This window comes from Salarias fasciatus, chromosome 11, assembly GCF_902148845.1.
Source record: "Salarias fasciatus chromosome 11, fSalaFa1.1, whole genome shotgun sequence".
Classification (NCBI taxonomy): Eukaryota; Metazoa; Chordata; class Actinopteri; order Blenniiformes; family Blenniidae; genus Salarias; species Salarias fasciatus.
Window position 1 is genome coordinate 19,655,472 of NC_043755.1, and position 60,948 is coordinate 19,716,419.

At 44.1% G+C, this 60,948-nt stretch overlaps 1 protein-coding gene across 1 annotated transcript; it reads right to left on the reverse strand.

Annotated features, from left to right (window-relative positions):
- Positions 1 to 35,815: 35,815 nt before the first annotated feature.
- On the reverse strand, positions 35,816 to 60,666 carry emc2 (ER membrane protein complex subunit 2). Its single transcript, XM_030102454.1, has 11 exons — positions 60,607 to 60,666; positions 59,816 to 59,929; positions 57,319 to 57,383; positions 56,318 to 56,403; positions 54,586 to 54,643; positions 48,880 to 48,965; positions 48,546 to 48,605; positions 45,448 to 45,529; positions 45,095 to 45,205; positions 43,239 to 43,343; positions 35,816 to 36,381 (listed from the first exon to the last, which is right to left on the reverse strand). The coding sequence occupies exons 1-11, from the start codon at positions 60,644 to 60,646 to the stop codon at positions 36,295 to 36,297; spliced, it is 894 nt and encodes a 297-aa protein (XP_029958314.1). The 5' UTR covers positions 60,647 to 60,666; the 3' UTR covers positions 35,816 to 36,294.
- Between the last annotated feature and the right edge of the window lie 282 nt (positions 60,667 to 60,948).

The following is a 60,948-nucleotide window of genomic DNA, read 5'->3' on the forward strand; positions in this document are numbered from 1 at the left end:
CCCAGGCTTTGTTATCAAACCAGGAATCACAAAATCAAAATGTAAAAATTGAAGCTTCTTTTTATGCAGAGTAAAACTCTGCAGATCATTTTTAGTTTGCCTATTTCTGCATTTACAGTCTTCAAACTCAGACCGAGTTCACATTTCCATTGGTCAGACTAAAACAGAAATATTAAGTTTTTTGGTATGTAAGCAGAATCTTTTTGTAAACACTCATATGCAGCCAACACAAGCTCATCAAACTAATTAACTAAAACCATCCAGTCTCAATTAATATTGGACAAGTCAAAGAAACAGTCCCAGTTACTGCTTCAAAGAAAATGTGGTCTTACTCCCATTATTAGTAACAATAATCAGCTGGAAGTCAAATGATGGCACATAGTTTTTTCCTTTTTCAGTTAAAACGTCTCTATTAAAGTTTGCTACACCTTTGACCTCCAACAGCTTCATGAGCTGTGAGTGGTTAAGATGAACTGTGGCATGGGTTAATTGCAGGAAAATGAACACGCAAGAACAGAGGTGTCAAACATAAGGCCCCTGGCCCACTGATGGCTCCAATTAAAACTGGGCCACATTTGGCCGCTTGATCTGAAACACTTGATCTGGAAGCTGAAGTTCTCCATGGTAAATTGTAAATGTATTATTAGTTTCATATTAGCCATCAGTTACTGGCATGTTCGTGCCATAAGTCATGGCATGACACTGATATGTTGCTTGTTGTTCTCAATAGTTTCATTTCACTCCCACATGAACTCCAGTGAACTCCGAAGTGACTTGACTGGAGCAGGAATGCAGAATGGACCAGCGAACGCAAGTCTGAAAGAATCAAATGCAAATTGTAATAGCCAATGAAACCACCGTCTTCTGCAGCATATAATCTTCAGCGGTGTGTGCAATAGAGGAATTCCTGTTGCTGTTTTGTTTCTTTCGAACATTTTGTACAATCTTGGCAAATAATTCTTAGCTGGTGAAATGATCACAGCGATATTCCCCTGAGTGGAAGTTGGGAAAGTTAAATTGCATAAAATATGTCGCAACACCTGTCCAGCATGCATTTTTTAAATTTTGTTCTGCTGGTATAAATGCCACTGTGAGCCAACGCCAGTGAAATTAAAATTCCATGTTGGGGGTGCTTTTCTACTTAAGCTTGGGAAGAGGAACCGCACACAAGTGAGGCATGTAGCCTCAATCCCAAACCAAACAAAGGCCCAAATGAAATTTGCGAGGAGGAAAAATACAATTTGGAAAAGTTGTCAACTATAGACTTTGAATGAATAAATCTGGAGGAAGCAGCATTTTTGTCTGAATGGCTGCCTCAACCTGAAATATTGGATTATAAGGGGGCTTTGAATGTGGTTCTTGGTATAGGTTATGGAATCAATTTAACTGAGATTATCAATTGAAACAAAGAATAAGAAGGTCTAATGAAATGCGGAGTGAGTCATAAACTTAAATGTTCAACCAGAACGCCGTAAATCTTTCTTTATGATGGGCACATTCAGGTGCGCACCACTTCACTTAGGAAATGAGCGTCCCTATATCAACAGTCGACCACCAATAAACCTCCCAAGTTTGAATTGGATATCTGGGCTGTAAAAGAATCACCTGCAGGTTTTTGGACCTACTTTTACCCTCATGCATCAATCAAGCCACAGTTTAGTGCTTGCGCTGGCCAGATTTTAATTTTTCTTTGAGCTTTATTAGAATTTGATTTGCCAAGATAAAGTTAAAGGCATTAATCTTGTTCTCCCCACGCGTCCGCTCCAATAAACTCGTTAAAATAGGCCTGAATGTGTCTTTGCTCTTAAACCTCTCCAGAGTGAATTAGTGTGTAGGTATTTGATGACACAATTTTGTGCTTCATTCAAAAAAAATTTCTGTCAGTGTTGAGCTCAAATGCAGACGAAAACCACAACGGTAATCATTTTCACAGTTCCAGGCGTGAACCCAAAGCAATGAGACCGAAGCGGCTTCCTCCACACATTCAGAGGAGCTTCTAACAGCTACTGTGTGAACAAATCACCCAGGATCGATAATAATTCTTATATTTCTGAGTGATCTCCAGTTAGCCTTTGTCGGTTATAAAAACCTATTTGCATTATCAGCATGCTGACTTCATGTCTGCTGGATCTGGGTCGTATTTCCCGTCGGATCTTGGACGTGTCGACCCATTCCACATCTGTCAACGGCAATTACCCATGGCTTTTCCCCCAAATCGACAAAACCGCCACCACCCCAGTCGCTGTGACAAACACACGCTCCCACACTTTTGTAATTGCTCTGTCCCAATGTGGCCCCGGTAAAACCCAGAGCGTCCGCCACACAAGTCGCAGGCGGAAGTCCGAGTCCTCTGGATCACACCGCCGTGTCTTGCGTCGCCTCCATCTTATTACCCGCACATTTCTCAAAGAAATTTCCCCAAAACTGTCTAGATTCTTGCAGCAATTAAAGCATTTCTCTCATTTCCCTTCCTCCTTTCTTCTCCGTCCTTCTGGCAAGAGGCTCGACCATGTTGGTCAGGTCGCCCCGGCGCTCCCGAGCCAAGGCTGACACAACCAATTCGGGGAGACGACCATGATCTGACAAATAAAAGGAAGCGAGGATTACAGCGAGGAGGACGTCTGGGGCTGGACGAGCAGTGAGACACACAGGGCGTAGTATTGTTTCTCAACCAGTGATCGCTTTTGGCATTTGCCAGGATTTTTCTTCCTTGAGAGTCATCCTGCGCTGGCAACAGAGTCTGCAGCAGAAAAGAAGATGCATTGGTGTGGCTTGAGGGCTGTCGGCGTGCTGAGCTAAAGATGAATGTAAACTCTGTTCTGGGGTGAAAGGATGAGGGGAAGGTGATCAGAGAGGAGAGTATGTCGAGGATGCTCTCTGAGAAAAATGCTGAATCACTCCAAGCACTCGAAGAGAGTGTGGAACATGATACAGAAACGAAAGAGATCTTCGTCATAGTTTTCAGCCTGTTTGATGGTTTTATTTGGATAACTGTGGAACTGCAGATTAACATTTATCTCTATTGACTTTGCATGGAAAAATTGGCCGGACGGAATTCAGAAGATGATCACAAATGACAGCACATTCTGTGTTGTTTTCAATTGGACAGTAAAACGGGGACCTCCGACTTTGACCTCCTAGTACTTTTTCATGGTTTATTTCATCCCTCTTCCCAGAACAAGTTTAAGCCTTCATAAACAATTTCTTCAGTTTCATTCATATTCAAACTGATTTGCTCTGCCTGTTTCTTAAAAACGTTTAAAAAAAAAATTTGAAGAATGAACACATCTTAACTACACCAAAAGGCATACCAACATACTTAAAACTACTTTCTGAACAGAAAATGCTACAATTTAGGATCTAGCAGCAAAAGTTAAAAATATTCACTTGCAAACTACATTAGAATAAAACTAAAAATCATATTGGATCACTGTTTAGTCAATAAAGTTTGAGTAATGGCATGTATCGTGGTGTGGAGTGGTTTCAGCATGAAACTCCTCAGTCCGAGGACAAGACGATCCACACTGAGTAACTGCATGTCAACTCACATGTTAAGTGTTTACGTTTGGTATTCTCAAGAGTGTGTTCAGCATGTTTGTTTACCAGGTGCATATATCTTTCACTCTGTTTTACTTATTGAGTACGGGTTAAACACTGCAGTACCGCAGGCGGCTGTGGTAAAGCAGTCCTGGTACTGGACTGTCCAGGTAAAGGGGGACATGAACTGTGTGTCATGAGATCTACAAAGGAAGGAGATTGTGGATACAATAGCTGAAATCTGGTACTACTCCAAGTATCATTTATACAAAAACATGTCAAGTGAAAACACATCCTCTTTGTGTTTGTTTTAGAAAATTTTCACATTTGAAAATGCTGACTTTTTACACGGAAACAGCAGAAAGACTGAAAGGATGTAACGAGCGTGCCAGGCCACAAGTTGTTGCTTAATGAAACCACAATCGCATGCATGCAGACAACAATATGTTTGAAACATCAACAATCCCAGAAGAATCTGGACTGGAAGTCATGCCACTCTGGAGGCAAACACTGCTTTTGTCAGTCCACCCACAAATGTGCAGAACAACTATACTACTATACTACTACACTGCCACCAGGGTCCCATCTGGATCGGGCAGGAAAGTAAATGAATGGATCAGCACTGTGTGATGAGTCAGCAGTCGGTGAACATACCTGCTGCTATGTTCTGAAGGTTTGTGCTGAATTACTTCAGACACACAGAAAATTTAAATATAACTGAAAGTTGAGAATAGATTTTTAATTAATGGCACAATATTGTAAACAAATGATCCAAAATAAACTATCTGAGAGCTTAACACTGCAAACAACTAAATGTTTTTTGTTTTTTTTTTGTGGTTTTTATATCCCTGCTAACTGCTGAGATACTGACAAAAAAACAAACATTTGAATTAGTAATGACAGAAAGAAAAATTCAAGCTTTACTCAGAGATGTGTGCAACAATTAAAATGTTAAAATGTGTCCATACTGTTCAGCTGCTCTGCAATTAATGTCTTGATGAAGGAGTGCTCACTGCAGTCTGTTTATGCTGCTGCGGTTCGGTATTCCCAGCAATAGATGTGACCAGCGTTCAAATATCCTCTTAAGGCCACAACTGCTGACAATTACACCACTCTCACACGAGCATGTGCTGAAAGGTGGTTACAGTTAACAATGCTGGATTTTATTATGGCTGATTGACTCAAATAGACTAAAATAACATGCTCCGCCGTTCGACTGCCAATGAATGCACAGTATGTAACTCAATGACAGAATCCGTCATCGGGCTGAGCCACAGTGGGCAGGACACAATGAGGGAGAACTTTTAAAGAAACTCGACAAAGTAACGAGTTACGTTTGTTAGGAAGTACAGGTTTGAGAAGTGAGAAGACATGCAAAATGAAAAATACAGCCAGAAGGACATCAACATAATCTATTCTTGACTCATTTCATTGCTTAATGTTTGCTCTGATGACTGTTGTGCTTCTGGAGAAAACGATCAGAACGTCACATGTGCCCTTGGCAGTGATGGAGACGGATGAAGGAGGATGCACAGAGCGGATCTGTTCGCAGTGGAAGCGGCGGCGTAATTGGGAAACAGCCTACTTTATCACTGCGACGGAGGGACGGGACGCAGGGAGACAAAGGCACAGGGCAGCGGAGACAGCCAACGTCGGACTCCTCTTAATAACATTAACTGCATGTCCATTTTCATTTGTTCCCAGGTTAGGACAGCATGTCGTTTGTGTGTCTGCGCCTGAGTGTGTGTGTGTGTGTGTGTGTGTGTGTGTGTGTGTGTGTGTGTACAGTAAGGGATCAGACTTAAGGAAAGGAGACAGAGGACAAACACATTTCCCTGACAGTGTTGGACAATGTCATATCCATCCACGTGAAACTGTGCATACTTTGGATGAGATCCACTTATTATTTATTGCTCTAGAGCTACTTTCATGACTATTTCATATTTCCAAACATCATTACCCAGCCCGGTCTCATTTTCGTAGCCAGGTGCACCGGGGGCACGGCAGGACAAATATAAAATAAATGGCGGGCAAGGCCTGAGAGGTTTTGACGATGTCCAGGTCGGAAAGCCCTCAATAATCCCACCTCCGCTTCGCGTCAATAAAATTATTCATAAATGGCTATTTATTTTAGGACTTTAGTGTTTGCTTTCTATTTCCTCTTTTCTCGTGGGAAGAACTTGAGCTGAAAAAGTGGAACTCATGCAGCGTTTGCTTGATCGCCAAATGTAAATTGTTTAAATGAGGTTGTTGAAGGGTTTCTTTAATAGACCTTCGGAGGATACTGCCACATGCTAGTGTTACCTGTGAAAAGGGTACAGGGTGGCTGATGACTCCTCCAGCGAACGCGGGTCCTGGGAGGCGTTCGTGTAAAGCCTCTCTGAGAGAGCGAGACCTCATTGCGAGTAATTAGGGAGAGATGAAACTGAATGCGATTCTCTACAGCAGCACAGCATGCGGCGCTAATGTAACAGAGCGCCCATCAAGCCCGCGCCACGAAGCCAATATGAAAAACATCTGTTTCAACATCTCGCACTTCCCAAAGCAATGCGCTTGAGTGGATTGTGGCACTGCGACCTTGACGGTGTTCCGTTTTAATTCAGCTTTGGTGGCTGCCTTCGTGCCAGAGTCTCCCGTTGCCTCCGAGGCAGAATTATGACTGTGGAAGTTTGTTCTTGTTCTGTTATGACTGTTAACCAGGACTGTTTTCACAGTCAGAAATGTGGTAATTCCCATTATACCATCACGGGGTGTGGGTGAGATCTACATAATATGGTGTTTTGTTGACTGACTGATCTTTACTTTTTCTAAATGAGTAGCTAAGCTCTAATTAGGCTGCATTCATAAAAAGAAAAATGACAGAAACTGAGCTTCCAGTTTCAGTCATGGTTGCAAACACACGCGTTGAAAACAGCTAAATGTTCTGTGAAAATGAAAAGTCCAGGAGATTTGAGTCTCAAGTGACAGTCATCGCAGAACTGGAGTTTCTGGCTTTTGTCTTTAAATGCATTCACTACGTCAGTCCAGCATCACAAAGCAGATATAACATGACACAAATACAGCATTTCCAATAGATACTGCAAATATGAGCAAGAAAGTGACCTTTTCCTAACACAATCCAATACCGTTCCATTTGATGAAATAAGCTTTGGAGTCTTGATGGCCTTGGCCTTTGTCAGCTGCCCACTAAAACCTGAATAATTTGTTATTAAAGCATAATAGTCAACTTTAACACATCAAGAGCAAATGTCAATACATAAACCATGGCTTTTGGATTAATTTTGGATTCCACATATTTTCCTTAAAGATTCTCAATAATAAATTTCACATTTGTTTTTAAAAAAAATAAAAGTCGCATCGACTTGGTGCACCTGTAACATTTAATATGGTTTGGCAACTATTGCAGTGTGACACATTTTGCTGGCATGCCAGACCCTTCCAGGTGTTTATATTTCACTGGAATAGTGCATTTTATGTAGATGTTTGATATTTGTGGAGTTGAAAGGAGAGTGGCACAAAGTGAACAGATATGAAGCTGTGAACTCTGTTTTAACAGGGCACTCTGCAAACTTTGCTAGTTACACAATGACAAACCTCAATACAAACACTGTTGTGGACATCTAATTGGTTCAGGTGAGTGGTTAGAATTTAAATTGTAAAAGGGTTGCTCATTTAATTTTTAATGACTGTCCATTAAAGTATTTTTGGGGTTTTGGGGCAGGTTGACAGAGCAATGAGGTTGGTGGGAGCTACCAGTTGGAGGACGAGAGCCTGAAAAGGAGTCTGGCGTTATCGGCTGCACGTGGCATCACACTTGACTGCATCTCCTCAAGCCTTTCAGGGTCTTGAAGTGACGTCCTCTTTTCTTTGACAGGTCAGAGCAAACTGGTAGATTTATTAATGTTAATAATCAGTAGCTGCAGTCAGTGAAGGGTGCAGCAACTTCACTGGACGTATTTTATAAACCACAGTTTATAAACTCACTGACGGGAACTGCAGGGCAAGCAGCAGCAGCAGCAGCTATTTAGTGTTGTTTCCCCTTTGGTAAACAAGCGCAGCCATCCTGTGGTGGAAATGTGGGATGTTTGCAGGACGTCTTTTTGTCTCCTACCAGCCTCAACTGTTGTTTAAAAAGCTACTGGTTTTTGAAGCTGCACTTCTCTGGCATTTCACAGCTAATTTGATACCCATGATCGTAAGCAGCAGGTTACTGACAGGTTAGCAGGCTAATGACACTTTAGCTTCACTGTGAGTTCAGGTGTGTTTCATACCTGTGGATGTGTCTTCAGGTTTGATGAGTCCCTGGATGTTGAGAGCGTTTTCACAGCTGGGAGGCAGAATTTACATTGTACAGAGAAGTACAGAGAAGTTCTGGGCCTCGTCTGACTTAAAGGTGCTGTAGGCAGGATTTTGCTAGTCAATGCTAATTTTTCTGTGTTTTCTTTGGATTAAATGTTAGAGTATCCATTGATAATCCTTTAGGAGTGTAGCATAATTGCACTACCGCGAGGGCGCAGCGTTTCCATCTGTCTCTGTTCTGAGCTGAAAAGGAATCTCGACAGCTCCAGGTATCTTTGGCCAATCAGAAGAGCCCCTGAGGCTCTAACCGTGATTGGTCGAGAGGCATTCGTCACATGTTCTTGTGGGAGGGGTTTAACTTGCATTAGGGCGTGATGTCAGAGAAAACAGTACAGGATTGGCTGTGCTGGGTTTCAAATGGCCATCTTAGATGGGTCAAATCGCCATCTTGCTTAGGTAAACCTAAGCAAGATGGCGGAGATGCTGAATCCTGCCTACAGCACCTTTAAATACAAAATGTCTGCGTTTCCAGTCAAAGAAAGAGTTTCTCTCTCTGGAGCAGCCATGACTCCAGCAGCAGGTGGTAAAATCCATGGCATCGCGGGTTGTTTCATTCACGGTTAAACACATCAGTAGAGCGGGAGGCTGCTCCAAGACAGCGGTCGATACGGGGTGTATCATTTATATATCTACGGTGTCTATTGTTTATAGATCTATGATGTGGCGGTTTGTACCATAAAGTGCTGTGAAGTGTCACAATGTCTGTATACGGCGCGTATGTCTGTTGTTGCTGCTATATTCCGTCTGATTTTTGAAAGTAATCCCGCTCAGTAATTCGTGTTTTTATCAGAAGTACCTGCAATGAGATTACATATTTTTTGCGTGTACTGTAACGGATTACAGTTACAATTTTTTTGTATCCTGATTACGTAACGCCGTTACATGTAATCCGTTACTCACCAACCTTGGCCACAGGTGATCTCAGTTATCTCTCCCCTGCCTTTGAGCTTAACCACGCCCTGTTTCACTTTCATCTACACCTGACAAAAGGCTGGATCCAGAGGAGGGGAAATTAAACATTTGTCATCGGACTAAACACATCATGGGAAAGGATTTCATCAAGGGAGTAAGATTATGCCCATCTGAATTTGCTCAGAGATATTGACCTTTGAACTCTGACTTTGTTGTCTCTTTAAAAGCTTCTATTTTGTGAAATTTGCTGGAATCATGAGACCAACTGTTACAAAGTTCTTGAACTCTACTATCCTGTAAAGTTTAAACTGTGGCTTGAAATTATCCCCAAACCCCTAAATGTGTTTACATTTGTATATTTCACTCTTCTTTTTAGGGAAAATGGGTATTTTGAAGACAGAACGACAACTCCCAATAGCATCTCAGTGCAACTTGATTGAACACGTCATGAATATGTATTTCTTTATATGGTTTAGAAACTAGGGTTACATCGTTGAATTAATGAACTTAAACTGAACAGCTCAAAATGTGTTACAGATAAACTAAAACGCATGTCGTGTGAAGTAAGCGTAAATGAGTACATAGTATTGCAGTAATTTTGTGTTTACTTCTGAGATGCATGTAGCAGGTGCAGTTATGTGCAGAGGGACCCGGTTGTCAGTCTGTGTTGTTTTAACCATCCTTCCCGTAATACTTTACGTCTTGATCACATGATCAAACTAACTTTGTTTTAAACACACGTGTCCTTTTCACGGCTGAATAATATATGAGTTATAGTACATCTATTTTGTCACTAAAAAACAAGCTATGAATGATGTTGTTGGGATTTCATTCAGATCGAGCTGGAAAAAGTGTCTCTTTGTGTCCACGGTGATTAAAGATTCACCTGCTCTGCTGGCTGGCATGGTGGAGGGTGGGATGTCGTGTCCCGCTATTTTCATGAGAGGATTTTCATGAACTCAGTGAACAATATACAGTCAAAAAGTGTGGAACTCTGCACATCAGTAAGAATGAGTCAGGATTACAGTATATCCACCACATACATGTTTCTCCTCATGTTCCTTTTTCCCGAATCACATCATAGGCATCATAACATGCTATAAGCTCATTTTATAGAGTCAGCACAACCTCAAATCCTATTCTCATTGTAATTAGTGTCTCAAGCTCCATTGTTTCCATTAAGCTTCCCAGGTTCTTCATCAGACTTTGACCATAAAGAAGGGGAAAAAAATAAAATAAAAACGTTGGTAATTACCAGCTAACGTGATAGCAACAAATGGACATTTCAGTTGAGGAAATCCAACTGATGGAAATTACAAAAACTTCATTAAGAGGGCAAGTCTACATCCCTGATTTATTGAAGAGTGATCTCCAGGGTGTGCAGTGTTTCTTCTGGGAGTTATAAAGGTGAAAGAGGCTGGCTCGGCTCAGACATCCAGTCCCTCGTGAGTGCTCAATCCAGTAAGTGCTGGGATGCAGGGAGACGACATGTGAGCGTCCAAAGCCACCCGATCACATCTGTAACAGACTGGCAGCAAAGCACGTCTTCCATTACGCCTCTTCTTCAAAGGAAGTCTCCACATAGATCACCTTTAGTGCTTTTCTTACGCTTTATGCTCCTCGTAAACAATTCCTAATGGCAGAAGGACAGAGCTGTGCGGGAAAATCCACACAAGAGTTCTCGCTCTAAAGTCGGGCATCTATTATGCTTGAGTAACTTCTTCTGAGCGTCTTTTATAATTTTCACATCATCCCTACAAGGTTAGCCTCACTTAGGGAATACAATAAATTCTTCTCAGAATAAATTAAATATGAATCAAACTCTGTCAGGCTGCAGGAGAAACACAGCGGATAAAATGGGAGGAAACAAGTCCGGCCTCTCGGTATTCTTACACGTTCTCATTGGTTTTCAAGGGCTATCTTTGATATTTTCACATGCTTCCCCTGAGTTTTGAGGCCAAGCTAACAGTCTGGACTAAACATGGCGCATAAGGAGTCAGAGAGAACCCACATATTATTTCACGGAAATCCAATATGTGGGTGCAAGAATGACAGCTAATAGGTTGGCTCTCGTCTTTGCCGTGCACCACCCACCGAGAGAAAAGCCCACCAGCCTGTAAAAATCCCACCCTCTCTGGAGGTGACCTCACAGCTCGGACCTCTGCTCAGGCGCGGGTCTCCCAGGCAAGAGTCCAATCCGCCGCCCTGGAGCTCACCAGCAGTCTTTACATTCTCTCTCTCTCTCTTTGAGAGCCGCTGTATTAAGGAGTGGGGTGCCGAGTGTCAGCCGAATACTGCACTAGGTGTGTCCACATTAGCGTGGGTTGTGGCCTGGCGCCTCCATTGTTCTTCATTGTTATTTCAAAAAGAAAAAAATACAACTGCTGGCAGGTTTCCACAGGCGAGACCATCGGCGAAGAGCTGCGTGAGCTCCGATGCTCTCATGCAGGTCCCACACATTTCCACACGTTTTCACCCAGTCCGCACGAAGACAGCAGGCTTTTTGTTTTTTTTCTTTTTGGCCATAATTACACTGTCAGTCTGTTTAAAAAAGCCTTCTTTCGGGAATTCAGGGGCCCCATTACTGAATCAGGACCATGCGTTCGAGGGCCGGGGGGGTCATAAAACACTCATCTCTGACCAGCAGTAAAATAGGCTGCAGAGCAATGCGGGGGGAAAGAAACGACACCCGACGGCATCACATTCAGTGCAATAATAATCGCACCCTCCTTCTTGCTTTTATTGCATGGAGGGTTGATTGATTCATTGCTTTGAGGAGAGGACACATGGAAATATACCTGTCACAGTGTTTGTGACCATGGAAGCACGGTTTCCAAGCATCCGCCTCCGTCATGCGGCGCCAGATGTGTGTTCTCGCTTGAGAAACATGGGAGGTGCAACGCAATATCAGAGGCACAGGTCATAGACACTAAATCAAATGCTCTTTCTGTTGTAACTGCTCAGTTTGGTCAGTTCAGTTCATTACCTTTAACCCAAAAGGACCTAAGCCAACATTTCTTTTATCAATGAAAAATGGTTTGCTACCTTTAGATCTGGAAAACACATGATTTCACCTTTTCATTTGTGTATTTCTACACTTAATGGTGGCTTTTATTGGGCAGGGGTCTTTAAAAAGTGATTTAAACAATCATATAACCGATGTCCAGTTTGACAGAGGATTGTGAGTAAGTTACTCCAGCTCCAAATGAGTTTAGAAAAAATTCCTTCACTTCAAAAGGCAGGTTCAATTCTTCTGGAGGGACGCCATTTAATGTACAGTATCATTAGTCAAAGTAGAGCTGTCTGCTCCATAATAGTTGTTACTTATATAGCGAAGCGCTTTTTTTTGTTGTTGCTTAATGATATTAATGTTATTTGCCCAATTATATTTTACAGCTCATCCACAAAATTAAAACCTGGGGAAACAAGAAGACTGACAGACAAACCAACAACCAGAGCACACAGAAGATGCCCAATATGTACCCCAGATACCAGGTGCACACAATCACACACTCAGGCACAGGTGAAACACATCAGGGCAAGGAACAGCAATCAGACATGAGGATTGGAAATGAAGGAGCCTGAAATGAAAGACAGAGTTAGAATCTCAAAAAGAACACAAGAAACAAAATGTAAAGAATTAGAAAAAATAGAAATAAATGTTAACTCACCGAGGAGGTGGAAGGACACTGAACTAACAGTCCTTAGAAAGTACCATGAAACCACCTTGTAGCTGTCAATCCAATATGTGTTTATCATTACCTCCGCCAGGAGGTTATGTAATCACGTCGGTTTGTTGGTTGGTTGGTTTGTTAGCAAGATCACGGAAAAAGTAATGGACGGATTACAATGAAACTTTGTGGAAAGGTGGGTCTTGGGCTAACTTAGAATTCATTAAATTTTGGTGATAATCCGGATCATCACGAATTTTTTAAAGGATTCTTTATCATTGACCGATAGGATGTACCACCCAGCGGAACTTTAGTTTTAGTTCCTAGTCGGACCTGTTTCACGGACGGAACAGTCGCGCAGCAACACGACAAAATTGCCACAAGTTGGCTTTTCTTAAAAACTTGATCAGAGCTTCGTCTGTAAGTGATTCCACCCTATGTTGGACTGTTTGTTTCCTTTGTTATGCATCTCTGCATGTCCATCATTGTGTTGTTTTTTCATTGCTGAGTTACATTAGGGTGACGACTTTCATTTGACCAGTGTAGTACTGTATCTTTCCAGCTGAGGGCCTCAGTACTACGTCTTAAATTGATGACAGGCTTTTTGTTTACATCTGTTTACCGATATTTATATATGGTGTTCTTATTGTTGTTGGTGACTGATTTCACCTGTGGCGGAGGTCTGTGCTCTCTGAGTGCTAAATTCTAGTTGTCAATGTTTTAATCCTATGTCTACACATGAATTTGCAACATTTTAAATCAACACCAATACATATCAATGAAGTCCATCTATCTATCCAGATATCTAGATAGATAGATGGAAAAACAATTAATCACTGCTACGTTTTTAAGGCTATATATTGTTAAAGGAATACTCCGAAGATTTTTGACCCACGCCCTTTCCCTATCATTGACAAAGTGAGACAAGCTCATAAATACCTTTTTTGTGTCTCTGCATTCAGTGGCTGGTTCCCAGCTGCAAGCATCGTAGTTAGCTTAGCTCAATTACTGGAAGTCAATAGGAAACAGAGCCGGACTGACGAAAGTGGACAAAATACTGTATGCTTTCCTGTATTAAATGAAAATCTGTTTCATAAAGAGCTTTTATCTCAAACATTTCACCAGAAAACCAAGACTTGGAACAAAAGAGTGGAAAAATACAGGCTCATTCCATATTTTAGGGGTTCTTTTTCTGATCTGAACTCAAATGACAAGGAAAACACCTGAACTTGACAGTTGGCTGGCTCTTGGGATATGCAGTGTATTCTTCAGCCATTCATTCTGTGATTAATGTTAAACATCGTTTACACCAGTGTTAAGTTACATGACACTAACGGGTTACAAATGAAACCTATTTTGAGGTCAGAGTTCCAAATTTTTCATCCAATAATGGTAAAACAATAAACAAATTAAGTATAGGAAGCTAAACCTTGATGGCAGTGACTTTGTATAAAACAATAACAATATTATTCCTGATTTTTTGTAGACGGATCTTATTACTAAAACCGCTTATCATGGAAGCCGCCGTGTTATGAGTTGTGAATGTAACTTGGGTCAATGCAGTTAAAGGCAAAAGTACACAGTCGTCCACTTCCCCAACCACAAGAGCCTTACTTTCCACTGAGCTGTTCCTATGTCAGACCGCTGCCCGTTCCTAGTCATGTCTTCTTCATGTAATCTTTTTGTGGTGGGAAAATGTATTTCTTTCTTGTATCCATCAAGATGTACTCTTTCCGCCACATTTTAGGACACCGCACTCGTAGGTTTGTCACAGGAGTTATGGCTCATTGGAAGGGATAATAAATATATGTCGGATAAGTGCATTTGAAGCTTTTGAAGTGGTCCAAAATGGGCAAATATAGACTTTGGGATTTTCCTGATAATAAAACAACAGTCTGGCTCAATACATTATGTAACGTTTAAACAGTCTGAGGTAGATACAGCATAGCTAAATGTTTCCTTGTCAATCATCTGGAGGACAGGATAACCACTGGAATTGTATGCGAATACAAGCTTTTCCATATGATTGAAACTGATGGGCTCAGTGGTACAACTTTGTCTCCATTCACGTCATTTTTAATCATAAAACATTATGTGCGGTTTCAAAGTAAGCCCCATCGTTTGTAGCAGTGAAGCAGTAAGACTGGACAAAAAGTAACAGTCAATAGCAATGAAACTCACCAAAGACTTCAAATTGACAAGTCCAATATGCAATTTCGATTGCTCGATCTGATAGAACATTGCATTTAAATTAAATAATGATAGTTAATGCAGAAGTCATTACTTATTGAAACATGATATTCTGAGAACTTTATGAAGTGCAAACTTCTGCACAATGTTAAAATCATAAAACTCTGTGGGTTAGCCAAGATGGCTGCCGATAGCCATATTCCCCTCGCTCAGAATAAACATGCCTTCAACACAAGCGTATCGGACAAAGATTTGATCAGAGGCGAACACAAGTGGCAAACACCACATGGAATGCACTGAAATATCTGACCTCGCGTGATCTTTGGTTCACACGAAAACATCGCAGAGAAAGTTTAATGTCCCGATGGAGGGGAGAGCCCAGAGGGCCTGAACCAATAAAAGGCTGTGGAAGATATCCAAATTTTCTGGACTATTGTGGAAGTGCTTGGCTCAGTGTGCTCCCTCCATCCGAGCGAAGGCTTGGGCTGGACGCCTGTCTTCAGTCTTGAACGGGTGCCACGGGAGCAGGCCGCAGCAGAAAAACAGGTCAATACTGACTGTTAATGCCACGATTGGATGGTTTGTGGTCTGACCATTTGGGAGACGGAACAAAATAACATTTTACTGGGGTTCATAAACCTCTGGTGGATGTTCAAGTAGCTCTTCAATAAATCCCCAAAGTGATGAAGGCAAGACGTTAAAGTTGAAGCAGCAAGAAAGACAAAATGTATGGAAATGCAGGGCGTCAGATGAGTCTCATGCACAGGCGCTGGAGAATTAAAGTGTAGCGGTGCTGCTGTTATACACACCATATAAAAAGGCCGTAAAGATTGATGAGTGGTGGATTATAATCACTTAAAGGGCAAACACCGTGTTATGATGCAGACTGAACTGAAGTAAAACCAAGTTCAAGATAAAAAAAAAAAAAAAAGAGATTGAATTTGAAGTCGAGAATTTCCCTCAGCCTCTTCAGCTACAAACCGAATGGTAATACATTATCGGTCAAAAGTTTCAGAACGCCCAACTTTTTCCAGTTTTTTATCGACAATTATTGAATTTTATGTCTCATTGCACTATGAAATAAAAGCTTAGGACAAACAAATTGAGTTAAAAAAAGAAAAAGAAATCGTGTAATCAATTTATAAACCAAAAGGCATTCTGAACTTTTGACTCATCAAAGAAGCCATCTTTGGCAGATGTAACTGCTCAACACACTTGTGGCTTTCTGTCTTCAATGGAAATCAAATATTCTTTATTAAGTTCTTTCCAAGTCGGTTGCAGAGATTCCCATAAATGTGTGGCACTGACAGGTTGCTTTGCTTTCCCTCCTCTGCCCAGCTGATCCCAAACCAACCAGCCAGTCTACAGATTGGGCTGACCGCTCCAAGTCTTCAAGCTCAACATCTCTTTTTTCTTTGTTTCTTTTCCCTGATGTTGTTCTGGCAAAACCTGGACTACAAACACACCTACATCTTGATGTAGGCGTGGCTGCTGTTTTGGTTCAAGGTTCCCACTCTGGATCCAGCAGAACAGTCCCAGACAATCACACTTCTGCCTACTTAATAACGAACAAAGATCTTGAATAATATGAGGAAGATTTCAAGTTTTGACTATTCAATCCGTAATGCCATCTTTTAGTTTTCAGACCGATAGTTGAGGCAAGACTCTTTGTCTTATTATAACATCTTAGCAATGGCTTTCTCATTGCATCTTATCCTGTCAAACTGCAGCTCTAAAACTTCTCTTCACAATAGAAACTGAGACTAGCTTACTTATGACTGATATTTAGCTGAGCTTAAAACTGTTGCTCTGTCTTCTGACTCTTTGTGGCTTTGGGTCTGCCAGACCTCTTCCTGCCACACCTACCACTCACCCACACCTTGACTTTCCATTTGATTTCTTTGTAGGTAAAACCTACATCTTGAAGTGTTATGATGGTCTCTGCCGTTGTTAATTCCCTTTTCAATGTGTTCCAACACTGCTTTTATGCAGACAGAGTGGCTGTAAGTAATCCAGAAAATTTGAAACACCTGCAGGAACTTGTGACCTTTAAGGCTTGTTCAACCTCTCTCGCTGCAGAACAGCTTTAAGTTGCAAAACCATTTCTTGTTCTTGTTCTCAGAACCTTTTGTTAACCTCGTGAGCTTTCAAGCTATCCAATGGACTTCAATGACTTGAATTACAATAAATAAATGAAAACGTTGTGATGTTCTAACACTTTTGGGCAGTAGTGTATATCATCCATCAATCTTCCATACAGACTTTATTCAGGTTAGCGTGTAAACCTGGAGTTACTTGTGAGTATTGAAAGAAAGGCAGGATGCAGATACTCCCTCAGCAGGTGGATAAATAACTTACCCAAATAAAAAGTGACATAATGACTGCTTCAAGGAAAAGTGCATAACTGAGTTCGAAAATGATCAAATTGTTAAAGTCAGATGAGAGTTAGAGCATGTACAATTACTGTCATTATCTATCACAAGTGATCGAAGTCAGTGAAGTAATTTACTATCTCTAAATCAGTAGCTGTGAACATGTCTGTAGTTCACCTTCTTGCCTCACTGAAAGCAAACTGATTTCAGGTTGAGTGGCCTGTCTTGGTGGAGTTTACATGTTCTCCCTCTGTGTGCTATGACAAAGGGTTTTCATGTTATCTGAGATGACTTGTTTTTTTTTGTTTTTTTGTTTTTTTCCACACAAACTCTTGTGTATCTACATGTCCCATATGTGTTTTTCTGTCTGTGATGGACTGGTGTCACCCAAAGCCTTCCAGGATCAGCTGTAGCTTCTGGTGACCATAAGTTGATGAATAATCTGAAGAAGATCAAAGAACGATGGATCAAATATGAGGAAAATACCAAATTCCCCCGCATCCTGATTTGCCTTTCCTCATAAAACCACTCTTTTAGTGCTGTGACTTGATGTCCTTGGTGCTGCATTCATAACACCCCATGACATCAAGGACAGAACTAGTATTTATTGCTTGGCACTGCAGAAGCAAATTGCAGCTCCTTCTGATGCCAGTATGAAAATGAAGAGCCCATTGATTTTATTGAAGGCTGACTCACCCGATCAGCTGCAACCTCATCCATCAGTGAAGCCAGCAGACCGAAACACATCTGTGCAAGATATCCGTAAGTGGTGCATCATTCGATTTGATGCGATTTCAACAAGTGCCTCCCCTTGAAACGGCAGAATTTATACTAATGCTTTGCACAAGCAGTGAACTAAAAGTAGTTTGGAAGTTGATCAAACGCCAGCTAAAGTGGATGTTCCGAGGTCAGGTTGAAAATAATGCAGACCCACAAGGATGCTCCTTGCTTATGGTTACCATTAAGGATTTGGCTTGATGTCGAAGCATCAGAGTACACATAATAACAGCGGAGAGCATCCTCAGGGTCACAGTTTATCGTGCATCTGTATGAAATCATCTTCTCTACCGCCTTATTTTCCAACTTCTGTCCTTCCAAATCATGTCTTTTTGCCCTGAACCATTTATCTGTTGTGACGGAACGGCATCTTCTTCTTTTAAGTAACAGATAACACCTGCTGTTCTGCTTCAGATGTTAACACGCACATGAGGAATTTTGCCCTTTGGTGATTGGGTAGATGATCCTTTTGAGAGGTGCAGTCGGGTCCAGAGCAGAAGCCGTGCTGCGACCAATATTTATCCCAGCATGAGTCGCCCTGCAAAGAGCCTACAGATATGACGACCATCCGCTCAGTGGAAACTGTATCAGTCAGGAGAGAGCGGGTATGAATACGCCCTCTGTGATCACCATCAGGTGGACCCCTCTTTCCTTGGGGACAGAAGGAACCGTGTGAAAATGAGTGAGGGAAAATAAACCAAGAGAATCAGTAATTTCCCGAAGTCCCTGAGTGTTTTATTTTATACGGTGCTTCCTGAACTCACGTCACTGATTTGATTTGACTAAAGTATAGATACACTTCAGCACTTTCTTATTCACTCAGCAAGTTTGAACTATTGTACGGAGGCGTACGTGTGCATTGGGAGTGTGAGCGAACGGCTGAGATGACAATGGACGATCAGGAAGACTGATGCAATGATAAAATCAATCGGGATTTGATACATGGCACCATCTTGTAGCTCACCGCAACCATTATTCCAAAGATATCACCATTTCAGAGGCCAGGAATCATACAGAACCACAGCTCCAGTTCTTTTTTTTTTCCTCCCATCATCCAGTACAGCGTGGCTGAAATGCAGCCACGGGGGTGATGAGGACAGTTTGGCTCAACATCGCCGAAAAAGAAAACCCCACTGGCGTGTGCCAGAAGCTCCCCGAACCCAGATCACACAAAAGGGAGTGGAGATGTTAAAAGTAAACAAATTAGCAGTTGGCTTTTTTATGTTGTCCTTAGGTTTGTGGGATGTCATTGCGCTGAAGAGTACATATACTACCAAAGGTAAGAAAAAAAATAAAAGTCTTCCTGGATTCAGAATGATGTGGGATGTGCTTGAAGTGATAATTGCTGGGTCTCTACAAAACAAGTACAAACTGTGCTGAGATCCACAGCTCATGTGAGGGCGGACGACTCACGAAAGGGGAGTCGACAGGAACAGCTGGATGTTGTCCACACAAATTACAGAGGGTCAGACTTCTGTTCCGAGGAGCTCTCACAAGTTGTATCAGGGTGTCTGAACCCTTAAAGTATGGTTCGATTAATCCATCTTCGCCTTCATCCAACTTTATATTGCAGTTGGCTTTCTGACTGATGATGGGTGAAGGCAGGGTTCACGCTGGGCAGGTCAACAGTCCATCACAAGGCAAACACAAAGACACAGTCAGCACTCACACACTGCCGCTACTTACCCTCAAATACATGTTTTTGAACTGACGGAGGAAACCAGAGTCCCCAGAGATCACCCATGCAGACACAGGAGGAACATGCAAACTCTTCGTATGATGAACAATGTGACAATTTGAAGATTTGGAGCTGAAATGTGGCGTTCAGTCAAAAGTACTTGGATTCAAAATCGGTTCAGCTTTCAAACTAAATCGTCGAACCTCATCAAACGATGAACCTCAAGTCTCAGTTCGATGTCTCTCATTTCCAAACAAGATGAGGAGGAATGTAATCAATTTCTTTAGCTGCTCAGATGATACAAAACTTTACATTGCTTTAATGCAGCCTTAAGTTCCAGTTCACCTCAATTATTTTTTTTTCCTCATTGAACTGCATGATCTCTTGGAGATTTAACTGGTCTAGTTTATGGTCTCTTTCAGAGGAGTGTGCATCCAATACAGTGGCTTCAGGTTCTACGTGTGTTGACTAAGACCAGAATTCGAGCTCATGTTACCACATTTTCACCGACCCTGCACCGTCCACTTATCTCCCTCGAAATTGATTTTAAGAGCCTTTTTATTGGTTTACAAAGCTCTTAATGGTATGGATCCAACCTGTTTATCTAATTCACTCCCATTCTATGAACTTATCTGACCCTCAGGTCTTCTGATAGTTGTCTTTTAATTATATTCAAACTTAAAAAAAAGAAAAGAAAAGAAAAACGAATAAACACGGCCAGGCTTTCTCTTATTACTCTGGTTCACATGAAAGGAATTAATCTTCATCAGAAAACAGCTCCAAATGTGTTCTCAGAAATATATTTTAATGTTTAATTAATATTTCATATCTACTATCCTCATCTATTCTGCTACTTGATGTTTTACTTTACCTTTGTATACCTACTCTGGTTTTACCATCATGGGTCATCTACTCTCATCTCATCTCATCCCCTGCCTCCTCTTCTGTTCCATCAACCACTTCCATCAATTTTATCTTTTCTCTTCCTCTTCTTCTCTTACTTGGTAGCTTTAACTCCAGCGTCTGTCATTCCATGTTTCCACAGTCTCTCTTCATCTCATGACCAAACCAAACCATCTCAGCCCGGTCTCTTTAGATCTATCTTGAAACTGCTCAATCTGAGCTGTTCATCCAGATCCTTCCCATTGATAATCTCAGCATCTTCATCTCCGCAAACTCACGCTGCAAAGTCCTCACATCGTAAAGTCATTGTTACGTCAACCTTCCTGGCGCTCGTCTTCTTTCCATCCCTGTCTTTACTTTTACTTTGATCGACGTCTTTGCTGTGAGGCAAGAAGAGTGTTAACCTTTACACCGTTTCAAAGAATTTGAATGACCGGCACCCGTGTGTGTGTGTGTGTGTGTGTGTGTGTGTGTGTGTGTGTGTGTCTATGTGCACGTGCGTGCGTGTGTGCATGTGGAAAGTATTTTCGGCTTCCCACAGCACAGAGACAATAACAACTGGACATGGCCTGAGCTACACGGTGAAAAAAAAATACAATGTACGAAGAAAATACTTTTCCCACCGTGTTCGGCCAAAGTCAATGGTTATAAGTTCACTTAATGTGAAGTATTTCTACTGACATGTGATAGCTGTTAAGCACCGTTTAGAGGAGGCAAGAGTAGGTTGTGTCGTTCGGCTCAGCCTGAAGTGAGGGAGGACAGATCTGCTCGCTTCTTTTTGGACACTTTGTGTCATTCAGACTGTGAAAGAACCAATTCGAGAAATGTCCGACCCGTCAGGTCCTCCTGGGCGGCTTGCAGCACATACAGTCCTGAGAATCCACCTCCCCCATTGTTCACCGACAGCAGTCAGAGAGAATGCAAAAGCCAGAGGATAAAATAACATTTTCATTCTATACAAAGGTTCTGCTTGTCAGAAAACTGCTGGAAGACGGTAGATTTTGAGATTCTATGTCTTCTGTGGTCTCCAAATGTGATGAATTCAAAATATCCACATATTTTCCCAGACACCCTATCTCTCCTATGCACAGGTCCAGCCAGCAGGCCATGTGGATTGGGCTTCACGCTTCCCAAGCCCCTTGCCTGTCTTCTGCAGGCCACAGCTTCCTACCACAGGACCCCCGCCGCTCCACCAGGCCCTCAGGCCAGACCACTGGTCTGCCCAGCACTAATGGCTCTGTTTAGTAACTCACAATCCTTTGCAGCGAAGCCAAGCACTTTCCAAGAGTCGAATTTGACATGGAGACTCTCAGATTCTCAGATTCTTGGGTTCAAACAGATCAGATCACATCAGCATATCCCTCCATCTCCACTCCCATCTGTTTATTCACCAGCTATCCAGTTAGAATGTATGGATGGACTTTCAGCTAACATGGAGTCCTCAAGAAGACTTGAGTTCTGAGGACTGATCCGTCCACTAATTTGAACCATAAGATGTTTTTTTTGCTTTGCCTCTAAAATATTATTAAATCTACTTAATAGACTGGCACAAAATTTTGGACAGCCGGTCATGATTCCCAAACCCAATAACCCTTGCCTCTCTCGTCTGGCACTTTTCACCAACAATCTTAAATTTTGTGGCTTTGAAAGAACTGTCTCAACAACTACTGAGTGGATTGCCACGAAATTTGCTAAAGATATTTATGTTGCCCACAGGATCGATTGGAAAATGTGTGGTTGCTCTCTCTCTTCTCATTGAGGGCCATCATCATGTCAAAGCCTCAGTTTTTCCAGGTCTTTGGCTTTTCATCAAATACCTGTGAAACTAAATGCTCGTCAGCGTCAGCTGTGTTTCGGTTGAAATCTACGTGGCTCAAGATTCACTGTGTTTCCTCTGACATTTCTGCTTCTGAGCACAGCTTCACATGGCTGGTGTGGATGTTTCCTCAATATTACCAGTTGTCATTTGTTGTATATTTGTCTCTCACTCGGCCAAATCAAGTATGGTCAGACGAACTGTTAGCAGTGGCAGAGTTTTCCCTGATTTTTGTGACATTTGATTCGACTCTAAGAATGAAAACAACCAACAGCAGATAGACAGTCCAGTGCTCTAAATCTAATTAGGTTACGCCTGAATTCTTGGCCTCTCGTCACACTGCAATTGTCACGTCACTTTTAATCCAGCTCAGATCTTCACCCATCATTTGTGAAAGAACATCCTGTTTAGCATCACCACCAAGATCACACTGCGTTACGTGCATGTGTGATACCAAGCCTCGGCAAAGACAGGGCGATAGAAGCGATTCCACCCAAAGCTGTAAAAGATTATTGGTTTTGTCAGGGGATCAGCACTTGGACGTCCGTTCTAAGAAAAAAGAGAAGCGAGCACTTGTGTTGGAATGGTGGGACAGGCTATGTGTTGATTCTCGGGGAGCTCTAGGGTTTCTCTCTGAATGTGTGACAGCATTGTCCTCTCTGTGGACTGGAGCTGTCGAACAGAAACTGTAAGGAACAGTAGGAAAAGTATGTAAGAGGCCCAGAAAGCACTTCGACCCTTCCTTTATTAAACCATCAGCTTTGCTGAGAGGCCCTGACAGCCGTTGAATTGATTTGTCTTTGTGGTCAGGAAATTACTTGGCCTTGTGCACGCTGTCCAAAATGTATCCATAATTTGTCTGGTCTGTCATGCAATAGCTTCATATATACACAGTTCTGCTTCACATAAGAAATTGCACTGCAGTGAACGGCTTGTCGTCGCGTCCTGACTATTGCATTCATGTGTGATGATAAATCAACCCAGAAGCTGATGCTCGGTAGAATCTGGGTGGCCTTCGCTCATCCCCAGTCACATTACAGTCTTTGTCAGTAAAGTTGAAGGTTAAAAATCCTTCAAAATAGTTTCAGAGGTAAACATGGAAAGAGTTTTATCATTTTTTCCCCCAAAATGTTGGCTAAAAAGTGTATAAAATCCTCAAAAAATGTTCCCCAACATTAAACTGATAATGGTTTTGACCGTTCACCCTTGTTGGTTACGCAGTGTTCCTCTGGCTGTGTGGAGATGTTTATTGGCTTCGTACAATCATTTTGAGATGTGTCACTGCTACTGAATTTGAAATAAGCTGTCATAATTCATGAAATGATCAAACATCTGGCTTTTAACTTTTTATCAGCTGCGTTTTTTTTTTTTTATGAAAGGAAAGCATTTTAAAAAGAATTTTGTTCTATCATTTTTTTTCAGATGTACAGTACCTCCTGGCACGTCCTCAGATGATTAACTTCTCTTCAGCAGGTGATAAAGCTCATTCTCAATGCTGTATGGCCCAAACTAACAAATTCTGGTCTACTTGAAAATGTGGGTCTCGTTTTTTTCCCTGCCAGTGAACTCTGGCACAGTGCGTTTACAGGAATATACCGACGGACTGTCCAGTGAGGCAAATGCAGGAAGTGAACCGAAGAGAGAAACAGAGCGCGTGGTGCATTTTGAAATTAACAAAAAAAAAAAAAAATGTTGACAGCAATAGCGTGAGGAATGTGAGGAAAACAAAGAAAAAGTTGGGAAAATATCTGGCGGGCAGACATGGAGCAATGACGAGGTGCAGGCACTGTTCAGTACATGGTCGGATTTCTGTATATCGCGGTTGCTTTTGGCCACCCACTAAAACAATGTTTTTAAATTGCTCAGTGGTTTTGGTGAGCTCTCAAAAGTGCAACAGTAAAGAGAATCAAACCGAACGAAGGTGTGAAAGTTTTCAGCGTTCCCCGACCAACCGAACTGAACCCGACCGTGTTTGGACTGTCCTGGTGTGAAGCTAATGATCTGTTTCTGGGGATCTGGCTCATGTTTCTACTCCGCTGTTCTTGCTCTTGTTCATGTTTGTGTATTTTCATATTTCATGTTGCGGCTGGCCTTCATTCCTCCAGAGTGTCAGACCTCGCCCTCCTGTGCTTCCTCATTCTTGACTGTATCTGCTGTGACTTGTTATCTCCATGCTCCCGATGTGTACGCAGTGTGTGTCGTCCTCTGTCCTGTCGATTGTTGTTATTACTGACTGCTCCGGCTTTCATGTCTAGCTTTACGCCTGTTTTTGAACCTGCCTCGACTGCTTTGTTTGTCATGGCTGGTGAACACCTGTACACCGCTGTACCTCCCATGACTACGTGTCCTCCTGTTGGTCTGGTGCTGTGATCATTCAGAGTATCTGGATTACAGTGCGCCTTTTGCAACTTCTAAAAATAAAGCCGCCTGCAGCTGTGGATTCGCTCGTGCCGGCTTGTTGTCATCCCAGCCCTCTCCACTTCAGCATCCATATAAAGCTCTGGCTTCCCACTCGGCTGGCTGATGATGAGTGGCAGCTTCCCCGTTCACCAGACGCCGGGGCCGAGCCAGCGGGGAGTGAGGAGGGCGAGGGCCAAGATGCCAGCGAGCTGGACCCAGGAATGTGCTCTGGGATGATCTGGGACTGAGCCGAACTGGGCAGTCATGGATAAAACCTCTGCTTTTTCCCTTTTTTCTTTTTTTTTTTCACGAAGAACCATTAGATTTCGCTTTCACTGTTAACAGACAAGAAACATTCAATCCAAACCTTAAGAAGTGCTTTTTTTTTTCCGCCTCTCTCTCAATGTGCATAACGGTGAGAAAGAGGTTTGATGATGGGATGGAAATATCACCAGGAAGGAATATTCATTCAAACAAAATGCGCCAAACTTTGCATACGGTTAAGTGTCTATACTATAAAGAAGACTGTTAATCTGAAATATCAACCCAACTAATATTCCTATTTGAGAGCGTTTGCACGTCTTCTGAAGGTCTCGGGCTTCAAACACTCCGCTTTAGCATTCAGGTAGACGTGCAGACTGCACTCCTTTAAGGACTTGATAACGCTCCAACGATGTATTAAAAGAAAATAAAAACCACAAAAGTGTTGACGCATGAGGGCAAGAAACTTAATAGTTTTGGTTTTTTTAATCCCACTGTCAGAGACCTCTCAAAGGAAAAATAGAACAATTTGGGCGGCGAGGAAACCGGACCGTTCTCGGTCTTGGACTGAATCATAGCCTCCACAACAAAACAAATTTACATCAATGGTTATTTTTCCACAGGAGGGCAAAGTTCTTGCAGAGCCATTCCGGAGGTATATAGAGCACAGTTATTGACAAACAGTCACCGCCGAGGTAACCCGACCCCTCTGAAGGCGGGATGATACGTATTATTTATCCAGATCTTTATCAGCGTTGCGCTGCTGCATGATACAGTCGGCCTGACGCGAGCGGGCAGTGGCAATAGAGGTTATTGAGCAGGACTTAAGTGTTTCGGTCACCCAGGAGAAGGTAAACCTTATTGAGTCTTACAGAATGTGATAGCTGAAAGGAGAACCTGATCTCCTGGTTGTATCCACCGCGGTGTCGTCAGTTCTCCTCAAGATGTGCTGACTCACCACTGTAAAATCCACGGACGTGTTGTTCAGTTGTTTCCCTAAAGCTGTGTGATTGTAGAGTTTTAATAGGCTCTTATAGAAGATCTACACACCATTTAGCCATAACATTATGACCACCTACACAATTTAGTGTAATTCCCCCTTTAGCTATGAAAAACAGCCCTACCCATCAGCGCCTGGACTCCACTCGACCTGCCAATGGATTAAATGGAATGCTGTTTTACCTGGCTCCAAGATGATACCAACAGATCCTTTAAATCCAGGTAGTTTCAATGTGGGACCTCTGGATATGAAGCATATAGAACAGGTTCAGAAACATAATCAACAAAGACTGCTATTGTGCTCCATTTTCTGCATTCAGTTCTAATAGGAGAGGTATTACTGCATATTCATCAGGCCAAGAATTGTTTGGAGCAATGATTGCCCAAGTCTGGCAGATTGAGAAAAAAAAAAGAACGAAAGAAAAAGAAAGAAACTTGGCTCAAGTACTCTGGCTAGAATCTCTCCACAGAAACTGAACCAGCGCTTCATCTTGTTTAAATTGAGGACACCATGCATGGTCCATACCCAATTTGTGTCTGATAGATGTGCCAGCCCTCAGTCCAGATGAGTCCAAATCCACACAACCCAAGCCTAACCATATTTGTAAACCATTATTAAGTCTGAGCCCAGCGAAGCCAGAACGCAACCAACAGTGCTGATGCTCACTCGTTACCTGGACAGAAGTAGACGCACTGCACCATTTTCCGTTTTTTTTTTAAACAATAATGAGTTTTCCATAATTTAGGTGAGCTGATTGTCAATTCCAGATCACAAGATCACACGCAACAAGTAAGTAGTATAACTTTATATTTTGCACCATATTTGGGGGCAATAGATGAGCGGCGGTTTGAACGTCTATCAGCGTATCATCTTTCTGGTGCAGAAGCACTATATTAATATTTACCCTCAAGGCATCTTGAACTTTTTTACGACCACTTGTTTTTCTTGGAGAGGGGTTTTGAAAAAGCCATAACTGCTTTAGCAGTCATGAGTTGGTCACAGTCAGACAAGGCACCGCTTTTCCAGCACAACCTGAACGCTGAGGCGCTAAAGTGGGACGAGCTGCTTCAGCACCCCTGGTGCCGGGGAGCCAAAGTTCCAGTCATTTTTGGCCGTACAGCAGTACTATTGAGGCCAGTTCGAGGAACACAAATCTCTGTCACTGAACGAGTGAGTGAGAAACAAGTATTCCATACGTTGTCGGTTTTTCCTCACCCCTTCTCCTCTATAATTCCAATTAAAATCACTCATTTCAAATTGGAAAAAAAAAAAATGTAAAGCTGTGTTGTAACTCTTGAACTTGTGAAGTATAAGCGAAGGCTTGATTTGTTTTCAAACTGCATTCCAGTGAGAAGCATCCAATCCGCAAGCAGTGAGCTTGCGGGCAAGAATAAAGATTATGGCGTTGAGAAAACTAACAACCCATCAAGGCTTGAAGTCTACTGCACAATTATAGCTTAGGTCGTATGCAAAGACGCTTAAATATTTCCATTTATTCAAACTAAGCCAATTAAATTTCGTCCTGATGTGCTGAAATGGTGTGAAAAGTTGACATCATGTCATCCAGCGCCGATGGCAGGAGCACAAAAATGCAGCAGCCATAAAAGGACGCGGGCAAATCTCGCTTCAGGTCTTAATGGATTTGAGAGATTCAGCAGATGTGGTGCTACATTTTGTCAACAACTGCCCTGGAAAGTGTTTTCACACTCCCACTACAATTAGAGTCAAATGGCTTAAATAAGGTATATACATTGTAAATGCATTTGCTGAAATCATCCCTGAAAAGCTGTTTTGCTCATGAAATCATTCAAACAGCTGCAAAGTACATTTGTTATTTTCCCCATTAACATAAAATACTGAATTATTTCTACACAGCTGGTTTTTGATGCTAAATAATGAAACTGGACAAAGTCATTCGCAGCCATAATTGATTCTAATCCATCAAGCCTTTTGCATGCAGCAATGCAGTCTGATAATGTTGAATGTATGGTGATGAATTCAGGTTAGAAAGACAGTGGAATTCTTCCACGCGGCACCTACATGATGGCTTTTCATGTGTACGGTCCCACTTTGACCTGAGAGGAATATGTGGTGAAATGAGACTCTGGCTCTCGGCTGCAATGAAAAATGAAGGAAAAAAAAAAAAAAAAAAACCCTGCAAACTTTTGCCAACACTAATACCGAGGAAGGGTCAGAGAGGCGACCGCAATTCAGCTGGTCAACTGTGTCATTTAATTTAGAAAATGAAATGATTTATATGTAAAAATTTACACCTTCTGTATATTAGCGTTAGAAACATGAGGTTGGACGAGCGCCTGAAACTTTAATGTGATCTTCCAAAACTGGATTTAACAAGAATGATTAGTGGCTCCATGAATATCTGGACCGTTCAGCGTGCCTGAAATAGAGAAATGCGTAATTAAAAGTTTTTGCTGTCCGCAGTCCAGATGAACAAAATGTTCATTAGAACGCTGCCACAGGTAGTAGATTTGTAGCCTCACCTTCTTCCTCGCTGGCGAGGATTCTGACTATTCACTTGGTTGTCAACCCAAATCATAAACCCAGCTCTTTCATTTTGTTCTTTATTTTCCTAATAGTCCGTTGGCTGTATTTCACAGTTTCGAGCTTTCTCTCCGTGCTTTTGACCCGTACTTTTTGTGTATCCAAGACAAATCCTACGCACGCAGAACTTCAATTATTAGCATTTATTAAAAAAAAAAAAAGAAAAAAGAAAAAATCTGTACCTGGAAGTGTTGGCGGAAACTGGCTCCAAGATTTACATGGGTAAGCAGTGCATGAATAAGACATTCTATCAGGTTCAGACATATCTACGTAAACGTCGGGGAAAGGTTCTAGTAGCTGCCAGCGAACTGGAGAAGCGCTTTGCCGCAGAGCGTCCAAACGCTGCGGACGGCGGAGTCTCGCGCCGTCTGGGAGATAGAGACGCAGTGTAACCCATCGCCATTACCTTGGCTGTTTGTGGTCGCCGGCCTGCCATATCCCGCTCCCCACAAGCAGATGGTAGCGCTGCCTGTCTGCCAAGTTTATACTGACGAGAACGCGCGTGTGACATGAGTATCCACTGGTTGTGCGAGTGTGTGCGTGACCGCACATAAAATTGTGCGCGGCAATAACACGGTGGAGTTCATTCCCATCCATCGCCTGAAAAATCCCCCCCTTAAACCTCCACAACAGAGACTCCACGGTATGTTTTCCTGCGTGTTACAGACGGCGTCACCGGAGAGGAGAGTGATGGGTCTCGACTGGATATATGCGAACGGAGGATGTAATCTTGTAACCTTGCTGTGAGGCGGCAGGCGGATGGCGGGAAGCGCGCAGCACCGCCGGAGCGAGCAGACCGCATTGCATGTCAGGGTGCGCTGCAGATGGGAGGCTCGGATCGCTCACTGATGCCATAATTGACACATATCAAACGACGCCCGGCTGAGGCAGGCCTTTTCCGTCGGGATTCTCCGAGTACTTCAACGTATTGCCAGATGTCATAACCGTGAAAACGGCGACCGGCCATCCCAGATCGAAGAACCAGCCACTAATAAATAAATTAAAGTGCACATGTGCCTCAGCTGGATGTGATTAATAACTTCTTTTTTTTCCTGTGATTACTGAAAATATACCGTTGGAGATAAATGGTTTGAAGTGAAGCTGAGGACCTCAACCTAAAGCCTCGCACTGCGAGTGGAACGGATCGGAGGGATTTACTCCATTTACTTAAAGCAGTTGTTTGACATTCTGGCTAAGATGCTGATTTCCTTCCTGGTGTCAGATGTAAGGTTAGATTCCACTCTCACAGTTCAACAATAAACACTGGATATTAGACAGGTAGACAAGCCAGTATAGATGTATCGATCATTCATCTTTACTGGTTACTGTTACATTTATTTATTGTTGCTTTACGACACTGATCACAAAGCAATTTGGACTTTTGCAGTCAGAAGAAGGCCGTGTGTAGCCACCGCTCACCGGCAGCGTTCTCACTGATATACATAAAACACACAGTTTGGAATTTTTTTAGCGGGTCTGCAGTGCTTTGCTGCAGTCTGTGGTTTTTCTAAAGCTTTTTAGGAAAATAAAAGTAAAAAGTCTTACAAGAAGTTAGAAATTACAAAAATGACAATCACAAAACCTCCAGCAACACGTTCAGCTCATAAGAACATTTTGATCTTAATGCATGCACCACGTTCAAGAAGAAATCCCTTCCAGTGCAGAGGCGCCAAACCCAGTGGAAGACCGTATACAGAATGATTGATCTTGAGCAGTTTGTGAGCAGAAGGGGGAGGTTTTTTCCAGCTGGGATTTAACATGGCCTCCCCCCGATTATCGATTACTTTTGAGTCAGTTACTGAAAATGATCATTTATCTTAAAACACTGGCTATTTGTTTCAGTGTTTAGTTGTTGTAGTTTGGTAAATTCAGGCCGAGTTGGGTGTCCGGTGCTCGAAGCCACTGAAAACGCAACTCTGTGAACTTCTTGAAAACGCTCCGACTCACGGCCGGAGTGAACAGCCTATTTGCTGTCTTTGACTCTTTTCATGGCATGACGCCACTTTACCAAATTCTTTTAACACAGATATCAATAAGTATCTGATAATATATTTCATTTTTAATAGATTTTGTAAGTTCCCCCTGTAGGCTGGCCCTCTTCCTGGCCCTGTTTTGTCCCGCACGCCACGTGTTTGACAGCGCTGCTGAAATACACTCTTCTGTTTTCTTTGCCATAAGATGATAAAAACCATTCGTCTTATTTGAAGTGAAATCCTATCATAGGTCCCCGAACAGCACCTCTGTGTCCACCTTTCCAAGCTTTGAATATAAATTAAAAAAATGCGTGGTTTTCCTACACGAAGCCAAATCAACCGACTCCCCCTTTTTTCCAGTCTTTAAGTTCAAATTCTGCTAAGCTGAATGTAAATGTAAAGGTGACCAACGCTATATGGTCACATCCATCCAGTCGTGGTAATATCACAATATTTTCCTATGAAACGCAGTAAGATAGAATCACATTCATCCATCTTCTGCACCCGCTCCATCCAGACTAAGGTTTGGAGGGGCCGGAGCCTCTCGGAGCCAACATGGGCGACGAGGCGGCGTGCGCCCTGAACAGGTTGCCAGTCCGTTAGAGGGCTGCCATCCAGAGCCGCACGATCACACGCAAAGCGGAATGAAGCCGTGAGATCCTCCAGTTACAGTCTGATCTCAGAGTTGTGGAGACATACAGTGGATGTACATTCCACCGCTGACACTATAATACGCGTGTAATCAAACTCGAGACGCGGAAGTTCTCGCACGCCACCAGAGCTCCACCACAGAGTAATATGGGTCCCATTGTTCCCATTAGGAATGAGCTCTGGCAACATTGTTTATCATTCCTGGACGTCTTCACGTCGGTGCAGACACAACGGAAATGTTTCTCGATGCCTATGGAACAATAAGAGAACGTGTTCCATCTTGTGTGTGTTTTCATGCCCCCGTTTGCTGGAGAAACCCGGAGCTTCCTCCACTCCCTCCTGCTCCCGGAGTCTGCTGCAGCCCTCTCAGGGTATAAAATATCCCTCTGCGGTCGCTATTAACGTTCACCCAGGAAGCTCAATCAGAAGCCAATTCTGGTTTTCCCTCCTTTTTTGTAATTAGGCCCCAGGCCTTGTGTGGGGTCGGCCCGAGCGTTCTGGCTGAGAAGACGCTCTGAGAAGGGATTTGCGGTTTTGGGAAGCCTGAGCTGGAAAGCAGAGCTGTCTGCCGGAGCCAGCGGCTTGCCCTCTCTCTGATTTGACACATGCCCTGCTCTGTGACAGCAGACAGGACGCAGCCCTCGACATGTGCTCGGTCCGGGCCGCTGCCAGCACCGCCTGGAGCTGCAGCGCCGGGGCAACAACCGGAGAAGACCCGCAGAGGCCGCAGAATATTCCTTGGAAGACGATCGCAGCAGTCTGGAGCCTCCCGGTCGAAAAGCTTCGGGAGCGCAAGCGCCGCCCCGAGCCCAGAGTTTTGATTCGGAGGCAGGCAAGAAAGCGCCGTGCTGCTGAAATTACCACATTCTCCCCCTCGCATGTGCACACAAACTGAAGCTGACACAAAGGCATGCCTGCACATTGTCTGCACATTCATAATCACACTTTCATAACCACACATGCACTCCCTCTTTCTTCCCCCCGGTTCTCACACACTTGCATGCTTCTTTGAGAGATGTTCTCTTGATTTCCCAGCAGCGATGCCCTTGGAGAAAACATTAAGTTTGCATTCATATCGGTGCAGAGCAAAGGGGGGAAGTAATGATAGAATCAACAAGGAGACATTGTGAAATAAGCAGGGAAAAAAATACTGCTTTGACCAGACGATCTTATTGCCCCCAATGAAATGGTTGCAGTTTTTGTAAAAGCCGTCGCTCCAGCGCTTCTCTTGTTCCACCTCTTTATCAGCGCCTAATGCGGCGATGTGGACGCGTTGGCTGAGCTGTGTGGGACCCATGAATGAGATGCAGGCAGATTTCTTCTTTTTTTTTAATTTTTTTTTTTATCCAAAGCCTCCAAAAAAAATTTAAACGGGCTTGTCAGACGTTATTTTCCACAAAATGAATTGTATCACAAAACCAGCATGAATTCAACACGACAAGCCAAGCAAATCAATGCGAATGCTCCCGAGTTAATAAATGTGCATTTATTGTGGCGCAGTACATATGTTAATGTTCAAAACTAATTGAAACGGATCATAAAGCTTGGAAGGGCTCAGACCAGCAGATTCCTGTGAGCTGTTTTTGGCAGCGTTCTGGCCGATCGCACATTGACTGGAGCGGTTATCTCCTCTGAACTCTCCTACACACGGCGGCTATCGTTTGGCTGATCCATCCTCGCCGGTTCAGCTCAGACGTTCCCAGAGAGGAGGGGAGCGGGTCAGGCCGTCCCCTCACACCCAGCCAGAAGGTTACTTCATCCCCGGGCCCAGGTTGCGAGCGGACAGGGCAGGATTTAGCACCGCGGACCTCATCCGTCTTCAGCTCTCCCTGCCTCTGCCCTGCAAACCGACAGTGATGGATGGATGAGTCCACTGCTCCGTCTTTCCATTCACTCCTGATCATCAGCAGCAGCTCGGGCCACCTTCTGCTTCCTGTGCTGTTTCTCTGACCCGCACCGTCCCTAAAATCATCCCTAATCAAGCAAATGTCAAAGTCAAACGTAGAAACATGAATTAAGATATGTCTGCAAGACTGTAACGTGAGCATAATCAGATTGTCTCACTCATAAGAATATGATTATCACCGTCTAATTTTGTCCATTTACTTATCTTCTTTACCTGCTTTATCACATTCCAGGTCATCAGGGAGAGAACGACTAACAGAGGGTAACCAGCCCATCACAGGGTTAACGCGGAAAGACACACAATCACTCACACGATTTCATACAGCCACCAAATCAACGCCACCATCCATCTTCTGTCTGCTTCACCCGTCAGGGCTGACATTGAGTAAAGGGCGAGGTACACTGCACGGGTCGCAACAACACATATTTACACCTGCAGTACGGTTTAGGGTGAACAATTCACCAACTGTGGCGGGAAGTCGGGGTACCTGAAGAAAATCCAACTATGTACAAACAGAACATGCTAAATCTACAAATAAATAGTGGTTAGTAAATCCAGGCTTGGTGACATTTCTGCAGAGTTTATATGTTCTACCTGTGCGTGTGTGGGTTATCTGCAGGTACTCTCATTTCCAGCCACGCTTCAGAAACATGTGCGTGAGGTTAATTGGGGAGTGGAACTGGCCCGTGGGCGGGAACGTGTGTGGCAGCCTTAGTTGTTTGTTGATGCAAAGCTCTTTGAATTGCCTTGTTGCTGAAATGTGCTATACAAATAAAGTTGATTTCCTCTGTTTACGCTGTAACTGGCAACCTTTCCAGGTTATACCCTGCCTTCGCCTGCAGCGCCCTCCACTTGGTTGTGTAAAAGACGGACAGGTCGGTAAATGGACCTTGAATTAGTTGTCAGACTGAACTACAAAAACGCTTGAGATCTTGAATATTGCTCCACAGCAATATGAAGTATTGTACTCAAACTTAAAGTACTCATATTGACTTAAATAAATGACCCTCAATAAGCTCAAGCAGAAGGAGCCAATTTGTACATTCCGAGAATTGCTTGAAGACAATTACATCGGTTTACATAAGAAACATCGAGCCATTGTGTTGTTGTCAAACACACCTGGCACAGATGGACTTTCACTGTTTATCAGTTCTTGGAGATACACTTTATTGGTGTAAATTCATGTCTACAGTGTCATTCATAACAATCCACCCGCAAGGTCAATAAAGTTCAAACATCATAACAAACACTAAACCTCTAAACTCAACTTTTTTTTTTCAGTCTCAGATGGTGAAGGTCTTTGGTGAGTCTGTAAAAGTAACAACAAAGGTCAATACATCAGTTTTGGCGGTCCGGTCCACTCAGGATGGATGATGTGGCCGCTGAACCGCGACGTGTTGGACGCCCCCGTCGAAAAGCATCATGATAAACAGGCTGATCAGACACGGCTCTGTCCAGCGGTAAGCTCATCAGCCCGGGGTTCAGCCCGGGGTTCAGCCCGGGGAGTTAACCTGGACAGTGCAGAGCAGCTGAGGACAAGCAGAAAGCCTCTCCAGGAGCTAATCTCCCAGGGAATCCAGGATTGTGAGCAGGACTAATGGTGAATCCCCTGCTCACACTAAGCTGAGCCAGAGACTTAGTGGGGGTTAGAAACTTCTCCCCTCGGTCTTTGGGTCTGGCAGCTTGCTGTCCAGGTATGAACCGATGTTCTCACGAACCGTCGGGACCGGCAGGTGTCTCACACAGCGAGGTGAGAAGTGATGCTTCGGTTTGGCCTGAATCTACGACCGAGCCACGAGCCAAGATGCTGCTTTTCTTGACTCTACAAGGACATGTTTGGAGAGCAGAGCGGCACATGGGGGAAATTTATCAGATCCGTGAGTGATAAATGGAGCGTAGCTCACATTTTTCTTCCTTAGCAAATAAGAGCTGCGGACAAGCTAGAAATAACATTACATGCAGGTTAAGCGTGGAGCATGACAGTAGCAGCCCAGCTCCAGGTGCTGATCGTCACTCCGTGCTGCAGGAGGGCTGAGGATTCCCCTCAACTCAAACCACTTCTTCCTCCAGACTACAGATGGCACTATTGCCTCAGTATGGCTGGCACCGGGAGGCCAAACTCTCCCGGCCATAATGACTTCCCTCAAACTGACTGACAACCTTTATTCCTCTTTTACAAGTTAATAAATGACGTCTGCAGAGTGCAACAATATTTACATGCTACAACATGAAGGCTGCTTCAGATCAAACGGCTTCACTGAGCTGCAGTCTGTTTTCCTTCCTGTAAAAATGACTCGTCAGTTTCTGCTCACATGTCCCCTGGCTTTCATTGGTTCCGCCAGATCGGTGAGACAAATCAAACGCAGACGCATTCATCCACTGACCCGAGGCCAGAGCATTAAAAACTTGAGAAAATGTATTCTGCTCACAGCTCCGGCCGATGACCTCTCAGTTTACAAAGCTGTCCAAAGAAAAGACCATAAACTCAGCACTCAGGTTTTCCATCGGCCCCGAAAAGTGAAATTATGACACGACTGCCACGGCTTAATAAACAAAGGAGATGGAAGAAACAGCTGACCCTGCACGGGTGAGCCACGACTCCAGACGATCGCTTGGATCGATTCGGATTGAACAATTACCGAACCCAGAGGATGGCGAGCACGGCTGCGACCAGGCCGGCTCCTCGTGGCTCCGACAGCTCGCCCTCTTCCCCGTCTGTCAAGAACATTCACAGATTCATGAACAGATCCTCCTGAAGCGGGTTCTGCCCGGTGGAGGCTCTGCTTCATCCGACTTTTTTTCTGACAAACATTTGAATAATTTCTGATTCATGAAAAGTTGGACAGATTTGACAAAAGGAAAAACAAAGCGTGTTTATTTGATGAGAAAGTTTTCATTTACAGACAGTAGAAGACATCAGTGCAGACAGGTGGAATCCCCACAGTGTCCTTATAAATAGCATTTACTGTACAGTTGTTTCCTCCGGGTCTCATGGGTCGGATAGTGGATATTAGCTCAATTAAAAAAAAAAAAGAAAGAAGACAAACTAGGGTAAAGGAGAGATATTACAGTCCAGGCTGTGGGTTAAACTCTTTTTAGTAAATGGATTTTTGCTGTTCATTTGAGGGTATCAAATGCTTACTGTGACAAATCCAATCGATTAACAAGGTTTTTAGAGCCGAGAACAGCAACAACAAACAAAAACCCTCGAACAGACTCGGCTGTGGTCGCATTACAAGGCCGTTCCAGCTGCCATGTTTCCCCGAGAGAACGGCAGGTGAGAAGAAAGGTGTGCGTGACGGGTTTTCTTTTTCCTTTTTCTATTTTTAGGACATGGTGATCTGCATGGACTCCAGCATCTCCTCCACCGCCTTCACGGAGCATTTGTTCTCCTTGTTTCCGCGGCCGGCCAGCTGCATGTCAGAGGAGGGGGGGAGGTGAGGGGCATGAGGAGGAAAGACAAGAGAGAAAAGCTCATTAGATGTTATTGGATGGCGTTACAGCCAGCGATAACCGCGTTCGGTCCGTGCGGCTTCAGAGACGGAGCTGAAATGTTCGCGTTTGGAGTCTGGAAGGCTCCAAGCGCCAATAATTAGTGAGACGACCGTGGTCATTAGACGGCGTTTGTAAATGGGTCACGAAAAGTAAAATAATACCTCCAATCAGATGGCTTTTCCTCAACTGTTGCATAAGTGCCATTTTGGTTGGGAGAGCGCTCGCAGACCGGACGCCCGCATTAGTCCAGTTCCACACCCTGGAGAACGGGACTACGAAACGCCGCGCGTCTTTCCCTGACCCGTGCCTACGGGGTTCGGCAGGAAGCGCCGCGGATCACGATCAGCGGTCGTGTACGGAAATACGCACAATGTTTCTCCCCAATTTAACTTCGTGACGGACAAGACGTTCCCTCGGAAACAACCGGGGGAACCGACGACTTCCTGGACCTCAGGCCCGGAACCAGGAATATAACCGACGGTCAGTCCAATTAACCTCTCCTGACCCACATTTGGGGACAGAAATAAATCTTTGGAGCAGTGAGTGGTATTGAAGTCGTCTCACTGGATGAGGCAGCATGAGACTGAAGGTTTGGTCGGACGACAGAACGCAGCGCCGACGAGTAACGTGACGTTGTTTCCCAAACACTGCCGACTCCATGTGAAACTTTTCTAAAACAAAACGATGGGAGTTTTCAGTCGATCGCGGGGCCCGAGTACCCAAAGAAAATATTTGGACACACAGGGAGAAACTGTAAAGTCTACATAGCTCTGAAGCAGGGATAGTCTGTGCCGCCATGCAGCAGCAGCGATGGTGTGTGAAGTGAAATACAGAACTACATGAAGACTGAGTCAACATGTTTGGGTCTGTCGTCACGCCAACAGCAACTCCACGATGCAGACTTCAAGTACGTAACCATGTTTTTACTTCTTGAGCAGTCTCAATTTGCTTTACATGATCTGTGTCACGCATGTTGCAAGCAGAACTGATGAAATGGCGGGCTAACTCTGAAACCTGTGGAGTCCAAACAGAAGTTGTGACAGAGAGCTGCTGCTGTTACGGAGGCCACAAATAGGCACCGGGACTTCGAGAACTGGAGGGACTTTTTTTTCTAGTTCTGAAAATAGTTGGATGCAAAACTGTTATAGAAAGAGTTGGCAAAAAGGGGAAAGGCCAGAGGATTTCAGTCTGTGTTTCACTCCCTGCAGCAGCCTGGTGCTTTCTTCATCCTTCTGTCATAAAACAGCACAAATGTGGTGATTCAACATCAACAAAGCAGGACTAAAATGTTCTGTAAACAGCAACCGAGAAGGATCTTTTCATAGCATTATTTCCATCTGGAATGTTCTTTGTGAAATAAAATGTAAGATTGAGTTATTTGTTCATTCTTTTTGATTATAGAACACAGGCACAACATTCATATCTCACATGGCGGTAGACAATATGAACTCATTTTTTTTTTTTCTCCCTTCTAAATTTAAACACATAAACAATTCTATGACAACCACAATAGAAAACTTGAAGGAAACAATCCCTCCTGTCAGAGGTGCAAAGCTCTGGAGGACAAGGAACTTTTGGGCCAAACATGTTTCTTTGCGCTCTCTGCAGACGGTGTTGTTTGGGGTGAAATCTCCAGTTCTCTCACGCTAAAAGGCTTTTATGCGATTTCTGCAGGCGGCCGATATGTGCACTGATTAAAGGGATAGTTCAGGAGCTGGCAGCCGCGCTGGTTTCACTTTGTTTACCGCTAGTAAAGAGCTAGCTAGCTCTAGCTCTAGCTGTTATCATCTCGGCGCGGAGTGATATGAAGGGAGAGAAAATAGTGACAAGCGTTTACGAGGTCTGACTTTTTCGTCGTCAACGGTTTGTGATGCAAATATATCACTCTTTCGAACACATATTGGTTTGAGAAGAAAAACGCTTTATTTTGGTGACCCCAGCAAACTTGCCGGACTACTTTCGTCTGGACCTAAACCGGACAGGATCTCCACTCACTGGACGCTGTCAGGGTTAAGTCTCTGTGAATGAACAACACTGCTGACGGGGATGCCATACAGATTCATGTAAAAATTCCCGAACTATCCCTTTAAGGATCCACTATTTTCAAAGCACAGTCCGTAGTTTGCGCCCATCACCCAAAAGGACTGAACACTACTGCATCAACCGCCACCTCAGAGTGACCGAAGCTGCTGTCAGGAAGGAAACAGGGTAATGTCACGACTCTTAAAACTAATATTTTAACACAAAATGCGATATCGATATACAATAAAATTTTATTTTTCAATATTGAATTTCAGGAAAATGTCAATGTATCGTATATTTCAATACATTGAAGAGGCCTGCTTTCTGTAGTGTGAAGGTTTGATAGATGCAGGTAATAATGAGCCAATGAACCACTCTTTATCTTCATCTGGTCTCAAACCCTTAACCTGTTCTTCTTGGTTTTTTTTCTTCCTGAAGACCTGTGCCTGTTTTCAAACGTGTATCAAACTAGACTATAATACTAATAGACAGACAAATGTCTTTCCCATGATAAAGACACACAGAGCCTGGAACCTGCATGGCTACGTTTTAGACACTCACTGAAGTTACTCCATCTCAAGAAACTTCTTCAAATTGTAGAATTCAGAGACGTCATCTACAAAGTATCAGTCAGTAGATACATTTTTAAAAAAAAAAAAATCTTATTTAATGTCAAAACTATAACCCCGAGTCAAATAAGCAAGATGAAATCGCTTCAAAACCCTGAAGTTGTGCATCTTTGTGTGTCGGCACAACATTTGTGGAAAAACACAAACACAGGGGAAAAAGCCATGATATGTTCTACATAAAGGTCTTATTTTATGACTGCGAGCCACTTATTCATTCAAGCTTTCGTCTTGCGCAGGGCTCAACAAACAGGAACTAAGCGTAGTCTTAACCTAGCCCATACTGTCTTTCCATGGCAAAAGTTTTTTCCTTCCCCTTTTGCCAAACTCTCAGTTAGCGAGAGCGCTTGGCGAAGGTGTACAATTGGCTATGTAATTTCCAAGGGTGAGTCATTCTTCTAGATTTAGGGTGTGTGTGTGTGTGTGTGTGTGTGTGCGCGTGCGGTGGGGTGACTATAACGATCAGTGCATTTCATTGCTGTGCTGCTTAATGCGCCATTACCCCGGGCCCGGTAGTCAATTATCTCCTCAGCCTGAGGTGAGACCACCACATTAACTCCTGCCCGGCTCTGCAACAGTCGCAGCGGACCAGACAGCTCCACGTCTATTTAGAGCATCTGATAATAGAGTCGTGACGCAGTGGGGGCCCGTGGTCCGTGACAGAGGAGCTAATCAGAGAATTTGCTTGGCGTTAGGGCAGTAGGGCAAAGAAGTGCTGCTCTGGAGCTCGTACACATCTCCAGCTCTCTGACATGTCAGCCAACCCCGCGAGGTAATTACTTCTCCTTTTTTTTTTCCTCCTCTAATAAACGGACCCCCAGCCAGTCGTGACCTCTTGCCGACGTCTGCTCCCGCTCGCGTTCACCTGCCCACCTTTTTCTCACACTGAGGTATGACAATCACCAGGTACCGCGGCCTCATAAAAGTGGACGACTGACATGAGCAACACTTTAAAGGGGCCATCAATCAGGCGGCACAGTCGCACAGCAGCCTGCAGCTGTCTGACGGGGGCCAGCGCTGATCCCACACACACACACCCCCCCCCCCCCCCCCCCCCCCCCCCCACACACACACACACACACACACACACACGACCTCGCAAGTCATTGAACTGGAGGTGGGAGAAACAGAATAAAGGAGGCAACCTCTCACCTTGTCATTTAACTCGCCTCACAAAGCAAAAAACAACAAGTATAGGGGGAAAAACAGTGGACGCACACTCTACCCACACACACACACACACACACACACACACACACTTATAGAAGAGCTAAGACCCCTGCCCTGCCTCACTATTACAAGGCAACAAACGCAGGTGGTTATTGAGTTCACGTCATTCTTCCTGCAGGACGGAGGTGTGACTGAGTGAAGTGTCTCATTATCGTCAACAAGAGGTCGAAGCCACATCGTCAACCTTTCTAACACTCGTGCGGTGGCCGGCGAGAGAAGCCTAAAGACCCAATAACGAACATTTATCCTGTGTCGGGGCAGGTTGGCGTTTTATCTCTCCATCTGCGCCAAACATTTGTAATTTAATGACTAATTGTAAATTCAATTGAAGTGTATCAGCAGTTTATTGGTTACCATCATCAGTTTCTAATGTTGGATAAGAATAATATCAATCAAATCTGGAAGACGGCTTCATTACTGTAAAACACTTAGATTTTAAGATACAGAAATCAAATAGTACACAATCATCATTTCACCACAACCAAAGGATTTCACTATTGGCAAATGAACACAAGAAATAACCCAATTTCTACAGATAAATATTAAATCTGTTAGCAGAGGCTTCATTTCTTGGGATTTGAGACGAACGGAAATAAAAAAGCTGTCAATTTCATAGAGCTGCGAAAGAGTTTGAGCCTGATGCGAGAGCGCGTTTGGCACCAAGCCGTGATCTATTCGGCTCATTAAAGCCAACATCACCAAACACAGATGTGCCTTCTGTCTGTGGGTAAAACCTCTCCCACACCCTCTTGGCAATAAAGAAAATATCTAAGCAAGGAAAACATGTGCTGCAGGACTGGTTAAGCTACTGTGTAACTTCTGTAACAGCTTTCAGATGAAGCCTCACGCCGAGGGTATCTGGGTATGGGAAAACCAGGGAAATCTTTCCAAATACAAAAGTTTCTTCTTCTTCTTTTTTTTGTCATTTAACGGCTCTTCTTGCTGTCTGACTTATAACAGAAAGCTGTTTGGGATATCCATCTTGCATCCTGCCGAGTTCAAAGCGTTTCTTCGACAGCGAGGTGAGGTCAGCCAAACGCGCCCGATCAAAGCCGCCTCACATCAATGGAAACATCTGATTGACTAATTTTCACCACGTCACCTCTGCATTTTCTGCTGATCCCGAAGATCTGTATCTGCGAACATATTAAGTGTGAACCCAAAGAGAGAGAGAGAGAAGAAAAAAACGGAGTTGCGCCACTTCAGTGATGACAGTTCACTTCATTTCGACTTCACTCTGAGGGAGCGAGTAATTCGCTGCAGCTCCCGGCGTTCGGGAGACGCTCCTGACGTGAAGTTTTTCCAGCGGCGGACGGCCTCGTCTACGCGCTCCACGTGTGAAACGCGTCTGCGAGGCGAGGGGAGTGGAGTGCGGTGAGACGAGGTCTTAAGAGGCTCAGCGGGGAGCCGCTCTCTCTCCTCAGGTCCCACACACACACAAACACACACACACACACACTCAACCACTCATTACTAGTTTAATTGGTGACGGCTGAAACATCAACACATATGGTACATAGGACCCCTATTATGTATGTTTTTGCAGCACTGAAATTGTCATGACGGCAGCATAAAACGGTTTCTCCATCTTTACGTGCAGACACTCGCGCCTGAATGCACAGCTGTCATTGAAACACAAGGACGTGCTCATTCGAGACACCTGATTTAAGATTTCGTGCAGTGTGACTTCCCAGCATAAACAACAGTGTTTTAATTTTGTTTCTCTGCACTTAAAAAAGTTTTTTGGAACATTTCAATGAATCATAGATAAAGTACAGTCTTCCCAGACTGTTGCATTGAGTAGAAAAATGTGTTCTTGTCTTGTGAATGAGTTATTGAATAATATTTTTATGTATACTAAAATACAGCGAGCCCAAGAACTGCATTAATGGATGTAGCTTTGACTTGAAATTGCAACTTAGCATTTGTGAGACAGCAACGGCCTTACATTTTAGAAATCCTGAGCGCTGAGACAACTGGGCCATTGATTTGACTAAAACTTCTGCTCGAAAGAGCTTTTCAATGGATTTAGTGTCTTAAATGAACGTATGGTTGCAAACTACGCTTCTTTTTCTTCTTCAACCTACCATATTTCCTCCTGATGTGTGTTTTGTGACTCTAAAGGTCAAGCTGACATTGGCATCTTGGAAGGATGGAAGGATGTGGCGAGTTGACCTGGATGGAAAGTCCTGTCATTACTTCGCATTAGTGGAGTTCCAGGTGACTGAGGACTGTTCCCCCTCCGTCAGGCTGAAACGGGCATTACGTGTGACTAATGTCAAAACAGGGTTTGTTTGGGAAGCAACAGCTCACACCGTACTCTCTGCCTTGATATATAAAGATCTTTGACCGATGACATCCAGTGTGACTTGTAAAAACGATGATCAGACCCGATATCGCCAGAAAATTGGCAGTTTTTTTTCACATCGCTGCTCGGCGAGGAGCTCCTCTGCGAAGCCAGCTGGTGGGATTCGGCTTTAGCAGACGCCGAGAACTTAAGACAACACATTAACAGTAAATGTAGCCAGACACACCGAAAGACGTCGGGGGCCGTTATTACAACAGCGCGAGTCGAAAGGCATCTGTTGCAACTGCTGCGCATTCGGGGGCCGGGGGGGGGGGGGGGGGGGGGTCATTGGTTGGTGAATACTTTTCGCATTCTATGCAAATGAAGGGGATTTCAGGATGTCTGGTTATTGTATGTAAATGTCCCCTGAAAGCTAAGACACGACAGAGGAGTCTGATTGGTGGTTTTCGGTGTCTGCTGGGCGAGTAATGTGGGAAAAAGTGATACTATATTTTTCACAGCAGAAGACAAAGCCATCGGGAGGAAAGACTAATGTACCAAAGATCGCCGTTTGAACATCAAGTCCAATTAAAATCATTGGGGGACTCACCTTATAGGCCCGATTTATTTGAGTGGCGGCCCAAGCGGCATACTTCATATTGTCCTTCTTCACCTTGGCACTGACTTTAGGACTGGCAGCGATGTGACTTGCAGACTGACGGGAAAAATAAAAAAGGAGAGAACAGGGGGGAAAGGGGGGTTCTTATATCAAAACTTGGTGAAACAGCAATAAAAGCGTAATTGAGATGAATGTGCAACCGCTCTTACCATCCACCACTCCGCTAGTCATTGTGGCAGAAATGAAGAGAAAAAACAGACCCTGGCCTGATGACACAGGGGAAATCATTTATGGGGAGGAAAAAGTGAGTGTTTTAATGCATCATACGTAAATTGTCACTTAACGGGGCCTAATTTCCCTAACACCATCGATTCGTGGCGATGAAAGAAGCTTGTATGTTGCACAAAAAAAAAAAAAGAGAGAGCGAGAGAGAGAAGCGCCATGTGAATCACAGTCTCTGCACCGACAGCTCCCCTCCGAACCACAAATCCCATGTCTTTCCCATGTTCCTGCCATCATCTCCACACAGCAAACCCCAGAGGGCTTACCCTGCCTGCGCTTCAAAGCCGTCGCTACCAGTGTGCTGAAACTTTAACTACACACCAATCAACCTGGAACCGCGTTGTTCTACAGGACGGTTTGGCTTCTGGATTTTTTTTTAGTAAGCATTTTCTTTATTTCTATATATATATATTTTTACACACGAGAAACCTCAGTTCGGATGATGTCAACCCAGACAGGCTATCCCCGAATAACAGCGCGCACCATTATGGAGGGGAATCCCCGCGCAAGTGTTGTCAGGAACCAACCCGCAACCCCGCTGTGGTCAGGCGCTGCCAGGTCTGCCGCCGTGCTGACTCACACGGTGAGAGACGGTGAAAGTTTTCTGCCCTCGCGCTGAACTTCTCGCACCTGTCAGGATTCGGACCACCGAGCCGAGCTGATAATCTGCAAAACGCGCCCCCGCGACGGATCTGCCACTGATGAGGGATAAACGCCCACCTGAAAGTATCTGTTAAACGCCGCCGTGTCGGTGGACGGCCTGTCAACAAAAAGTGGCCTGTTCTGTCTCCAGACCAGCTTGAGAGTTAGCAGGGGTGAGTGTTTCGGGGTCGACCCTGCCCCGCTCCTCCTGTGCTCGCCGCTTGCACCTCTGCGAGCGCTGAGCGGGAGCAGGCTGCTGGGAGGTGTTTGGACTGCCTGAGGAATCCCAGTGCAACGGCACAGGAAAACACAGGGGCTCTCTGTGCAGCGCCGGCTTCCCCTCGCCGCTTTCTTATTCCTGTGCAGCTTTGTTTGTGTTTTTATGTCAGGTCTCCGTTACATATGATGCACTGGCGCTAGCAGACAACATCCTGTTTAAACAAATATGTCGATGAAAGGGCTTTTTTTTTTTTTTTTTTGTTGCAGGCAGGACTACAATCAAACCAGCACCTGGTAGGATCATTTCCCAGTGACAAAACACTCGGAGCAGCTTTTTCTCTCTCCCTCAATTCTCTCTTTGACTCCGTGACTACTTTATTTATTCAAGTCATACACATAAAATCTCACCAAAGGGGTATTATTACGAAAATAAAGAGATCCGGAGGGGCAGACTTTTCCGATGCTGGAGTTCACCGTCTGAGTCAGCAGAGAGCTGACCTGTCTGAGAGCCCCTTCTTCGCCCCTCACCCCGAAAAACACACTCATTCACACACACACACACTCACACAAACAGTGTAGTTTTACTTGACACACTCTGTGGTCAGCCTCAACCTTGACAAACCACAGTGTTGCAAAAAAAAAAAAAAAAAAGGCTTGGACAGTTTTAGTTTCTTCCCCGTCTCTGCATGCGAAGCCGGACTCACCATGTACAGGCCGAACAGGGCCCTCATGTTGCGATTGTTCAGCCTCAGCGCCTGGGCAAAATACTTTCTGGACAGCTCCAGGTTTTCCAGCCCCCCCTGAGTGTACTTCACCTGTGTAAGGAGGCATTAAACACGGCGGGTTAATTGGGCGGCACAAGCATCGACGGCGCAACATCTGAATAAGCACAGTGCGCCCACCCCTGTGTAAACACGCCTTCCTCTGTAAGTCCACATTCTCTGATGACGTTAAGTGTGTCTATAGGTGTTACGAAGAGACATCGTTCACAGAGAGCTAATATTTATTCCGCAGTTTGCCCCCGTGCTTGATGACGGACAGCCGGGCCGTGACCTACCTCGGCGTACTGCTCACAGTACAAGTGATTGTGAGGATTGGTCATCATCAGCTCCTCCAGACAAAACGCGGCTTTTCCGTAGCTGTGGAAATGACAGGGAAAACAGAGAGCCGATTGATACAGCTGTGGATGTGTCATCCTTTAGCCTGCTCAACTGTGAAGCACAACATCCATGCCCAATAAATTCACAGGTATAAATCTGAATTGAAGCTCGGCGGAGTACGGGTCAGCTTCCCAGTGACAGACTTATAACGCGCGCCGCAGAGGTGTGTAAAGACCCACCAGATGACATCAAGTTTATTTACAGCCTTACAGTAAACGGCACCGGGTCCAGACGGCCGGCAGTGGTAAAAGCCTATCTCGTGTGGTGATTCTCCCTCCTTTGGGGGACACTGAGGATCAATCTTGTCCGTCTGTGTGTTTTCTCTGCCTTTAATGTGTAGTTAACTACCTTCCTGAGGTCAGCACTACAGTAAGAGCTGGCACACCGTGCCTATACTCAGATGAGATCACTTCTCAGCAGCAGACTGCTGAGCTGTTGACCTCACACTAATCTGCTGCCACTCCACTTCTAATACACAGTTTTCCCCCTCGCCGGACCAGGCCAAGACAAGAGCAGACACAATATATCACAGAGCGCGAGGCCATAAAACATCTGTACAACAAAACGAGCATGCACAAACTCAAGAAGAAACAGGCTCACCCTGAGTTAGAAAAAAATAAAAAAATTCGCACATCAGCTTTAAGGCGTTTCTGAATATTTGCGCGAGCCTTATCGATAAAAAAGAAAAAAAACCAAGAGAACCTTGCTTGTGTCAACATTCGTCTGAGCGGGAATAGACACAAAGTGCCTAAAGTGAAATATGAGAGAAATGCGAAGAGGCTCTTTTTTTTTCCCCCTCTGGTGAAGCAATGAGATCCAAATGTTGTCCACATCGACATGAAGAACTTATCAGTCTACTCAGAGCTGGCCACGGTAACGAGCTGAAAGATTAACAGCAGAGGAGGGAAGAGAAGGTGGGACACAGAAAGAGGGGGGAAAAAAGAAGAGAAATAAACAGTTGGAAGGGGTTGAGTAGATGTGGGGGGGAGATCAGAGAGCTCGGAAGGTTGGGGGCTGCTTACAATTACCACTTCCTTTCCATAAAGACTTTCAGATGTGCTCGTGCAGCGGCCGCGGCCTGCACCAGAGCCCCGCTCCGTCAGCCATCAGGCTGAACGCTGTACCGGAGCCAGGACCTTACCTCCTCTACCCTCCGCTCTGCCAGCGCCGGGCTGCTCTCTACGGCAGCGCCGGGGCGAGCTGCAGGCGAGCCTGCTAGAATCGCTTTTGTTTCTTTTGGAGGTTAGCAAAACCATCAACGGCGGCTTTTCCCCCACAACCCCAACTGTGTACGAGACAAAAATGGATTCAGACTGCGCAAAGTATGCTTGAGAAAAAAAATATTACTATTTATCCTGCAATTTTGGATGACCGGTCCAATTCTGTTGAATGCTCTCACAAGCTGGGTAAGAAGGAGCCAGGAGTCGACGCCGGCAACGGCTCGGCACGTTACTCGCAAACAGACATAATAATTTCCTGCCTTTACTGGCGTGAGGATTGTTGTAACGTCAACTCGGAGAGGCTATTAATTACCTTCTTAATGTGTTAACGCTACCGCCTGCTGCAACCCCAACAACGCCAAGGCAAATACACACTCCTTTGTTTATTTTTAGCTTCCAGGGTGTTGCGCACCGAGGGGAGGAGAGTTTATTTCTCTTGCTTGCTTCTCCATCAGCCTCTGTTTTCTCTGGCTGGAGGTGGAGTCGGAGGGGGTGGGGGGGTGGGGGGTGGGGGGGGGTGGGGGGGGGTGGGGGAAGAAAAGTGCCACCACCTTCTCCTGGGAATTTCACAGCAAGTGTTCCCTCTCTCGCTTTTCTCTCAGCGCGCCGCTCTGTCCCTCTTGGAAAAGAGTGGCGATAATGCTGGGCTTTCCGGAAGAGGAGGAGGGGGAGGAGGAGGGGAAACAGGGAGTTTGTAACCCCAAATAAAGAAAACAAAGAAAAGAAATTGACACGCCTGTAGATAAGGGGCTGTGGGAGTGAATGGTGTGATATTAGAAGTGTTGGGATAAGCTGGGAGATAATCCGCTCACCCTTGGATTTCCTCTGGCTACTACAGCAATAAAGCCTCCCCAGACAAAAGCACGAAATATCCAATAAGTAGCCTTCTCACCGTGCTGCGCATTCCTGCTGCCGCTGCCTCCGTACCGCGGCAACCGCAGAGTCAGGCGCAACACACACACACACACACACACGTACAGCAACCGCAGTTTTAACTGCGGACACTGCTTCACTAACTTCTAAGCTCCAGACAATTAAGGACGGATAAACGGTGACACAAACGAAATTATTTTTTCCTCGACTCTGCTCTTGTCCGTCTGGCACTTTCCCTTGGCAACTGGAGTATCAGTGGGAGGCCAGGGAGTCTTTTCTGCTCTCATATGGAGGAGAGGAGGCTTAAGACTGAAATCCTATTAAACTGCTCTTATGTGACAAACATGGACAGAGCTCCTTTCAGGCTCCTGGCTGAGTTTGGCATCCCGACGCCTTCCATTGTGGCCCTCCAGCAGCCCTCGGGAGATCAAGCCATCAGCGTGATGTGAAGCCCTGTTAAACCGACAGATACAACCTGAACATATGGCTGCCATTCCCACTCACTTTTCATCTGATAAACACTCGACTCGGGATGATTGAATTTTCTCTCTTTCATGTTCATTTGCTCTTTTTGAAATCAGTGATGCCAAAAAGCTCTTCGCCCTTATAAAAAGAACCCATTTTTGGGACTTTCCATGATGAAATTCCGGTTTGCCATTAACACCTGGAAACATCTTGCTTGAATTTGGTCGAAATAGGTTGTCACTGAAAAGGTGGGTCAGACTGTAACCGCGAGAAACGCTGGCGAGCTTTGATACTGAAAGAAGAACCGGGTTACAAAAAAAAGTAAATTTGTCCTTTTCAACCTTTGGTGAACTTGATAAGACTACAATAAATCGTGCCTTTACTAATCAGCAAGCGCTTTCATCAATCACAATAATACCAAAAAAATAAATATTTACTCATGCTCGTTGATGTAGAGCTCTGATAACTCATGCCATGCTTCTTGGTCGCCCACAAACCTGTAAACACAAAATCAAATTACTTTTTTCTTTCATCAAACAATCAAAGAGCGAAAAAAAAAAAAAAAAAGAGAGGGAGAGAAAATAAATAAAATAAGCAGACCTTTGTATACAACACTAACAGCAATGAATGTTGCAGCTATCAAAGAAAGAGTTTGTTGGCATATCGTGGTCAGGTTGTGCCAGCGCGACTGAAAGCAGAGCCATTTTTAATTAAAATAAAAGCCAGGGGGGAGACAGAGGAGGGGGAGTCTGACCCCCTCCACACACTCACTGCTCCAGGTACTCGTTGAGCTCCCGGATGGCTTCGGCACTCTTCCCCTGAGCCTTCAGGATGGAGATCTTGCGCTTCCTCGCTGCCTGTGGAGCGGAGAGTAAACAGGATTAGTTGCTGAGCTCCTCGAGTGTTTGTCTGAGGATGAGTGAGTGTAAGAAATCGGAGCGCAAGTGTCTTTTCAGAGCGCCGCGATCCTTCCGAAAGTTCTGCTCCGACACCAAGTCATTATCTCGAAGAGGAATGGGCACTTTAGTGCATTTTAGTAAGCACAGACACAAATGACAAAAGACACATTAAATAACAAATGTAACTTTGTATGTGGAACTGAGAATATTAGCGTATCGAGGCATAATTGGACATAGTTAGCGGCCGTGTTCTTCAGGAGATGGACACACATTATGAGTCAATGTTTGGGATCCGGAGTGAGCTCAGTGGCTGAGATAAAGCGGTGACTCATCCCATAACCAAGTGGGGAAAATGGCACACTCCTCCAAACCCCAACGCCCGTCTTCCTGCCGGCGCGGCACGCACGGAGCGCTACACCAGCCCCACTTACATCAGCTGAAAATTGCTTTCCGCTTCGTTTTGATGTTGAACTGACCTTAAGGTGGATTAGATTCTCATCAATCTGAATTAGAAAGTATTACTTCTGCTACTCTGACTTTTCCAAATGTTTGACTGCCTTCCCCCCGCCCGACCTCTTTCTCCGTTTGATAGCGAGTGAAAACTGAACAGGAGGCTGCTGCTGCACTGCCCTGCCACTGCCTGTTTAATTTATTGACTGGCATTTGATTGAGTGGGGCTTCCTCTCCTACGCTCATAACCAAAGCCACTGAGGGTTGTGTATGAGTCACGTCTAGGGGGCTGTAAATTTGGGCCTCCTCCGACACAGCCGTCACAAAAAATCCACTTATCCATCATGCCGGGACAGAGACCTGCTGAGACACCACAGCCCCGGATGACAAGCCATATTTCAGCTGCACGCAGGAAAAGAGAGAGAGAGAGAAAAAAAGAAGGCATGCAGGCAACAGGACAACATCTTCATAAAACAAAGAGAATGTCTGTTAGGATTTCTACCTGCGCCATAACAAAATCAGATTTGTACAAGTGACAGAAACCATAATTGAACACTTTGTAGGATCGAGAGCAGACTTGGGACACTGCCCAGCGTCGATGTTTGTCTTCACGGTGCTTCAGTAAATGAACGATCAGAGGAAGGCTTTTGTCGAAATGTGGTCTCGTCTTCTTCACAACAACAGGTATTTATCCCAGACTTTTTGCACTTGTGCTCTCCCGCTGTCAGCGCACCCATTCCTCTCTCTCTCTCTCTCTCCCAGATAAAGAAGCACTTGGGGCTCAAAGGAACATATGGAAGTTGGTAGACCCGAAGACTCACACTCCACTTTATTAAACATGAAGCAATTCCAAACCACTCCTCTCTCTCCTCCTTTCTCTGACTAATGAGGCAGGAAAAGAAAAAAGTGTCTGCGGGTCTGTGCCCTGTGTTGTCGTGATTCTTTTTTAATTAACGCTCCGAGGAGACCTCAGGAGCGAGGACTGGATTATTTACATCACCCCTGGCTCAGTGCGTCGACCTACTGCAACCTTCCTTTCTAATAAGAACCATCACGATGAGGGTGACGCACCTAGCACGTTCATCAAGCTGGTAGAATTTAAAAAAAAAAGGGGGGGGGGTTGTTAAATGTTTGAGTGGAAGTCTAGACTGATATTAAAAAAAAAAGTCCTCCTGTTCAAGGTCTGTTTACACCTGCACGCACAACAGCAGCCATGCATATTCAACCTGTTTGACATACTCTGACTAAATCAGTTTATAAAATGAAATTCATGTGTAAGTGGTCGATGAAATCTAAATTGTGGCTTTATACCGAACATCAATCAAATCCATACAAATACACTCTTGTCTGACAATGAATGTGTAATTGTAAGTGATTGCGGGTCTACCTCAGGACTCAGCCATGTGGCCTCAAAATGGCTTATTTAAGAAATGTTGCCGTTTTGATGCTGAGCGACTGGGGTGAAATGGGAGCAGCGGAATGCGATATCAGATTGAGTCCGGTCAGTGCAAAATAAATAGAAAAGTGGCAGTAAATGTGTGGACGCAAATATTGTGGGACGTGCTCGATTGAAAATACTCGGTAAAATGAAAAAGTGGAAAAATTGCATTAATGCACGCAGACGCAGGTTTTGCCAGCTCGTTGCTGTAGGTATCGGAACATAGCGAGCAATGGAAGGGCTAAGAGTTTGAAACATTTTTTGGACAGCGCCATGGCAAAAAAACCTTGAGCAATTTTTGTTGATTCAACAATTTTGGTTAATGGGTACCACATCTATTCCACAGCCTGTAATTACAACAGCTCAGTTTCCAATCTCTGCCTCGCATGCTGGGATGCCGCGCAAGTCTTCCTTGTGGTCGCCAATTTTCCGCCATTTCTCAGACCCATCCCCTGCCCGCTGCTTTAGAGCATGTCGGAGAACATCTGGGGTGGAGACCGCCCTCGCTCAATAAACAGGTGACCCGAGTGCTGCCGTCCCGCTCCCGCTCCACCTTCAGAGGATGAGGATTGTGGGAAAAAGGTTCTAAGGTTAACATCCCAGGGATAGAGGATCCATTTGTTCCCAGTCCCGGGGTTTGACTGACAGCTTCTCGCTCACAAAGGGAGGCGGGACCCGGCGGGCAGACACCAGGAAACGGACCGTTCCCTTTCCGAGGATGTCCCTGCAATCGCCGTAAGATCGGTGCCACGGCGGGGAGGAGCCCTGGGAGTCTCCAAAATCACAACTCCCTTTGTCCAAACAGTGAACAGCATGCAAAACAATTTGCTGCAGATTACCACCAATTGTAGAATGTGTAGCGACGCCCAGTTTCTATATGAAAACGACAGCGCTCCAAGGAAAACAGAAGTGAATGTGGCTTCAGCGTGAGTGGTTACAGCAGCCATCAGTTACTCACGACAAATACAGACGGTTAAAATATCTGTGTGCCATGACACTGACAATCACTGACAGGGAAACAACGTCATATTGGTGGGCAGTGTAGGACAAGAGGTGTCAAACATAAGGCTTGTGGACTGCAAGAGGCTCCAAACCGGCTCACCAAACCACGGAAAACGATGACCTCTCCAAAAAAAAAAAAAATTGCTTCAGAGTAGAGGACACAACCCAACAGTGACACCTGAGGTGAGATGTCAGTTGACGCTGCCATGGAAACACCTTGTTGTTTATCAAACCAGTCTCAAAGTCATGCTGTCAGGGTGAGTTTGTAGGAACATGTAAAACACAACACTTACAGGACACATTTTGGACATTTCATTGTATTTGGCACCAAAAGGTTTCATTAAATCAGCTTCATGTTGGGATTGTAGTCATTTTTGGTCATAAGTTTGGTCTTGTGAAAATAGTAGGGCTGTCAGAGTTAATTGCAATAATCGTGATTAATTACTGTAGGGCTGACTAAATATTGATTTTTTTGATGGTAATAAATGGCATAATTAGGGCTATTTTCAGTTTGATAACTTTTCAAAACTATTTTTAACGGAGACGTTGTATTACGTTGGTGCACATGGCACTTACCTTTGAAAGAAAATTTAAAAAAGTCAAAAAGGAAATTCTTTCTTTGAGTTTGATTCTCAACCAAAATGCAGTGGTAAGAAGTCAATCGCTCAGGAAGTTGCAATGCTGAAATTTGAACATTATTTTGAATTGAACTGAAGAATGCTTTACATTATCGGCTGAAAACTGCCTTGAAATGCAAAACAACTGAACTTGAAATATGCAATTAATAGTGCAAACCATGGAAATCCTCGAAAAGCTCAGAAGAAAGAAACGTTTCATCATGTAAACACAACGCTAACACAAATAAAAAAAGTTAAAGCTCAAATTTTATAAGGTTTATAATGGCAGTATTTCACCGGCCCGGCTCCTTCAAGATGACATTGGGCAGTATGTGGCCCGTAAACTAAAATGTGTTTGACAACCCTGATGTAGGATTTTTAACAAGACATGGATTTCTAATTATTCCCTGAGTGCAGATCTACTTACTGAAGTTGCATGTTTAGTTTGTGAGAAAACACAAATGTTTCAAAGTGACAATTTCAATGATTTCCACACAAAACATTGAAAAGCGACACTTTGATCACACAACCAGTACAAACAGTAGTTTATCAAACCAGGCAATATGTTGCACTTTGACTGATGAATATTAAGCACAATTGAATTCACCTCATGGCTCAGCTCTGTTCAGTCTTTTTTGTGTGGGGTTCCGGATAAGAATCAAATTTTAAGATTAAGATGAGACTGTGCCACAGATACATGTTTATATAGCAGCTACAGCAATGAACAAAATAAACATGTAAAAACAATTGCATTATATTTGAACTATATTCCTCTAAATGTAGAGCACACACTTAAACAATTCACGACTGGGTTCAAAACGTATTTGTCTCATCGTTTGCTTGAGAAAACAGCCCACGCAGTGACCCAGCCGCTCTTTTAAAACCGAAATATAACTGAGCAGACATGCCTATGAAAACAGTCCTACGCTCGCTTTTCAAAAAACGCTGACTTGCCAGTGCGACGTGCAAACTTCCAACAGCAACAAAAACACAAAACAAACTGGGATTTTCTTGACATGGCCAAGGTGGGAGCGAGACAGCGTGTGGTGGGAGGCAGCAGCTGCGGTTCCCCACAGGCTGAGATAAAGACGAGGAGGCTGTTTTACCCCTCGGTGCCACGAGGGCGAGCGGGATGGGGCGCATCGGGGCAACGTGGGGAGCGTTAGCTTTTTCAATAGGGGCTCCGTATTTCTCTGAGGCTGAAGATGAGACTTTTCGCATGTCTGCGATGTGTTCTTCGCATGCTGCATGCTGAGAGAAAACGTTTAATGCATCTAAAGTGATCCATGTGTCGGCGTGGTGCAGGAAGCGTGTGGAACATCTCTGTGGGGGCAGCGGGAGGGGCCGCAGCCAAAACAAACAGGGTCACGACTTCGCTTGAAAAAGCCTTGCAGAGATTTATTTTCCTGCGTGGCCACACGCCCCGATGGAAACAATTAACAGCAGGTACATTATGTTTGAGGATGGCGATGTGGGATTGGCAGCGCGAAGGCGAGACATGCTCCTGCAAGTCATTTTGTCGTGATGAACTGTTAATTGCGAAGAGAAGAACGTCTGGAGCGAGCTGCCGAGACGTGGGGGATTATTCTGGACATCTCAAGGTTACTCGCTCAGCGTGCGTTTCGCCGTGCTTTACACCTGAGGCCAGCAAACAGCAAAACGAGAGGGTGGGACTGGAGTTCAGCCGCGTTCAGTCCGGGGTGGAGATCTGAGATGTCCAATAAATCACACACTTCAAAGAGCAGACCTTTATTTACGCTTTACTTCCACCAAACATGTCTCCCACTGACTGAGACCATGAATCAAACCCCCCTGTCTTCAACCAACCCCCTCCCCCCCCCGCCGCCGCCGCCCTCAAGCGCTTCTCAGTTGTGTGGGTGATAGGCTGATCAGCACTGTGGTTGAGGCCAGAAAGGCCAAGAGGAGTTTAACTTAGCTGACTCTCACCGCTAACACCAAAGTGCCTCGACAGATTTAAAGCCCTCCAAAAAAGCTGAGACCACAAAGTGCAGCAAAGTAGAACGCCAAGCAGAGGGACTTTTCCCTTTCTTTCCCCGCTTCCCGGCCTTACCGTGTTGGTGGGGTCGTCCTGGAGGATGGCATCGTAGTGCTTGTTGGCTTCGTCGTACCTTTGGAAACAGGCGGAGAGAAAAACTGTTTTTTTTTTTAAACCGTTCCCAGTCCGCAGTCGGGGGAAATTAGGTGGTGGGGAAATCAAACAGAGTTCAGGGTAATCGAGTTTCTGTGCGCAGTGTGGCAGGTTTCTGTGATTACAGTGAGACTGTGCAGAAATCAGCAGCGATCTGAGGGAAGAAGTAAACATTTAAGTTGAAGTTGCTTCGAACACAGTCGACAAGGGCAGAGAGCTTATATCACTTCACAATGACTCATGAAATCAATACAAACAAAGCACCCTGTTTTGAAGATTGAATTTTCATTTGATTGTGTTCGCTCTGATTCACTGTTAAACAAAATTAAAACTGCAGCTATTACATCGACGCAGACCCGCAGCTAAACTGTCGGTTCGGTTCGTCTGTCTCTCTGCCCAAACGTAACGCCACACTACGCACACACACACACACACGAGCCTGATAGGCAACAACATCGAACATGGTGCTCCTCGTACCGCTGGACAGAGGCCACACGATTCTGTTTAAAGGAGAAATTTATGAGCTGTAAATATCAAATCATACGGTAAAGAAACCTGGCAGAAGCGAGGCCCGTGCACTTCACTTGTCATGTGAAATCAGGCACTGAAGAATGACTCCTGAATTTTTTTTCATTTTTTTTTCTCCCCATTAGGGGTGACGTGCAACGCCGATGCTTTCGCAGCCAAGAGCGTGGCTCTGTGATCAGGACCGTCCCGCCCACAGCCGTGCAACAGACAGAAGCAACTCTGGTTCCCATTAGCAATGAGCAGCCCCACTTCCAGCAGTGATGCTTCCCTCACATTCACTTTATTACTCAGCCACACTTTGGGAGATTTCAGATGGCACCAGGCAACCACTCACCAGCCACTCTGATTTGCTTTATTTATTTAGCAACCGAGTGTGTGTAGGGGGAGGACCTTACTGTTTGAAGCCATGTCATTGAAGTGCAGCTCTGGCTGCTGCCAATTAGATCCCAGAGTGCCGTTTATTTAATCTGACAGTGCAGAGGCAATCACTCTCAATTATCACATAAACTCTGACATAACCGATAAACCAGCACTGGTGATCCGGGAGGGGAATGGCAGCGAGCTGGTAAACAGATTGAATTACCCTAATTTCAGCTCAGCACAGACTAAAATACCCCTCTGTTTATCTTTTCTCCTCGAGTTCTGCCCTCTGATTGTGGCGACATGTCAATATTTACAGGGCCGGGATGTGCTCATGACACAGACGCTAGAACGAGGCGGCAACGCATGAAAATACTGATGGGAAAAAAAAAAACAGAACGAGTAAAAGAAGAACAAGGAAAACAACAACGGACCAGAAACCAGAGACGACGGAGGGACCCCCACAATAACGCAACCGCTTCCTTCCCGGGAATCCCTGACTGAGGGTAAAGGGCCACAGGACTACCCAGCGCCGAACCTCTCTCGTCTCCGCTTTGTCCTGTTCTCCAAACGGAACGCTGGGCGATCCAACATAAACACACCGTACCCCACACACACCCAGACCACTGCACCTCTTATGATCTGCGAACGCTTTCTCGCCCCCATGCCTCCCAGACTACTATACATAAATGTGAGGTTGCGTTTTAAAAAAAAACTCCTTAACTTCTTCTCTCTCTCTGTGGAGCTTTCGGTCTACGATGCTTACCTTTCCAAAGCCTCCAGCCTCATGCCTGTTAATCGCTTCACTCTGTGGCTATCTGGAAACTGCCGCCTCAGTTCCTGTAGACAGGTCTGCAAGGATGTGGGTAGATGGAGAGAGCAATTATGGGTGGTGGTATTTAAACTTCATGTTACACTCTCACACAAGCACCCGGAGCTTTCTCTGATACAACACACCTGAAAATGTCAGGATTCAGGATTATTTTCTCCAAAAATATGTCACTGGTTAGGAAAAGAAACAGTCGAGACGACAATTTTCAGTTTCGAGCAGCCACGTCTCTCTCAAAATAAGGAGAGTGAGGATTCCCACAGCCGATAAATTTGATCACACAGTCACCAAGGAGGTGAGAAATGACTGCAATCACATTCAGTGCTACCCTGAGCGAGATGGAAAAGTCTGCAGCGTGACCTGGATCGTTCGTACGATCCATCAGCTCGCGTCTGGTCCTTCTGCTTTTTTTTTTTTTTTTTTTTTAAAGTCTGGCAGCGCCGCTGAAAGGATAGCCAACAGACAACTAATTGTAATGACTGAGTTCTGCCTTCTCTGTACTCAATGAGTCATTCATATCGGCGAGCGGAGTCGTCATATCCATACTGATTGGAGATGAGGCTTTTCAGTTACGAACAGCTTCTCTCATTCGCCATCCCATGCAGGTTTTGACCTTTTTCAGAGCTATGGATGTTACGAACTCAAAAATGTCACAACGCAAATAAATCCTATGGTTTTTAACAAAAAAAAAAGTTTTAAATCCGTAAATGATGACCAAGATCAGCGAACACTTGAAGTTCCTCCACTCATTTGCTACACCCTCTAATTCCAGTAAATTGTTTTTCCAAAGTACAGACAGAGTAATACCACTTGGCCAAATAAAAATCAGATTTTCGCTTTTGGCAAAGCGGGTGCTGCGAATGCAGGGAAGGCTGCGAGAGACTGAGCGATTGCTTTTGAAGCTCTTGGGTGTGTGAGGAAGAGCGGCGAGAACGTACCAGGGCCAAGTCATCCCGACTGCAGTCCAGCGCTGCAATCATCACCTGCTCATAAATAATCCATACTGGGCAGAAGAGACACAGACAAAGAGGACAGTGTTAACGCCCTTTCCATTCCACTGTCTGCTGCAGCACGACAAAATGATATATTGAACTGTACACTTGACATGCAGACTTGGGACTCGGTCCTCGACAGCTGCATTTGATGTTTCTGTACTCGCATAAACAAGCTTCCATGGTTTGAATCAGTGGCTTAAGAGTTCATTCAAAGAACTGTTCCATTCCATTTAACACATAACACCACATTTAGCATGTTCCTCGTGGCATATGCTCCAGTTGATCTTACTTAAAATGTATTCATTTAAAGCCTCACAGCATTGCAGTATTAATATGTTATTAATAATCTGAAATGTAAAAATACGCACACCCTCATGAATGCTTATGCAGTCATGCTATTCATTTCCCATTCCAGAGCTGGTAATAAAACTAATTCAATTTCTGTAATCATGTTACAGTTAAGGAACTTAAGTGCACCCTTTCTAAGGAAAAAAGTTGTTATAATGAACTTCTCGATTTTCATGCTCAAGTTATCTGAAAATCTCTCGCAAACCCCAACCATTAGTTTCCCTCATTATTAGATCTTCCACACACTGCGCTCAGGGATGAAAGATGGAAAAAGAACATGATTCTTGAAGATACCAGTGGAAAAGAGGAGAATGTGCACAGTTTCGGAGGTTTAGTGAAAGCAGAGCTACCTTTAAAGACAGAAAAACGAAACTAATGTTAATTGCTTATGACATAAATGTGATTTATTGATGTGAATGTCACACTGGGGTGTTTGTTATTCTTTGGTAGGAGTAATGTTACTGTATCAGGCTGGAGTTCATGAGCCAAAGCAAGCACTGACTTCTTAATGTGGTTGTGTTAACAGCTTAAAGCATTTGTTTGCACTAAGAATAAAAATGAATGTCTACATCGTTTCAACAGTAACCCAATATGGAATAAATGTGATTTGTTACTGTGAAAGAATCACCCGGTCTATTTACACCAGCAATAAAATCATCAATGACTGCTTGAATTAAGCTCAGAGTTGTTATATAATAACTCATTCTCCATATTTTATGTTGCCATCCTTTATTATCTGAATTACTGGATACCACCTTAAAGTTGATTTTTACCAGACAGAAATAAAGTTTCTGTTTGTGACATTTCCATCAAGGGAACAAGCACAGCCATCTTCCTTGGTGGTTAGCAATAAAACGAAGAAATGTTTGAGAAAATATTTTTTTCTTCCAGTCAACTGTAAAATTATAACGCACTGACTAACAGCCTGGCTGAAGAAGCCAATTAATGGAATAAATGCAGCATGTTCGACAGTTGACGAGAAAAACTGGACACATTCAGCCGAATGAACCCCCTCTCTTAATTGAAAAGAATAATAAAATTCAGCTCCACCCCCCCAAAAAAAAAAAAAACTGTCAGGCTGAGCCAAAACAAATAAATCCCCCCATGTTTTCTTGACTTTAATGATTCCAGTTCTTGTTTTGATAATTGCCATCTCATTTCACAGCCAGTTTAAAAGCTGGTTTCAATAAAAGCATGGCATGTTAAGTGTTTATCCGCCTCTTTTAAAGACCGTATGAATCATAATGACTTGGGGAAAAGGGAGAGTTTTATGGGGTAATGTAGCAGGACAGTTCTGTTACAAAATAGGAAACTGTGACTTCTGATATGTACACAGTAAAAGTCACTTCTGCATCAAAATAAAATCTGGGAAAATTCAGAGTCCACTATGTACAGTACAAGGCAACACACCAAGTGGATTCTTTTAAACCATTAGAGCTACTGTTTAGCGCCGTATTCATGTTACAATGTCTGGAACACATTAAATTTCTGGAAATGCACAATATTATCAACATGTCATTTAAAATTTAACAGCAGTATTGCTACGTTGTCCTTAAATCTCCTCAATCTTCTTTTAACGTAAGCCATTCTATATTTTTATTCCTATCCTTTCGGCAGTGACGCTGTGTATCTATGTTTTCCACATCACAGGAAATCTGAGATCCTGTTTGAAAATTTATCCAAAAGAAAAAAAAATATATGCCACAGACGAAAATGACCCACTTAGATCAATCATATCTCTCCCAGCTGCACGGATGAAGCCACAGTCAATACCATTAGTCTGACTCTTTTCACCGAGGAAAATTCAGTGGTTTTGGATTCTGAATGAAAAGAAATCCTAAATCAAGAATGCCTCTCTTTGTGAACATCAATGGAAAAGCCACTTATCTTACATAATGTCACATCAGGACAAGTAACAAGATGAATCTCGTCTTACTTGGAAAAACGTAGTAGCTGCTGTGAGTTCATAACTGTGACAGAGATTTTTACAACATTTCATTGTGGAGCCTGAACTGAACCCCATTGTGAAGATACATGTCCCACAGACAGACAGATAAGATGCCTCAAACAGATCTCATGTTGATAAACTTACTGTCATCTCCCAGTTTCGATCCATGTTCACTGATGAGCTCCTCGCCGACCTCAACTATCTGCTCACTGTTTCTGCTGTTGTCTTCTCTCCATTTCCGAAGCTTGTCTCTCATCTCTGTGGTCGAAAAAAGAAATCTTGACACAGTCTGCAACACTACATCCACGATTGTGCCTGATAGGACTTTTTTGTTTTTTTTAAATAAACAACCTACATATCGATTAAGAAATTCAAGCTGCCCGAACACATTCTGGGCGTTTGTTTACATGCATGAGAACAATAAAACACGAGCAATGTGATGGTTTGATCATTACAAATGCACTCAAATATAGCATCAGAGGATGCAGCACGAACATATATAAGTCGACGCATTGTTATTACAATGTTCTGGGTCAGATCAGACAGAAGATAAGGCAGGAGATGCTTTAGCCGCAGCTAGCGAACGACGCTACACGAGCGTGCTAACATGCTAACAGTGCTCGATGCTGGCTTTACACCTTCAGACAATACAGTTGGACAGGCACGTTAGATATTCTGCTATCATCAGCTCACCGGAGAGCAAACACGATGGCATTTAACAGATATTACCTCGCCCACGGCACAGTGAAGACGAGTTAGCCCACGGGGCTAGCTAGCATTAGCTGCACAGTGCTGCACGCCTGTATTTAAACTCCTCTATTCGTCTCAGCTGCGACTCGCTGCCGCGTTTTCATGCGAGAAAACTCATAACGCATTCAAAATTTGACAGAACAAGGCACTGACAAAAGAGGAAAAGTACGTTTTGTTTGACTTACCTTCCCAACCTACATCGTACATTTCCGATACGGACGCCATGTTTCCTCTTGTGACGACATACGTCACCCCTACGTTACTGACGTATTATTATTATTATTATTATTATTATTATTGTTATTATTATTATTGAGGTTTCTGCTGTTGTTGTTGTAAGTAAGTGAGTAATTATTTAGTGAGTAAGTAAGTCACTAAATAATTTCAACATAAAAAGTAAAGTTTTGTTAACTCTGACAGTAGCTTCTTTGAAAGCTTGAGTTTGACACAAGGAGAATGTGATTCCATTATATTGTAAACCTACACTTTGGGCGTCTGCAGCGTAAAGCACGGTGACTGGCAGGCTG

Coding starts and splice junctions, on each gene's coding strand:
- emc2 (XM_030102454.1), bottom strand. CDS start 60,646: ATGGCGTCCGTATCGGAAATGTACGATGTAGGTTGGGAAG. Junction 45,530..48,545: donor CTCTACATCAACGAGCATGA/GTAAATATTTAT, acceptor TCATTTCCACAG/CTACGGAAAAGCCGCGTTTT. Junction 45,206..45,447: donor ACTGTGAGCAGTACGCCGAG/GTAGGTCACGGC, acceptor CTCCTTACACAG/GTGAAGTACACTCAGGGGGG.